The sequence below is a fragment of the Sceloporus occidentalis genome, unplaced genomic scaffold (genome assembly GCF_023333645.1).
Source record: "Sceloporus occidentalis isolate IW3139 unplaced genomic scaffold, rSceOcc1.0.p SCAF_215, whole genome shotgun sequence".
Taxonomy (NCBI): Eukaryota; Metazoa; Chordata; class Lepidosauria; order Squamata; family Phrynosomatidae; genus Sceloporus; species Sceloporus occidentalis.
Window position 1 is genome coordinate 726,667 of NW_028317195.1, and position 71,897 is coordinate 798,563.

At 41.0% G+C, this 71,897-nt stretch overlaps 4 protein-coding genes and 1 long non-coding RNA gene across 7 annotated transcripts in view; all 5 read right to left on the bottom strand.

Moving 5' to 3' along the window:
* Window positions 1–15,042: 15,042 nt before the first annotated feature.
* Window positions 15,043–35,201, bottom strand: NACA (nascent polypeptide associated complex subunit alpha). Its single transcript, XM_089502964.1, has 8 exons — window positions 35,186–35,201; window positions 33,607–33,678; window positions 21,444–21,523; window positions 18,848–18,925; window positions 17,343–17,489; window positions 17,110–17,238; window positions 16,111–16,233; window positions 15,043–15,155 (listed from the first exon to the last, which is right to left on the bottom strand). Exons 2-8 carry the CDS (start codon window positions 33,674–33,676, stop codon window positions 15,141–15,143), a joined length of 642 nt encoding a protein of 213 aa, XP_089359090.1. The 5' UTR covers window positions 33,677–33,678; window positions 35,186–35,201; the 3' UTR covers window positions 15,043–15,140.
* On the bottom strand, window positions 28,158–29,398 carry LOC149277394 (uncharacterized). Its single transcript, XR_016279059.1, has 3 exons — window positions 29,335–29,398; window positions 28,784–28,837; window positions 28,158–28,216 (listed from the first exon to the last, which is right to left on the bottom strand). It is a non-coding gene; the product is annotated as an uncharacterized LOC149277394 (long non-coding RNA).
* Window positions 35,202–37,735: 2,534 nt separating the features above from the next.
* LOC149277395 (DNA primase small subunit-like) lies at window positions 37,736–48,283 on the bottom strand. Its single transcript, XM_089502967.1, has 13 exons — window positions 48,175–48,283; window positions 45,835–45,992; window positions 45,499–45,605; window positions 45,126–45,199; window positions 43,917–44,053; window positions 42,345–42,403; window positions 41,547–41,656; window positions 40,219–40,322; window positions 39,305–39,434; window positions 38,963–39,032; window positions 38,375–38,469; window positions 38,133–38,231; window positions 37,736–37,755 (listed from the first exon to the last, which is right to left on the bottom strand). The coding sequence occupies exons 1-13, from the start codon at window positions 48,281–48,283 to the stop codon at window positions 37,736–37,738; spliced, it is 1,272 nt and encodes a 423-aa protein (XP_089359093.1).
* Window positions 48,284–50,722: 2,439 nt separating this feature from the next.
* On the bottom strand, window positions 50,723–52,705 carry LOC149277396 (retinol dehydrogenase 7-like). The gene is made up of 4 exons (XM_089502959.1): window positions 52,390–52,705; window positions 51,828–52,086; window positions 51,424–51,587; window positions 50,723–50,916 (listed from the first exon to the last, which is right to left on the bottom strand). Exons 1-4 carry the CDS (start codon window positions 52,703–52,705, stop codon window positions 50,723–50,725), a joined length of 933 nt encoding a protein of 310 aa, XP_089359085.1.
* An 18,911-nt stretch (window positions 52,706–71,616) lies between these two features.
* Window positions 71,617–71,897, bottom strand: part of LOC149277397 (retinol dehydrogenase 7-like) — a 9,203-nt gene continuing 8,922 nt past the window's right edge. Inside the window, exon 4 of one of the 3 annotated variants that reach the window (XM_089502944.1) lies at window positions 71,617–71,834. In XM_089502944.1, coding sequence (XP_089359070.1) covers window positions 71,617–71,834 — 218 coding nt within the window. The remainder of the gene's footprint in view (window positions 71,835–71,897) is intronic. The other 2 variants (XM_089502943.1, XM_089502945.1) reach the window with 2 other exon arrangements.

Consider the following 71,897-nt stretch of genomic DNA (forward strand, 5'->3'; position numbering starts at 1 on the left):
TCAAAGCCATTTTTTCCAAATCTGGTAATTCTTCCCCCCATGTGCCATTTCGGGTATCTTTGAAGCCAGCCAATGCAATTTACCCCATCAAGTCATATATTTTTGAAAACTAGACAGCCCAGGGTATTCCAAATGCTAGTATTTTAACCCTTTCCAAGCACTAATTCTACCATCAGCCTTTGTCAAACTTTATGGTAGTAATTTTTTTTGCATTTGTTTTTTCACACACATTTTACTTCAGGTATGAATAAACAGTTTCTGGTATATGTCACTATCATAAAACCCCAATATGTGTTCAGCAACCTCTCCTGAGTACAGCGATACCTCACATGAATGATTTTGCCTGGCTATTTGGGGGCAAAAGGGCCACATTTGGGGCATGCGCATTTTCAATGTTGAACTTTGGCGTTTGGCGATCAACTGCCCATGCCCTATTTGGTACATCTTTGAGCCGGGCCATTTCAGTATGCCCAATAAAGCTATATATTTTTGAAAACTAGACACCCCAGGGTATTTCAAATGCTAGTATTTTAACTCTTTCCATGCACCATATCTACCACCAGTCTTTGTCAAACTTTGTGGTAGTCATTTTTTTGCATTTGTTTTGTCACACACACTTTACTTCAGGTATGAATTAAAAGGTTCTGGTATATGTCACTATCACAAAACACCCCAATATGTGTTCGGCAACATCTGAGTACAGCGATACCTCACATGAATGATTTTGCCTGGCTGTTTGGGGGCAAAAGGGCCACATTAGGGACATGCGCATTTTTCAATGTTGAACTTTGGCATTTGGGGATCCACTGCCCATGCCCTATTTGGTACATCTTTGAGCTGGGCCATTTCAGTGTGCCCAACAAAACCATGTATTTTTGAAAACTAGACACACCAGGGTATTTTAAATGCTGGTATTTTAACTCTTTGCATGCACACATTTTACCACCAGAATTTTTTCAAAGTTTGCAGTAGTATTCTTTTGTGTGTATTTTTCCCCCACACACCTATGTTATGTATGAATTTACAGCTCCTGGTATATGCCGCTGTCACACGACACCCCAATATGTGTTCAGCAACATCTCCTGAGTACAGTGATACCCCACATGCATGGGTTTGTCATTTTTGGGGGGAACTAAAAGGCCACATTTGGTACGTGTGCATTTTTCTAATTGGAAATTAGATGTGTGGCCATCCTTCCCCCGTGTTAATTGGGACATTGTTGAACATGGCCAATTCAATTTACCCCATCAAATCATACATTTTTTAAAAGTAGACACCCCATGGGCATTTAATATGCCAGTATTTTAACTCTTTCCATGCGAGAATTGTTTTAAGCTAATGTGCTAATTTTAGGACTTGCTCACAAAAATATATTTTTTATATATATATTTTATTTTTTTTGCTTTTTTAAAAAAAAGTTTACAAATTTTTTTTCAACTTGAAGGTTCCCCTGATAGTGACATCAGTGGGAAATTATTTTTATATTTTACTGTTTTTTTTACTATTTTTTTCTAATTTATTATTTATTTTATTTTTTAATTTATTTTTACTAATCAGACTGTGATTAGAAAGCTGGGCTCCATTGACTTGCATGGTTGAATGCAGTACCTGTATTCAACCTGCAAGTGGAGCCAGAGTTCCTTAGAGGGTCTGGAGACCGTCTAGCGAACTTTTTCATCTTTATTATTTTTTTTCCCGGGCCGCCGCCATCTTGCTGATGGTAAAGATCACCGGTAGCGGCGGCTGTGACCGCTCTCTGGAGCGGCACAGCCCACCCAGAGGTAAGTGTTTGGTGTCGCAGGATGCCTACTGATCGAGGCATTCCAGCGACACCATTTAAGTTTAGGAGGTGATCGTTGATCGCCTCCTAAACGCTTTTAAAACGGGCGTTGACGCCCCGGGGTGTTTCCTTGAAGCCCCGGGGTGGGGCCAGATATGGCCCCTGGTGCCGATCGTGGCGTTGCTGAATGCCTCGTTTGGGTGCAGAAAGCGAAGGTAGATCGCTTTCTGCACCCGTTTAAAGACGTGCCGGTTCTGGCACGTCATTTGTCATAATCGACTTGTTTTTCCATGCCGTGCTAGAACCGGCAATTGTCATTAAGGGGTTAAACTGCAACTGGATGGATACCTGGAAAAACATAAATTTCAGGGATATAATCTTTAATTATGGGGAAACAGTTTATTGATCCAAGGAGAAATCTGACTGCCATTTTGGGGTTAAAAAGGAATTTTTTCCCCTGGTTAGTGCAAAATTGGAATTTTTTTTTCCTTCTTTTGGATCAACAGCAACAAATTAACAGATATAGGAAAGGCTGAACTTGATGGATGCATGTCTTTTTTCAGCCTATATAACTATGTAACTATGTAGGGTGGCATAAGTAAGGAAGGTTAAAGAGGTGTAGTGGGGTACTGGGCCTGGGCAGGCAGACAGCAGATAGGAATGTGCAGCCCCATGGAGCAGGACTGAGTTTCCCCAATATTATAGACCTTTTTAAAACAGTGAGTTCTACTTACAGAGATCTGCTTTTCCCTGCTTATCCCTGGTGGCACACTACAGATACACTCCTACTCCGTACCTTAGATAGGGCAGAACGCACATTATAAAACTCTCCCCACCTGGTGACCACCTCAGGAAAACGCGTAAATGCAAAAAAATTATTTATTCCTAGAAATAAGGGAGAAGGGAATGAGTGTGTCAGTAGGGAAAAGCAGCACTCGGTAAGTAGAACTTTCCCTGGAATCCCTGGTGACACAGATAGATGTAACAAGGAAACAACCAAATCGGAGGGAAAAAGCAATCAAAGCACAGATTCCAAAATCTTCCGCCCAAAGCCAGAGTCCTCTCTGACAAGTAGTCTAGTCTATAGTGTCGAGAAAAAGTATGGAGGCTACTCCATGTAGCAGTTTTACTAATTTGGTCAGGAGGAATCAAAAACCTTTCCGCGCAGGAGGTTGAGATGGCTCGAGTGGAGTGGGCACGGATACTGGATGGTGGAGTCTTGCCTGCTGATGAATAGGCCAGTCTGATAGCAGACATGATCCAAGCAGCTATGGTGTATTTGGAAACAAGTTATCCCTTACGAGGTCCCGTGGAAGCAACGAACCGGAGAGGAGTTTTTTGAAACGGTTGAGTCCTCTCCAAATAGATAGAGATGCATCTCTTCAGATCTAGAGTGGAAAGACGCTCTTCTGACATATTTTGGGGAGACAAGAAAAAAAAGGCAGGTTTATTTCCTGGGTCCTACAGAATGAGGAATGGATTTTAGGTGCGAATTCCGGGGGGCAGCGAAAACACCACTTTTATTTGGGTAGATCCGAAGAAAAGGCTCTGCGGACAATGCCTCTAGCTCACTGATGCCTCTAGCAGCGGTGATGGCAATCAGGAATGACAGAAGGTGGAGAGAAGCAGATTGAAGAGGCTCGAACGGAGGACTCTGGACTTCAATAGTGGACGGTTGCAGACCTTTATCGAAACCTTCCTGGAGAAAGTCGAGAATCTGGAGAGGTGAACAGGAGGAACCTCTGTAACCAGCTGCACCATGAACAGAATTTCTTCCAAGTTATTAAGTAGCGAAGTGATGTCACCTTTTTTGGCTCTCCGTGACTGGGGGGGGGGGAATCATTTGGCTCTGAGGATTTCCAATTCAATTTCTAGGCTGTCAGAATATCTCGGGATTTGGATGAAATATAGGTACTTGCTGAAGGAGGTCCTTTGTGTCTATTTGGACAATTTGGAGCTACAAGAATAACTGAAATCTGGTCTGACTTGATCTTCTTAATTACTCAGGAGATCAGGGCAAATGGAGGAAAAATGTAAGTAAAACAAAAGTTCCAGACTTGGGAAAAGACATTTACTGCTAGCGGATTGTCTCTTGGGTTGAGAGAAAAGAAGACTGGGACCTGGGTATTGATTCTTGAGGCCATCAGGTAAACTTCTGGAAGACCCCAGCTTGCTACAATGAGACATAGGTTGTTTGAAGGCAGAGAACGTGGCTTGCATCTTATCCTTTAGCAAGGCAAATAATTTTTTACCCCCTGTGTCTGACACAGGCTTCAGACAAGACGGCCACATCTTTTTCTTGGGTACTAAAATTGACCTATGGCAGCCAGCATATTGAATGTGTTTAGTTTTTGAGGTTTTCTTCTATAAGAGGAGTGTCAGTGTTATCAGGGGCAGACATCCTACAATAATAGAACATGGAGAAAATAGTAACTGGATATATAGCTAAGAGGGTGCCAAAGCATCACTAGCGAAAACAAATGTATAGTATATAGCTAGGAGAGTGCAACAGCACCACTAGAAAAACTGACAATAATAAACAAAACGTCTTGCTAGGAAGAAGCAACAGCACCCTTAGGCAAGGATAGAACATAATACGCAGCTAGGAGGAAGCAACAATAATATACACAACCTCCTGCTAGGAGGGTGCAGCAGCATCACTAGCAATACAAAATACACATATACAAAACAAACAATAATAATATGAATAATAATATATATAAACACTTGCTAAGAGAGTGCAACAGCACCACAAGCAAGGCAGAATAAGTGCCTGACAATTTGTTTTTCCGCTACTTATACCTATTAGTCATTGATATGTACCCTCCTATACACAGTCCCTCTCACTTTACTTCATGAACAAGTCGCAAAATGGCTTGTGATGGTGGCGGCTGCAGATGGTGAAAAATCCTGAACATTTTTTGACACTTTAACAATTTTTGCCAGTGTCACTGGAGATCAGACTCGTTATGGTTGATTTATACCAAGACACGAATCAGGCAATTTTCGTTAAAAATAAAGTTCACATGAAAAGGAATGTTCAAGTCAACTATCTAGTAAGGTTTGCAGTCAATCTACAGACTGTATTTGATGGCTTGACCCCTTTTGTGAATGCTCCTGAGGGTGTGTGTATTTGTATATATCAACCTGGCATGCTCCTGAAGGTGTGTGTGTGTGTGTGTGTGTGTATGTGTATATATCAACCTTGCTCACATTGTATTGACATTTTTAATGTATTAAATAATGGTTTGACTTTGATGGAACATCCTAGTTGATGGCATCTCTACTTCCTCTTCTCATAGATTACTCAGTTTTTGTATTTTCTGCACTGGTACAGTTGACCATGGGTGCGTTGGGTGGTTGACTGGTTATATAATCACTATTGTGGCTTTAAGTTAAACAAGTTTAATCCATTGAAAATACTGCTGCTCACATTGCTAATGGCTGTAGCCCCCTCCTGGTTTGTTGTCCACTAGTAATAGTGTTTTCAAGATTGAACCATGCCTACACCTATCTATGACAATAGTACTCTAGCTTGCCGAACAGGATAATGAGCTAGAAAGTCAAACAAGAAACTAAAAAGTTCTGCTAACTAAGAGATGGTGGGGGAGGATAGGTTTAAAAGAACAACTATGCGAAACATTGACATGACTGATCCCCATCCTTCTGCCTCAGTCCTGCTAAGCCTCCTAGTAGATTGTAAGATTTCAAGACCATGGCCATGCTGTACTCATTATTTTTTTATAGAACATCACTCATTTGATAACAGCCAGCACTAGGCAGGTTAAAATGGATTGTGTAGGATGATCCATAACATAGGCAAACTACAGTGCAAGAAATCCTGAATCCTGGCATCTTGTCTACACATGCACATTGATAGGTTGCTTTAGATAGGATTTGAGTTTAATGCAGAACCTAATGTCTGTGGGTTGATGCATGCTTTGTTCCCTGGTACATATGATTAGAGTATATGTTGTTACTCTGGGTAGTGTTGTAATTCCTATTACCATCCTCTCTCCCTCAAAACCCCATCCTCCATTCACACTTCCCTGTCATCCTTGCTCCATCCCGCTCCTTCATCATCCCTCCCAGCTCCATCGTCTGTGTTCTGTCCTGTGTCAGACTTCCTACATCACCTGTCCCCTCTGCTCCACTAGGTGTCAGGCTTCCTACATTGTCTGTGCTCCATGAGGTGTCGGACTTCCTAGAATGTCTGTCTTCCCTGCTTCATAAGGCGACTTCCTACATGTCTAATTTCTGTGTCATGCGCCCTCTCTCTTCACACACGCATAATTATGTTACATTGTAGCCAGAAAATGGGGAGAGATGGAACTAACAGTGCCCCCACTTAATGTAACAACATGATGGAAGGAGGAGAGACGATGTAGGAAGTCTGACACAACATATAGGGAAGATACACAATTGAAGAAGACTGGCAAAGCAGGGAAGAGAGACGACAGAGCGGGAAGGACAGTGGAGCAATGATGTAGGAGGGAGGATGGAGCAAAGAAGACGGGACTGGGAGGGATGATGAAATTTGAGGGGATGGAGTTAAGGGGTTTTGACAGAGAGGATGGATGAGAGAGTTCTGGAAGAGGGAGGATTGAGCTTGCGGGGATAGAGGACTAAAATAGTCACTGTACTATTGTTTCTTATTGTTATGTTAAATACTACTTATGTCCTGTTGACCCACTGTACAGGAATATGCAGAATATAATGGTGCTATGTAAAATAATACTGCCTTCTTCGTTGCTCTGTATATTGTTTGTGGTTATGGTTGGGTTTGTTCCTGTGTGCCATATCCAACTGATCAGGAGAAAAGTTGTATCTTGCCTAAGGGACGAAACCCTGGGTTTCTTGAGTCCCCATAGCCAAACTAGCATACACACATGTACATACTCTTCCTCCCTTATTTTCACACTCTTACTTCCCTTACCTTACCCGGACCCTTCTTTCTAGCTGCTCACACATACTGTGCAAGCACTCTCAACCCTGTGTTTGTGTTTAGCTGTGATTTTCGTCATTCTTCGTACTGTACCCATACAAATGTATGTATTGTTTTTTCAGGACAAGAAGGGCTTACCTTAGATACCATTTTGATCAAATCATGCAATTAACTATAATTTAATAATATATGGTGAACAATTACTTTTACTGACTTTAATTTGAGAAGTCTTTTATTAATTTACCAAGATAATGAAAATACCTGAAAGTAGATTCTACTGTTTGTCCTGAGTTTAGAAATACCCAATGTTTATTTTGTGTAAGTTATAGGGCAATAGGTACAAGTAGCGTATTTCTATTTCAAAGCTAGTTTTTTCAAATGCTGGTATTTTAGCTCTTTCCATGCACTAATTCTACCACCAGCTTTTACTATAGTTTGTGGCAGTAATTATTATTTTTTTTTATACACATTGTACTTTAGGCATGCATTTCCCTGGTATGTGTCACTGCCAAACGACATCCCAATATATGTTCATCAACAAATTCTGAGTACAGTGATACCACCCACGCGTAGGTTTGTTGGGTTTGGGGGATAAAAGGCCACGTTTGGTGCACTTTTTTAAATTTTAACATCTGTTTGCACCTATGCCCTATTCGTGACATCTTTTTTTTCCAGGAATTTTTTAAATCTGGTCCATCTGCACCCATGTCTTATTTAGAATGTCTTTGGACCCGGCTGTCATGCAAAATCCCTATGTTTAAGGGTTAACAAGGCTTTTTGCAGGAAGAAGAGAAAACATTTTTTTCTTAAACCACATCCTGCCATAATCCCTGTGGGATTCAGGGATACTGGTGCTGCTGGTACCTTGGTGTACCCAGAAGTTGTAAGCTCTGAGGATATGATTCCTGGAAAAACCATGGCAATCAGGAATTGGGGATTTATGCTTTGCTGTGCCTATAGCATATGTATATCTTGGGGTAAGGGTTTGTGAATGGTGGGGGAGAGGATATTCCTGTCAATGTTCTGCTGGGCAATGATTTGGGCACAATGTTTTCCCAATATGCCCCAGAAGAGGTCACATGCAAACCAGATGCACTATGGGAAAGCCTTACACAACCTCAGGTACTGTGTGAAACTTTGGGGGAATTCTGTGGCTGGGAAGGAACCCAGAAGGTAGAGGAATGCTTGTCTGTACGAACACCCTAGATTCTGGCTTCCAAAGAAGTCAAGGGATATGTGGAAGGCATTGAGCAAGTTCTAGGTGAAGGGTGAGGTTTAACCTTTTCCAGAGGTTCAAGAACAAGGAGTTTGCAGTGGCTCTTCTGGTTCCATGTTCCATGACAGTGTGACCACAGAATTTAGGGATGTTGTCGGTACTTGTGCCCAAGTGCCTATATAAGTCATTAGCCCTGAGGGTATTATCCCTAAAAAAGTTGTGGCACATGAATTAGTGGCATGTGCCCTGCAGTGCCTATAACACGTGAGTACCTTTATCAAGGTGCAGGCAAAGGTTTCCATGAGGTAGAGGTGTCTGCAGGTAATCCTGTTAATGTTTTGTGGGGCAGCGAATATCATCATTGGTGATTGGTTAGTGTGCTTTGGAAAATGTCTGCAATTCGGATGGGCTAAAGAACAGCCTTGCCCAACCCGAGGTACTTTGAAAGTTTTGGGATGCTGTGTGACTGGGAGGGAGGGCACAGGAAAGGGAGAGTCTGTCTGAGCCTGAACCTGTCATATCTCAAAGGGAAGAAAGGGGCTATTTGGGATGTGATGTTTATGGGGAAGGGCTTGATTTTAACCCTTGGACTCCTGGAGGATAAGGAGGAGGGAGGGGGCAGGTGTCCCACTATGTCTAATCCCTCTAAAACTTTAAAAGTCTGAGGCTGCAGTAAAGCTGCAGACCATAAGCACATTTGGTGGGATTGCCTGATGTTACGAGATGCTTGGAATAGCATGAACAAATTAATAAAATACAAAACTGGATTGCAAGTCGTATTGAGCATGACAAGTCGCATGACTAAAAAGAATACACTAGAACCACAGTAATTATCATAAAACCTAAGTGCCGTCTTTAAAGTGGGGGTGCGGCCTATATTCGGGATCTAGCGCAGGAATGCGCAATTCATATTGCCCGACGCCCGGGACATGCAGTTCCGGGCACCGGGCAGGCAGCAGGGTTAGGATACAGATCCCCGCAGCACTGCAGGGGACCTGCATCCTACTCTCCGGTACGCTCAGACAGCCTCCCCTGCCAGCGCTATCCACAGGGGGGAGTGCCGGCACGGGAGGTTGTCTAAGCGCATCGTGCAAACGTTCACCAGCTGCGGCGATGCGCGTAAACAACCCCCGCTGCCGGCACGTCTGCTCGAAGTGCTTTAACAATATCCCTTGCCGGAAATTCCCACGGGGGGAGTCCCGGCAAGGGAAATTATTAAAGCACATCATGCCACGGCGGAAGTGCCGGCACCGGAAGTTGTATACGCGTACTACGTAGATGTCCCCCGCCGGCCCCGCAAGACCCCAGGGAGTCTGCACTGGTAAGTCTGGAGGGGGGGGCACATCTTGGGGGCAGAGTGGCAGCATATCTATTCCACTAAGTGTTTTTTTTTTTACTAAGACGTTTTTTTCTTTAAAAAAGCACCTAACTTTTAGGGTGCGGCCTATAATCGAGCCAATACGGTACTTAACACCGAACCAAAACACTTATTATTTTATCTTTACTTGTTAATTACTTGGGTTAATATGTTTTTCTCTTATTTTTGTTTATTTTTATTGTTAGATGGACTGACATGTTACAAGTCAGTTAATGGTGAGGTATTATGTAATAGAAGACCTCAAAACAGTTTGGGCTGGTACATCACCTTTCTTTGTTTAAATAACCAATTGGGAAGCAATGAAGGGAAAAGAAGGTTTCTATCTCTTGAGCAATTTTGTGAACAAATGTTTGTCAAGTCACTGCACAATTTTTGCACGTACCTTTCCCTTCTGTATTATGATTGAAAAATGTGACATGTTTACCACAGACAATGTTTCTTTTTCTGTACAAAAAATGTCTTTAAAAAGTCTAATAAAAGAATGTTAAATGGGGGGGGGGGAAGCTCTAAAGTCTGGATACGGGGAGTAGGAGGAGGAAAATTCTTACCTTGTTACTCACTTTGTGCGGTGAGTCTGTAGGGCAAAATATTATTCCACTGTAGCTTCGGTAAAAGGCCAGCAAGGTCCTGCAGCAACAGCTACAAAGGATAATATAGTATGTGTTGTTAAAAACAGAAATGCATTGACCCATCAGCAGGGAACTCCTAGCCATGCAGAGTATAAGTGAGGTGTAGAGTCTGGGATCAATACACGAAGCCCAGAGCTTTATTGTCTTGCTTGGGAATGGGCAGCTTTCAGCTATCCTAAGCAGGGCAGGCAAAAAGTTGGATGGGACCTTAAACCAAACAGTTAATCTGAGTAGGATGTTACTGCCAAAGGAAGAGGTTGATTCAAGGGTTGGAAGTGAGTACTTAGCCATGGTGTAGGCTTTGCAGAAGTTACAGCCATGCTTGTATGATTGTATGGTTTATGGCTGTATGTGGCCTTTTTCAAGATGCCTTGTTAACCCTTAAGTATCTGGAATTTTGTATGACATCTCCCCTTTAAGATGTGACAAAGGGAAAGCTACAGGAGCAGTGAGAGATAAGCAGGACTGGGAGGTGTGTGTGTGCACTTGTGTGTGTTTGATCATGGATGTATACTTGTGTGTGTGTTTACAGCCATGCTTGTATGGTTGTGACTTCATGGTTATAACGTATCACAACCGGCCTCATTGGACAGATAGAGTAGCTGGGAAGAACAGCTTGCTGCTCAGGTGGAGTCTAGTGCTGCAATAATATTCTACTGGGCAGAAGGAAAGTCAGCTTCCATGGGAATGCTTACAGGTGTCATACAAAATGCCTATGCTTAAGGGTTAACAATCTTGCGTGAAATATGTCACTGCCAAACAACCCCAATATCTGTTCAGCAACATCCCCTGAGTACAGCGATACCGCCCAACCATAGGTTTGTTTGGTTGTTTGGGGGCTAAAAGGTCACATTTTGGAGGTGCACTTTTTATATTTTTGACATCTGGTCAGTTTGCACCTATGCCCTATTTGTGACTTCTTTACAAACAGTCAATTCAATATACGCCATTCAACCATATATTTTTGAAAACTCTTTTCATGTCAGGATTTTTGGGAAGATACAGCGCCAACTTTAGGGCTTGCTTAAAAAATATATATTTTTTTAATATTTATTTTTTTGACATTTTATTTGAACTAGAGGATTCCCCTTTTGATGTCATGGAGACATCAATGGGGTCATTTTTATATTTTCTTACATTTTAATTTATTTTTAACTATATTTTACATTTTCAATTTGTTTACATTTTTTAAATTTTACTGATCACATAGTGTTTAGTGAGCTGGGCTTCATTGAACTGCATGGTTGGCTGCATTACGTGCAGAGGGAGTCCAGAGTTCTCAGGAGGGTCTGGAGAGACCCTTTGGGAACTCTTTTATTTTGAATGGGCGTTGCCATCTTGTTAGAGGCAGCATGTCTCTATTAGGAGACCGTGTGAAATGTTCCTAGAAGTGATCACACAGGGCCCCTGACTTTTTTGTGTGTTGCTGAAGTGCCTCTACATTGCAGCAACACCAGCTAAGCGAAGAAAGCAATTGGCGATTGTTTTCTACACTCTGCGCTGCGGGAAACTGGATCTTAGTCTTTTAATCAGACCTCTATTTGAGGTCCGATTAGAAGACAACCTCAAATTTAAGACGAGCATTTGCTCTGAAAAAAAACTCATCTTATAATCAAGCAAATACAGTAATTTATTTTTCAGTCTTTAACTGTTTTAGGTGCCCGATGGGCGTACATTTACTTTCTCAAAAACAGTGCCATGATGCCTATTCGGGCGTACACTGTATGGACAAAGTATTGGGACACGCACCTTAATTATTGAAATCAGGTGTTTCAATCACACCCATTGCCACGGGTCTACAAAATCAAGCACCTAGCACCGCAGTCTACACTTACATTTGTGAAAAAAATGGATCGTTCTGAAGTGCTGAGTGAATTAAAGCGTGCTTCTGGGATAGGATCCCACCTTTGCAATAAGTTCTTGAAGTTTTATCCCAGCTAGATATTCCACGGTCAGCTGTAAGTGGTATTATTGGAAAGTGGAAGCATTTAGGAAGACCACGTAAAGTCACAGAGCAGGGTCAGAGAGTGCTGAGGCACACAATGAATAAAATTTGCTAACAATTCCATAGCTGAAGAGTTCTAAACTTTCACTGACATTAATATCAGCACAAGAATTATGCGGCGGGTGTTTCATGGAATGGGTTTCCATGGCTGAGCAGCTGCATGCAAGCCTCACATTACCAAGTACAATGCCGAGTGTGGGATCAAATGGTGTACTGCATGCCACCACTGGGGCTGTCCTTTAGGTATTGGGCTAGGATCGTTACCTCCAGTAAAAGGACATTTTGCTATGCTTCCACCTTTGTGGGAACAGTTTGGGGAAGCACCTTACTATTCCAGTATGACTGTGCCAGAGTGCACAAAGCAAGGTCCATAAAGACATGGTTGGATGAACTTGGTGTAGAAGAACATGACTGCCCCTCGCAGAGCCATGATCTCAACCCCATGGAACACCTTTTGGATGAACTTATTTGTCTATATTGAATAATTAGTATCCTGTTAGCTAACCTTCCCTCTCCTCTGTGTGTCTGAGTTTACAGCAGGGTAATTAATTGATTGGTTAATACCTAACAAGCAGCCATCCCTATATCAGAACTGACATTGGAGGAAAGTAAAGCTACCATATATGAAATCTCTGCAGTCCCCACCCTGCCCTTCCCCTATGTGCCCTCCAATTAACTGACCTCTTCTTCCTTTCCTACATTAAAGTCACTACTGTCACTGAAGAGTAAGTATATGTGTTTTCTCCTTTATTTTGTCCAACCACGTCCCCTTGACCCAATCCCTTCCCATCTTACCCAGTCTTTTTCACCTACTCTTGCTCTCATTTTCAACCTCTAACTGGGCCCAGCTGATCAGTCTAATACCATCCCATCTGTCTACTTCCTCCCACCTCCAAGCTTCTTGAAAGAATGGTTTATACCCAATTAACTAAATTTCTTGATTACAACTACTTACTTGATCCTCTGGTTTTCGCTTTCTCCGCTGACACCTCCCTTACTAAAGTTACGAACAACCTACTCACTGCCAAATCTAAGGGCCAATACTTCTACTAATCCCACTGGACCTTTCTGCTGCTTTCAACACCACGCTTCCCCCTCTAAGTCAGGGTACCCCAAGGCTCACTTCTAGGACCCCTTCTATTCTCTCTTTACACTACCTCACTTAGCAAACTAATCTCATCCTTATGCGGATACCAAATCTATCCTCTCCCTGGTTTAGATCATGTAACTGGATGTCTGCACGATTCGTAAAACTCAATGTCAGTTTCCCTTCCTCCAAAGTTAATATTCCCTCATAAGTTTCCCTTAATATTAACAGTGCAATCATCTGTCTCCTCATGCTTTTTTGTGTCACCCTTGACCTTTTGTTCACACCCAACATTCAGTCCATCCCTTCCTAAAGCAGAATGCCAGTAAGGATCTTGTCCATGTCCTCATTATCTCCAGCCTCAATGTCATATGTGGTCTCCCTCTTACCTGTCTCGCCCTCTTCTATCCACCATGAACGCTATTGCCAGATTGCCTCTTCATTGGCTGCCTGTGCACTTCAGAATTCAAAATCCTGACTTTTTCAAAGCCCTTTAGAGCTTCTCCTACTTATGTCATCACACATCTCCTAATATACTCCTAACCAGTGTCTCCACTCATCCAACAATTTCCTTCTATCCTCTGCTCCGATTTCTGGCTCTCATGCACGCTTACAAGATTTCTCATTTATCCTCTTGAATGCCCTCCCCCAGACTTTGGCCAAAAAAAAAAAATCCGTCAAGACCCACTAGGACACTCCTAGTCACTTACCTGCAATACTAGTGTGGCTGGTCCATCCCTAATGGCACTTTACCTATTATGTAATACACCCCAACTCTCTCTAGATTGTAAGCTTGTTTGAGCAGGGCCCTCCTCACCTGTTTCTGTAAGCGTTGTTATACACAGTTCTCCTATCTATGCATTGTACAATGCGACAGACTGATGGTGCCATATAAAACAAACAAAAAAAAAATAACTGGATCGCTCTTCTGAATGAATGGCCAAAACTTCCCACAAAAACAATCTAAACTCTTGGCAGAAAGCCTTCCCAGTAGAGTGGAAGCTGTTTTAGTTGCAAATGAGTAGGACCAACTATATATTAACATCTATGTATTTAAAATGTGATGTTATAAAAGTTCCTATTGGTGTAATACTTTTGTTCATATAGTGTATATGTAAATTTTTTCTGCAAGGCTTGTGTAGCCTCTCAGCAGAAGTCACCTTCCGCTTTCCACCAGATCCAGTGTAACAGCATGAACACCAATTTACCACCTACTATGTGAATGCCCGATTACACAAGATCCCTGCTGGGATCTGATTGCGCCTGTTGCCCGACACATTGCAATGGGAAATTCAGGGCAATGGAACCTCCATTATGTGCTAACCACAGGGGAGGTGAAAAGGAAAACAAAAATTGAGGACCCATAACCACCCTATATCTATGTGGGGTATTGTAATCAGTATCACCACACATAAATAGGGTTAATGTTTAACTGTAGCACCTACTGTGTAAAATAAATCCCAAATTAAGTTAGTTTTTTTTTTTATAGCATAGTATTTTTTAGCGTATTAACACTAAATTATGTTTTATGTATTTTTAGGCAAAGGGGTGTTCATTGTTGATCTTTTTGCATATACCTACCCAGAATCCACTATAGGATTTCGTTGGGAAAAGAGGCGTTAGGATTGCTTTACCAAAGGCTGTATGCAGGCAAAAAAAGAAACTATTAAACTCCATTTGTTTTTCCAGACCGCAAAAAACATGAGATAATTTCCCTTAAAACCGTTCATTCACTTTATAGAAAGGCTGAAGTGCTTCACACGTGCCTTGTGCTGTTTAAAATTTGAATCCAAACAGAAAGCGGCCACTATCTTTTTTCGGGGGAGACTGCCTTTCTGAGAGAGATTACTGCCGAATTTTCACCATTTCAAATCAAGAATTTCAATCATAACTCGCCACTGTGGATAGTTGCTCAACTGTCTTGCTTTCACTGCTGTTACTGCAATATGGAAGCTAAAGCTTTTTGCCACAAAAATAATTTCCCAGAATAAGTCACCAACAATAAGCCACAACTTTATTAAATCAATAGAAATAGTATAAATCTCAATCTCAGCTGCACCAATCCATGAGCATGACAAATGGAGTTCTTCCTGCGGACCCTCACATCGTCAACTCCTGTATTGAAGGAAAACGGAAAAGTTTAGAAAAAAATGCATGTGCTTATGGATAAACACACAAAATTATTAAAAATAATCACTGTAGTGAGCAGCAGCAATAAATTTGGATGCATTTTGAAATACAGGGACTTTCAGAACTTCTATTCATGACAGTTCAGTAATTAATACTCTACAATAGTCCTGAAGACTTCTTAGAGATCTTTATAGTTAAAAAAAGATATAGTCCCAGATTATTATAACCCTATTTGCTCAACTACTTCAACGTGCCCTGGTTGTTTTAGGATTTACAGTGGGTAATTTTTGAATTTAAATGAAAAACTTTATATTGATGGTAGTAGATGTGTAGTTTTATAACAGCAGCCACTCACAAACGTAGTGTACCACTCACAGCGCGACCAATATATCCTGCCCTGACAGGAGGATTACCCATGTCTAGGAAGAAACCATATAGACAAACCCAACTCTACAGAGTTGTATGTAATAATTTAATAAAAATGTCCTACTTCTCCTGAATAAAACAGTGTATTTGTATGGGTACATCAAAATAGAGAAACAAGGAATCATGGTTTAACATATGGTAAAAGTCACACAAACAAAAGAGAAACCATGGAAGTGTTCATGGCTTGTTTGGTGTAGTAGGTATTAGGGTGTTAAAACAATCAAGGCTGCCCTAAATTGAAGACCCACAAGAAGGTTGAAGGAATTGCATAAGCCTATTGGGTGCATGTGCACTTTGTCTAGTGCACAATTTAGCAAGTACACACCAATTGTGCTTTCAGGCCTGTTTACTGTGCCTGATCCCTACGGTGAAAGTTGTCAACATGCATCTACTTCTTCCTCCATAACTACACTACAAAACATTAAGATGCGTACATCACAGCCGACAAGCAGGCACACAGACACCGTCTCAATATGCCACATTATGTGGCATACACACATACCACTGTACTTACCATGATTGCGTTTACTATATCATTACTGTTATTCTTGAGGGCGCGTACAGCCTTCGCCCTGGATACATTGGCCTGTGACATAACAAGCTCAATATCCTTTACTTCCACACCAGTCTCATCAACCTAAGGGAGAAAAAAAGTGGACCTTGCTGAGTTCTATTGATCGGTTTATGTAAAAAAAAAAAAAAAGTATTTCCTATTTGTCTACACCCCTGAAAGTACGTTTCGTATGTAGTCAGAGGGATCCCTAAATGCATGGGTTCAGTCTGTCTTTTTGATTATTACTTGTGGTCCTATGTTCAATAATATCAGTCCTTAAACATCAGAAACCAAAAAGGTATGCATATTTTGGGGCAAGTCACTACATCCCGCCTATATTCTTGTAAAACATGTTATGGAGTTTCTGGGTAATCTTTACACCTCCACAGATCCAGTCAAAATATTAGAGAGGAGGGAAAAAAAAAAAAAAAAAAAAACTTTAAATTTAGGTCCCTAAATATGTTGACGCTATAAAAAAACCTGAATATCCTACAAGAGGAAAATATTGAATGACTTGGGGGTGGATCAGAGGAGAATATTGTTGGTGGAAATATACATAATTTGGGTTGTTCAGATTACTGTTACAAAGTTTAATTATTTTTTTTTTTTTTTAACCTTAATCTGGATTTGATTATTATTGATGGGAATCCAGGGTTCTGCTGGGATAGCGTTATGTGACTAATTCACTTTGTCATGAAGATCGGAGTTTATGCAATCAGATGGTAACTGAGCCAAAGTTCTTTGCAGTAATGGACCCTGGATTTAGCAATATACAAATACAGTGTAATACTTGCCATTTTGAAATGTTATTCCCAGAGTACCCTGTCACAATTTATTGATGTAAGTAACAAAAACAAATGACCCACTACAGTTTATTCTTTTGTACATTCCAATGCTAAATAAAACTGTTGAATCATAAAAACATGGATATCCATTACTGAAACCCCTCTGCAGTCTCACCTCTTCCTCTTCGCTCTCCTCCTGGACTGTGGGAGTTTGTGTGTTCTCCTGGATGTTTGATACCGCCTCTCCCTGTACTTTGAATTTTTCTGCTGCTGCTAATTGGGCTTGCTGAGAGAGATCCTCAATCTACAGAAGAGGAAAAAAAATTAAGTTGCAAAAAAACCAAAACAAAAACAGGACCGTGCCCACTAACGGCTTGAATACAAACAGCACAAAGAAAGCTTACACACCTTGGCCTCACCAAAGACAATGTATGTGTCAGATGCTGGACTCTTATATACATCTGGCTTTGTGATGACAAATAGAATATTTTTGGATTTGCGGATAGTGACTCTTGTGACGCCAGTAACCTGTCGAAGCCCCAGTTTAGACATAGCCTTAAAAAGATAAAATATAAAAAGTTACAAATTGGCTCAAAAAGATATTTCACATTTTGAATGGTTATATCAACATTTTATAGTTTATATTTACATTCACTGTACTCTGTTGCTTTTTTTTTTCTTCATAGTAGCATCTACCCTATGGAAAATTGCACAAGAAAAACAAAACCTACTGCAACAAATTAACCTATTTACACCCCTTATGTACCTATTGGTACTTCCTTAAAAGCTGTGCAAACCTGGAATCACGTCTATCGGCAGAAGACCGCATTGGTGGCTTGCCACAATCAATTGCGCGTAACGGTGCTCGCTGGTACATTCTTATACAAGACAAGCACAATCACGAATCTGGAAAGGGGTCACTACTGACACGCGCCGGAAGTTTGCTGGAAGAATGGAGAAACTCAGCCAGGTTCTTTCTAGACCCAGCAGGTATCCTGAAATGCTTACCCTGTTGGCGTATTGTATCAATTGCCATAAGTATTTTTTTTGTTGTTTAATTAAAATAATTTAATGAACAAACTGGATGTTAAAAACAACCCCCCCCCCCCCCAATTATGCACATTTGAGCCCAGGCTTGCCACATTGCCTCCCTGATATGCCTTATACCCCCCTGATATGCCACTCTACCCCACCCCCCATGCTCCAGACTCCTTGGTGTCTAGTAGGGGCAGCCGGTGAACATCTGTGCAATGTGCGTAGACAAACCTCTACTGCTGGCCGGCACTTCCGCTGGATCTTCTGTTACTGAGCAATGGAAAGTCATGTGATGCCAGTGCTCCATCACAGAAGCCCCAGCGGAAGTGACGGCGGCAGTGGAGGTTTGTCTCCCATGCAGAGCTGCAGGGGATCCTCCTCTCTGGCAGCTGGCGAACGTTGAGCAATGTGCGCAGGCGAACGTTGAGCAATGTGCGCAGACAACCTCCGCCACTACTGGGCTTCTATGAAGGTCATGTCACGCTGGTGCTCCATCCTAGAAGCCCAGGTGGAAGTGGAGGATGTCTGCACACATTGCACAGATGCCCACCGGCCATCAGAGAGAAGGATCCAGGTCCCCTGCAGGGGATCTAGATCTAAGTGGTATTATCCGACCTCTGCTTGAGGTCAAACTATAAAACGAAGGGTATTTTTCAGAGCATTTGCTCTGAAAAACCACTCATTTTATATTCAATAAGATTGATACAACTAATCGATAATGAAATTCGTTGGCAATTAGTTGTTGCAGCCCTATATTACACACACACAATATATATACATTATATAAATCATAGGGGAATAAAAGGGAATCATTCATTTCATCGACTTTCGTGCTAGAAACCTCAAATGTTTTAGTCTTCAGGATATTAAGTGTTTACCTTTCTGGCTTTCTTTTCACTCCTGCTCTGTTTGGCTTTGCTGACTGGTTCTTCATCTATTTCTGCTGCTGCTGCAAGCTGAACAATGAAATAATGAGAAACTATCACATCTTTGCCTGCAATTCATTTCAGTGTAAAAGAAACACAAAAGACCAATTGTCTGGAATTGTAAAGGTTTTAAAATCAGAGCTTAAATATATAGAAATGATATCCACTCCAAACTGCATGCAACTACCGGCAGCAGCATATTAACCCCTTAACGTCCATTGCCGGGTCAGGCACGTCATGCAAAACGGTCACTTAACGACCTATGACGTGCCTGACACATCATCAGACTTAAACAAGCTTAGGAAGTGATCAACAATCACTTTCTAAGCTTAAACGGTGTTGCTGTAATGCCTCGATGTCGAGGCATTCAGCAACACCGAGATCGGCATGATGGGCCATGTCTGGCCCCTCCCCGGGGCATCAACATCCGCCATACATTGCCCGCCATAAAACGCCCGTTTTAAAAGCGTTTAGGAGGCGCTCTGGAGATCGGTCACAGCCGCAAGATGGCGGCGGCCCAGGGAAAAAAATTATAAAGTTGAAAAAGTTCGCTAGACGGGCTCCAGACACTATAGAGAACTCTGGCTCCACTTGCAGGTTGAATACAGGTACCGCATTCAACCATACAAGTCAATGGAGCCCAGCTTTCTAATCACTATGTGATTAGTAAAATAAAATAAAAAAAAATTTAAAAAGGGGAAAAAAAGAAAGCTTAAAAAAAACATGGTAACATTTAAAAATTATTATGCTTTAGAGGAACTATCCAGTTCCAGCAAAATGTAAACAAAAAAGTCCAAAAAGAGTAAAATAAATAAAATTAAAAAATAAAGTTTATTATGAGCAAGTGCTAAAATTAGCGCTGTATCTTCCCAAAAATCCTGACGTGGAAAAATTTAAATAAAAGCATTTCAAATATCCAAGGGGTGTCTAATTTGGAGTGGCCGGGCTCAAAGATAGGGCATAGGCACAGACTGACCGAAATGGGGGGGGGAGTGCACTTCCAAAATGTGGCATGTTAACCCCACACACACAAGACAAACCCATACATGTGGGGTATGACTGAACTCGGGAGATGTTCCTGAACACATATTAGGGTGTTTGATAGTGACGTATACCTGGAGCTATAAATTTATACCCAAAGTACAATTTGTGTGAAAAAAAATACTACCACAAAGTGTGGCAAAGGCTGGTGGTAGAATCTGATGCATGGAAAGGGTTAAATACTACCATTTTAAGTACCTTGGGGTGTCTAGTTTTCAAAAATATATGGTTTTATGAGGTAAATTGTAGTGGCCAGGCTCAAAGATAGGGCATAGGCACAGACTGACCAAAATAGGGAAAAAAAGCGCACTTCCCAAATGTGGCCTTTTAACCCCAAACAGCAGTCAAACCCATGCATGGGTGGTATCACTGTACTCGAGAGATGTTGTTGAACACATATTAGGGTGTTTGATAGTGACGTATACCTGGAGCTATAAATGTATACCCAAAGTACAATTTGTGTAAAAAAAAAAAAATACCAAAAAAATACTAACAAAATAAATTACTACCACAAAGTTTGACAAAGACTGGTGGTAGAATTAGTGCATTGAAAGAGTTAAAATTCTAGCATTTGAAATACCTTGGGGTGTCTAGTTTTCAAAAATATATGATTTGATGGGGTAAATTGCATTGGCCGGCTTCAAAGATACCCGAAATGGCACATGGGGGGAAGAATTACCAGATTTGGAAAAAATGATTTTGAAATAGCAAAACGCTACTTGTACTTAATGCTCCATAACGTGCAGAAAAAAAGCAAAAAACATTGGGTATTTCTAAACTCAGGACAAATAGTAGAATATATTTAGTAGGTTTTTTCATTAGCTTTTTTGGATGAGTAAAAGATTTTTGGGGTAAAAGTCAGAAAATGTGGGTTTTTACATTTTTCATCATATTTTATTATTTTTTTTATGGGAAATTAGATATGATTAAAACAATGGTATCTGAAGAAAGCCCTTCTTGTCCTGAAAAAAACAACATATAATTTGTGTGGGTTCACTAAATGAGTGAAGAAAAAAAATTACATCTAAACACGAACACCGCAACAGCCTGTTTTACCTTTTGTACCCAATGGTACAAAAGGTAAAACACAGCCTGGTCCTTAAGGGGTTAAGGACTAGGCACCCAACAGAACCGAGCGTACATTTCTTGAGGGTTTTTTTTTTTTTTTTTAATTCTTTATTGACTTTAGACAAGATACAATTTTAAAGGGAATGCAAGTAGTGGCTGGCATTTTAATGTCTCGTGTAAAGTGGGAACTGTTAGTCCACATAGAACGCTATAAAGCAGTTTACATATAATTACTCTTTTGTCATGTCTGCCACAATAGTGATAGGTATTTTGTGCAAATGTATTGCTTTCCCACATTATTTAATCCTTCATGTGAAAATGAATGTACACTGGCCCTGTACTAGAAACAGTGTACAAGATGGAGTGTGTGGTGGAGGTTGTATATTCATGTAAGAATGAGGACTGGGTACCATCTTGAATGTGAGTTTGTTTTGTTTACCTGTGCCTGCTGTGTGGTGGCTTGGGAGTCGTGTTCCAGCTCTGGTGGAGAGTCATCACTATCAGAGTCTGTTCCAGACCCTGTCAAATAAAAGCATTAACACATTAGATCAATGAGCTAAGCAATGCCTATAGGACACCGGGCTTTTGAGACAAGATGGTGATGTAGTCAACCTGAGTGGCAGAAACGCGAAGCACAGTTAAGTTTTCAAAATAGGCAATAGACACTGAACAATGTTATGAAACAGACCAGGCAGCTTTTCATTAAACACGTTTCCAACACATCCACCTTTGCAACATTAGGATCCAGAACTTTTGGCCTAATATAGCATTGTGTTTTTAATTAAAGTTTAATCTCTCTCATAACCGATTGTATAGAGCTACGGAATATGATGGTGTGGTACGAAACAATAATAATGACAGCAGTCACTATCCTTTGATGTCATGGTCTCTAAGAAACAGAAACCACTGACCACACTTGAAAAGTATAGTTAATAGCAAGAGAGTTTTGGAAAAAAGTCTCCTGGGGAGTTCCACCTCCAGTTTATACTTTATTACAAAATGAAATTCTCACTCAGAAGATGCAGATTAATGATTAATTGTATAATTGAATAATGACTAATTTCTATCTACTGACAGAACAGCAAAAATCAATCAGGGACAAACTAGTGTATTTTAAGAATACAAGACCCAAAAAAGAGATTGCCATCACGTACTATTACAAAGTCCCTTATTCTAGCACAATCATTTCCACAGATTCCCAGCAAGCCAGACGAACAGCTCACGTTCGTTAAGACTACATAAGTGCCATAAAAGCTTGACATGTCCGGAACGACAAGGGTTAGCAACAACACACTAGCAGGCGAGTGTTTTTTTTTGTTCCAGTACTAGAAAACACCATACATTTTAATTGTTTTAGGTTAAAACTAAACAATTTTGCACTCAATCCCACAGTTAAGCAGATCCATGTTCAAAAACAGGTCGCGCATTTATTTTGTTGGGCTCTTGCTGCTAAATAACATTGTTTGGTATAGAATTTAAGGCTGAGGCTTTACTTTTGTGAAGAGTAGTAAATTTGTGAAATTGTGTCTGTGTGTTGTTCTACACAGTTAACACTAAGATGATTTAGTCACCAAACAGGTTGCGTGCATGAGCATTGCAGTCACTTTTCCAAGAGCCAACAAGCTCCCATATAAAGCACATTTAAAACAATTAGATGTTTTGAAGTTCAGATCACTGAACTATGTATAAGTAGGATCAGCTCCCAGACTAACAGAAGTTTGCCAGAGATGGCCCTTTATAACGCAAAATGTGTATGAACCACTTAGTGTTATGCCATGGACTGCTTGGAGACTAGTGTACAAGTGATGCAACCAATGGTTCATTACAACGATGACTGCACCACAAAACATATCTTCAAAAAGGCACTCAAACTCATCTCCCTGAAACTACTATTATGTGTTATTGAGCAGTAAAAGCAATATAAATGTTCTCCCATCAAAATAAAAACGCATTTCTTACAAAAATATTAAGCCTATGATAAAGTGTAAGAAGATCTCATCCCAAAAAGTATTTTATGCAAACAAATCTTATGAGCCATACCATGTGGTACTATAAATTTAAAAAGAAAAAAAATATATATATATTAAGTGGAACGTATGCTACCTGATTTGTTTTGAGCAAGCCATGTTAAGGGGTTAGTGATCTTCTGTACAGTATCTAGTTGCTACACGTCCACTAAAAGGTCATGCACTGCAACATAGTTGAGGAAAATACCCTTGTCGTTCTTCAGCACCGGCTCCTTAACAGAAGGAACCGTGTCCTGTTTGGGAGAAACGAGATCCACCGGGATAGGCTGGAAAGTTGTCTCTTCCACAGGAACCTCTGGGGGAATTAGAGGTGGCAGTTCCTCCTCTTCAACAGGCAGAGGTACAGAGACAGGAGGTGCAGGCGTTTCAGAGACAGGAGGTGCAGGGGTTTCAGAGACAAGGGTTGGGGGAATGGGAGCAAGAGCAACAGGAGGTTCCGGGGCTGGCGAAGCAGGAGGAGGGGTTAGCTCTTTTGCAGGGCTTTGGGGAACTAGCTCTGCAGTAGGCTGGGGAGCAAGCTTAGAAGAGACCTCAGCTGTACTAGCTAGAAGGGGAGAAGAAGATTTGTTACAAAGAGCAGAAAATGACAGGTCAGGAGACAGGATCATGTCACCACTAACATCTGGCACAGCAGGATCAGGCATGATTAATGATGTTGCACATATCACCAGAAGAGAGTCATCAGACTGTGCCGTTTTATTATCACCGCTATTAGGGGGACATAGAGGTACAAGGCCAGCATGCACTGGAAATGCCAGATCAGTGCATTCAACATGCTTCAATGATTTAGGATCAAGTAAAGAGGGGTTAACTGTAAGTGAATCTTCCAGATTAGTGTCTGGGAATACATGATGTTCAACAACCGGAAGGCTAGGCAACTCAGCCAAGTTTAGTATGCTGCTTGTATCTGCATGTGGAGACTCAAGACTTTGGCTAGTACAGCCTCTATGTTCAATATAGGCCGATTCTCCAATGACCTCATCGTGAGATCCTTCATAGTGAGCCTTCTTGTGGGTTGGATCTCCATTCAGTGCCATAGCACTCAGAGACTTACCACACTCTGTTAATTCCATGGCCAGGTGCACATCCACAAAAGGCCCTAGGCTTGGCTCTGGGGCCTCCTCAGACCTCAACTCCTGGGTCTCGTCATAGATGACTGCCTCAGACACAAGTTCTGGACCCTCCTCCCAGTGGACTACCTCAGACACAGGCTCATCAGAAGACAACTTCTGGACCTCCTCACTGGGTACTGCCTTAGATACAGGCTCCAGAGCTTCCGCAGAAACCAACTCTGGGGTTTTTTCAAAAGGGGCAGCCTCAGACACAGACTCTGGAACCTCCTCACTGGGTACTGCCTCAAACATTGGCCCTGGGGCCTCATCAAAAACCAACTCCTGGGCCTCCTCACAGGGTACTGCCTCAGAGACAAGCTCTGGAGTCTCCTCAGAAACCAACTCCTGGGCCTCCTCACAGGGTACTGCTTCAGTGACAGGCTCTGGAGCCGCCTCAGAAACAAACTCCTGGGCCTCCTCACAGGGTACTGCCTCAGAGACAAGCTCTGGAGTCTCCTCAGAAACCAACTCCTGGGCCTCCTCACAGGGTACTGCCTCAAACATTGGCTCTGGAGCCGCCTCAGAAACCAACTCCTGGGCCTCCTCACAGGGTACTGCCTCAGAGACAAGCTCTGGAGTCTCCTCAGAAACCAACTCCTGGGCCTCCTCACAGGGTACTGCTTCAGTGACAGGCTCTGGAGCCGCCTCAGAAACAAACTCCTGGGCCTCCGCACAGGGTACTGCCTCAGAGACAAGCTCTGGAGTCTCCTCAGAAACCAACTCCTGGGCCTCCTCACAGGGTACTGCTTCAGTGACAGGCTCTGGAGCCTCCTCAGAAACCAACTCCTGGGCCTCCTCACAGGGTACTGCTTCAGTGACAGGCTCTGGAGTCTCCTCAGAAACCAACTCCTGGGCCTCCTCACAGGGTACTGCTTCAGTGACAGGCTCTGGAGTCTCCTCAGAAACCAACTCCTGGGCCTCCTCACAGGGTACTGCCTCAGACATAGGCTCTAGAGCTTCATCAGAAACCAACTCTGGGGTCTCTTCAAAGGGGACTACCTCAGATACAGGCTCACGAGCTGGCACTGAATTTAACTCCTGGAACTCAAAAGGGACTGCCTCAGACAAGGGCTGCAGAGCCTCCTCAGAAACCAACTTCTGGACTGCCTTACAGGGACCAAGCTCAGACACTGGCTCCTTACTCTCCTTGAAGGGGACTGTCTCAGACACAGGCTCTGGAGTTTTGTCAGAAACCAACTCCTGGGCCTCCTCAAAAGGAGATGCATCATGGGCCAACTCTGACAAAAAACCTTCTTCCAGATCAGCCATGGCCTCCAGGACTGTCTCAAATATACACTGCTGGGCCACATGAGGAGTCACCTCTGACGCATCATTTGACTGTCCTATTATAGGCAACTCAGGTCCACGTGATATAACTGTTTTATCTTCCTGTTTATCTTTATTTTCCTCAAGTTGTTCCAAAAACCTCTCCTCTGGGATAGAAATAAGAGAAGCATCCACTACATCAGCCACCAGAGTATGGAAAGTTGAATCTAGAGTGTTTGGGGATAATGGATTAAATTCTCCATGGACAGGACAGATAAGGTTAGTTGCAGGCAAGGCTGAATAAGTTTTCATTTTAGTTTGGCTTAAAGCACTACGAACTACAGCATCACCACTCAAAGCAGTTGAGAAAAAAAGAGAAGCTAAGAAAAATTCAAGAAGAGAGGCAAGGGGAAATTATTCATTCCCATGCAATAAATAAGACATTAATTTCATGAACAGCATACAGGTTAAGGTTTATCATAATATGGAGGGGTGCAAAGGTGCAGAACATCCAGTACTTTTTCATATAGTGCAATACCATGAAGGGAAGGTTACAAAAATAATAATAAAAAAGAAATTCTACTAACAATTTGGCAGTCCCCAAATCTGTGTTAATTCATTAAAGTGGAAATACATCATAATCATATTTAGGGACAAGTCCAATCAAGCACTTTAAAAGGCTTCTGAAGGTATAATGAAGTCAGAAAGTTAATGTATACACAGTCACTTTTGTGAGTCAAAATCACTGATTTGAGCCCAACGGGGCTCATTTCTGCCTAGTATGGGTGATTTGCAGGTTGAGTCAAAAGACTACCAAGCCTAGAGTAAAACCATGTTGTAAATTGGCCAGCACCACAGTAACACTTCTGCAAAATAACGAAAAGATATTGTACCATTTCCAATTTAGAGAAACTCTAGAAAACATTTACGCGCATACAATTGGCAGCAAATATACAAATTCTTTGTACGCTATATGAAATGTAAGATTATAGACAACAGTGTAAAGTCACCTTACATCTGTGCAATCAGCATGAACGGAAAAGTAGCTGCTGCTATATATAGCAATATATATACATTCAAGGGTTAAGCTTATCCTAACATCTGAAAATGTAATTTAGGTAAATCTCCACCCAAGTAAAGCAGCCTTTTTCGTCACAGCCATGAGCAGAACAATGTAAATTACAACTATACATCTAAAAAGAAAAAAACAATCCCTCAATCGTTCAATTGAAGTCAAAAGATTTTCACACACTGGGTGAAAATTGAGGGCAGAAAGAAATTACCCTGGCAATAGATCAGTTATACCTCTCAATAATCCATGAAGTTAAACTGATCATGAGGCCCTTATTTAATGCCTACCTGTCCATTTCATGCTGGCACTAGATGCGTTTTTCTAACACAAAAATAGCAGTGGGATTTGCTTTATATTCACGCCGGTACTTCACTCCGTGTTACTTTTCCATTGACATAACTAGATTTCCAAAAGTGAGCTCCAGCAGCCGCACATAATAAACATTCAGGAGCACATTAAAAGCCTCAAATCCAAGTACTATGAGATCTATAAACTAAACTATATTTGCACAAAACAGAATGCCATATTAGTAGCAGAACAAAAAGGGGTTGCAAACCGGGCAGCTGAAAGATACCTGGACTTGGCAAGTCAACAGCAGAGACCTTATCTGCTGCAATGGCAACAGGAGGAATTGCACCTGGAGCTGGGAAAAGAGCAATAGTATTTACTCAGCAGCAGACTAACTTCTTGGAAGAGGAATAGTTGTTCAAGATTAGTACTACATAGTTCAACAGCAATAACCGATTTTGGGTATTTGAGCCCACAGGCGTGACACAGATGCAGTGGCTGGGTTTATTCAAATGCAAGTGGTATTAAACATTCATTTTCACACTTTAGACACTGAGGGCACGGTGTAAATGGTTAACATCACTGCAACCATCCGACAGCCTGAATGGACAGCCTAAACCAATTTTTATTTTACAGAAACTTTGAATAGCTGGCAAATACTACTCAGTTTCTTCAAGCAAAACTAATGGGAAAGTAAGGATCTAGTTAAGGTTAGTGCTATAATGGCCACTGCAAACTGACACAGCAAAAATGTTAATGCTCCATGCAGGCTCTTTGCCATCACAATACCTGGGGCTTTAGGGTCTGCGGCAGGGATACTAGATACTGCCGTGGCATCGGTAGGAGGGGTGACTGGTTTTGGAGCTGAAGAAATAAACCAAACCCATTTAAGCCAACATTACATGACTTGCTCATTGAGTGACAACTCATACAAAAAATAGCCAGGATATAACCATAATACATAATCTAATGAGAAGTTCAACTCCCAGACACAAATGCCCTGGTAGTGTGTTCTGGAAAGCACTATCTAGCCATAGTACCTGCAGTTGTAAGATCAGCAACAGGGTAAGCAGTAGAAATGGACTCGGCTTTTGGCTCTGAAGAAAAATGACTGATTAGATCATAAAGACAAAACAATACACAAAGGTAGCGAGGAGATGCAAGACATGAATGGTTAAACTTGGGTAATCAAAGCCATATAACCTTTAACTTACAAACCAAGACAAAGGCTTCGGCTAGCACACTAAGACCCACTCTGAGAGCACATGATTTACACACAACACACAAGCAACATCTGGCTATCAGTTTACCCGAGTTATTCTGTAAAAATCACTACAACAGGTTAGTGGATTGCGTCACGCATATAGGATACCTGAACTCTTAGGAGTGGTAACAGGGGCCTGTGACACTGACGTGGTACTGGGTTTAGAGAGAGAAACATCTGTAGCTGAAGTAAAAAGGTAGAAGGAAATGTAATACAGAAGGCTATGACATTTTAGCAACACATTTTCATGCAGTGGAAAGCAATTAAACCTAAGTAAAATTGCAAAAAAGTAGAGTATCAGCTAAAAGCAGGGGAGACCTGCATGTAAGGCATGGACTGGAAAGACCATCTAGGCAGCGTTGGTGGTGACTGGTGTAAGTATCATGTGCCGGAGGGTGTTGAATACATTTTGGAGGATTCTGCATAACCTAATATGTACGGTTAACACCATATAAATTAAAAGGGATCATACATTTATCGTAGGCACTTGAGAGCTGTCTTAATATATGCGACACTTCCCATTGTGTTGTAAAACCCAGACCCCTCTGCACAACTCCACAGAGGAGGAACATGCAAAAATTTGGATCAAACAATGAGCTACATTTTTTTAAGGGACAGATACACACAATTCCTGCCCTGTTTGCAGCACTGAAGGACTGAATTTGAGAAGCACTGGCTTGGACCATGGGCCTACGCACTTCACACTGCAGAGTAAGTGTTATTCAGGAAGCAAGCAACATTCTAGAATACCTGGTGCTACAGAAGTGGCAGGTACTGAGGGGACTTCCGGTCTGGGTTCCTGGGCTATTCATTGGGAAAAGATAAATAATTAAGTTGCAACATGCCTGTATTCCACAAAAGAGCCATAACTGTAGTATAGCATTTTGGAAGAACATTTTTGGTCACAATACCACAAAGAACAGCAAACGCTAGTTGACTAAGAAACACTGAATGCCTTAAACAGAAAGAGGCACTTATTAGATGTGTTTTTCTTACGATGAACAGCAATAGTAAAAAAGGTGGAAATACTTGTGGGCTTACCGCAAGATTTTAATGGTTTTATAGAAAAGCCACAGATGGTTATAATGACAGAATGAGAAAGGTGTCAACAACCACCACATAGGGCAAAAGAGGAACTTTTGAAGTTCAAATACTACAGTGGGGAATTTTCCTAATCTTTATTGCTTTCACTCCAAGGGTCGCAAGCCATAGGACAGTTGATCAACTATCCATTTAAAGGCAAAATTACAAGGGTGAATACAGGAAAAAGAAAGCATCAGTAGGCACATGCTGCAGAATACCTGATGCAGCAGGAGCTGTGTTAAGCACCGCTGGGGTAGCAGTAGGTGCAGCAACTGGTTCTGGAGATTAAAAAATAAATACAATTGAGTACACTTGGAAAAGAAGATCGTGGAAATACTGTGGTGTAGACGACGTCAGTTCAGTAAATGGCAATTGCATTAACAAACTAACTTGGCCAAGGTAACCACACTTGGTATATGCTATGTTCAGAAAACCTGGAGCAAGAGATACTATGTGATATCAGTGGGTGAAACACATGAAAATGGTTTTCTTACAAACACAATAAATTTAGGAGGGTTCCATGGGATGAGAAAAAAATTCATACAGTAATGTAGGCCAGCATGTTAAAAACTTGGTTTTATCGCCTTTTGTTCCAATAAACTCCCTTTTATCTGCAGATTTGGAGCTGCCATAGTTGGATCCATACTATTGTTGACCACAAACAGTATGATAGAGTTGGGGTGTTTGTGTAGTAGATTAGGCTAGAATACAAATAACAGAACCATAATTCATTGAAATGGCTAATATGCAACTAGTATTTTTTAAATCGATACTAGTAATACTAGTGGTGGTCTCCCTTTAACTTGGATACCTTTCGTGTGATGTCTGCCACGTGACATGTATAACTGTTCATTACATTTTGGTAGAGCATAAAACAGCAAATGAAAATGGTTCAGAAGACTGTTGGAAACCAGTAATACCTGGTGCTGCAGGAATGGCCACAGGCACTGTGGAGGCAGCAGTTGGTGCAAGACTAGGTTCTGGAGCTTTTCAAAAGGAAAATACAAATTATATGTAATTTATATATACACGAGACTAATGCAACTAAAACATGGCCCGTGCAAGTCCACGTCTTCCACACGCAAAGTACGCATGCTGAACATTTTCTATAAGGTCAATGTTAAATTCTCACAAAATAGTGCAATGTTACAGTTCAGGTTATTACTTTCACGCTCTCTTCTACCTTGCTCACAAAGGGTGGTTAGCGACATGGGGCACACCTCAAGGGTGGGAGGATCAATGGATTTTTAGTTTAAACAGCCAGGTAATTATCTTTGGCTTCCCTAGTCTAAGCCACAAGATAAAACAAGCTCCAACAAATGCTTTTCCAGACAGTTTATAGACAGCCCGAGACTGACATGTATCCTTCGCTCCTATCCTAGGGACCAAGTAAGTATCCCCCTACGCCTGATGTCCTTTCTGACAGCGGGGGCTGTCAGATTCAATGAAATTGAGCCCAATTAGAGCTCGGTTACAGTGAGGATTTCTCTGCTGATGTCGGGCATACACACACATATAAATACTTGGGGGGGGGGGGAAGAAATACTGCCTCCTAAAATGTGCAAAAAAAATAGATAAAAATCCTGGGCATATAGGATGGGCACGAACTAGGGGCAAGTTAATGGATACATTTGACTGACTTTTTTTCACTAACTGACAAAGAGAGACACATTACAGTTGAATAGAGACATAGTAAGAACACAATAATTGCGGTTGTCCTGTAACGGGAAAATGCCTCGATCCTTAAGGGGTTTATCAAACTTATTTTAAAGCATCCTGATACAGTTCATACACTACACACAGCCATAGTCTAAAGACCTAACTAAACAAATACAAGACATACATTAAGATCGGCTTTATTTACATTCTCCTCACACTGACAAGTTAATAAACCCACTAATGAACATAATTTACTTTTGACTTTTTTGAGGGGGGAGGCAATTACATGTAGCATGCAACAGACTGGTAACTTGCCCTTTAAGACAGCTGGAACACACAAATTAGAATTGGTTTGTAGAGAGAGACACAGCAAATAGAAGTGTTAATCAGCAGCACAGCACTCAGAATACCTGATTCTTTTGGTGCCGCAACAGTGGGAGTAGGTGCAGGGGCTGTGCAATAAATCGGTTATTATAAACACTTACACACAATACTACATCATAGATCCTAAAAGATGCACTAGTAGCTACAATAAACCTAGTCACAGCACACAGTTAGGGATGGGCATAAAGTGTAGCCATCGTACCTGGAACTTGAGGGCCAGGCAGTGCAGGAGCACCACTGTTGAGGGTTTTAGCTTCCACAGCTAGAGAACAACAATGCGCATATTAATGCTACGCAACTACTACGTTTTATCCTTAAACTTTTACCTGTAGAGGTTTACTATTCCTAGCAGCTAAATAATCTGACCGTTCAATGGTTATTGAATGACATTACTGAATAAATATGGCTGAGGACTTAATATGGGTAATCACTGGACCTCATTGTGAGGTCGAACCGTTTTTTTTTTCTTCTCCTCAATAAATCTGCCTGATGTGGGAACTCTTGAGTGCCTGGAGCCTTTATTTACCTCCAGTTTATCCCTCACACACACACACTTTACGTAGCTTTTCAGAAATGTTACATTTGTTCTACTCAAGCATATAAAAATATAACAGAAGCCAAGACAGCCACAAAAGCCGATTTGGTACGGATCACTTGACTGTGCATTGCAATGGATAGTCTGGTTGCACAAGTTATATTCTAGGTCAGCATTTTCCCACATGGTAGATTAGCAGCCACACGGGTGGGGACAACTACTGCTGTTTTGGAGAGATTAAAGTCAGTAACCTGCAATTGAAAGGCAATCAAGAAGAGTAAAGTAGTATAGCTTGGTGAACCCCTAGCATTGGAGCCAGTATTGGCAGTAAGACAAATCATTCATATGTACTACAATAAAATTATCAGTTCAGGCAAGTGAATAGAAGATAAAAAGTAAAACCATAAGTGGACTTTTTAGAAAGTTAACTTAGAAAATCTCCATCTTTTTAGACATAATCACAGCAAGTAATATAATTTTAAGCAAATTAAAGAACGGTAGTAACGGTTACAATGCTTTTGTTTTTGTAAATAATATAGGGTATGCTAGGTATAGCCGCACAGGACTGTGGTCTGTTACTAGCACGATGATAGATAATCTGCTTGATCTGTAGCGCACATACCTGACGGCTCTAAAGCGGCTTCAGCTTGTGCCGCCTCCGTCTGAGAAGCCTCACTTGCCACCTCGGGGGTCTGTGTGACAGCCCTTTTCTCCTCAGCTGCCGCTGCCACTTCTGTGGGCGCAGCAGCCTCCTCCCCCGGGGCTGAGGGAGAAGCTGCTGTAACAGCAGCAGCAGGTGAATACGTGACTCGAAACACTAAGGATCAATCCCACAACCACATGCTCAAACACACACGGATATTTGCATATAAAAAAAAAACAACACAAAAGCGGAAACCAACACAAAACCGCGTGAGAGCATCAGCAGTGAGAAAAGCGGACGTTCCGCAACTCAACATTAGTTGCATTTAATGGAGAAAATACAAAAAAAAAAAAAAAAAAAGTGGTACTACACAAGTCAAATGATGAACCTTAGCGGGTGCATGCAGAGTACCCAGCGGCCCAAGGTTCAAAGACATACATGACATACTCCATATTGCGGTGGCTGAACACATTTAAAGCCAAATCATGCTGCTCAAACAAAATGAAGAAGAAAAAAGTTTGGTATTCCTTTGCTGTGGTGTTGTAATTTGTCTCAAAATCAGCCACACTATGTGTGACCCATGTAAAAAGGCACAGAGCTTATAAATATGCAACTAATGTTTACACATTAATGACTAAATAAGTAGCACTACTACAGAAAACAGTGTTACAGCACACAAGTACTTAAAACATTAAAGGTGAAGAACAAGAGAAAAGGTTCTCATAGAAATGTGTTAAAAGACAAATGCTGCCGAGAGAAAGACACCCTCAAAAGGTTACCGATCTACAATAGGAAAACCCCACGTACATAAGTGCTTCATTGGAATATAATACATTCTTTATGTACTACAGAAGTGATGGGTGCTAAAGCACAGCTACAAAGCTAGTGCTCACACCTATAAACACACAGGAAAAAGCTGCTTCCCAAAGCCACACTAAACACATTAACAAAACCAGGTGTTGTTTGAACAACAGCGTGTGTGCGGGGTTAAAGATTTGTGAAATGGCATTAAAAGCAGCTCAAACATTAGTGCAGCACAGCAGTACCGTTGTGGCCCCAGATCCCAAACGGGTGCTTACTCTGATTCATGTCATCCACGCCATTATGACACAATTTATGCCAGACATTACTTGAATAAATGAACTGTTAAGTGCACGATTGCTTCGATTACTGGAGTTTTCACAGTATTTTGTCTTTTGGTCTGCTGGAGTGGATGGCTGAAATTGGGAGCGTGGGAAAAGGGATAAATAAGAATGCTGAAGCACTTACCCGTCTCAGCCTGGGGCTGATGGAGCTCCTGCTCTGCGGCTGGGACAGTTTCGGTGGCTTCACCAGGCATTTCTGAGTAAACAAATAAACCGTTAGATATCCAGAAATATAAAGGTGAACCGACCGGCATACGATCAATGTCTCGCTGCTTGAGTTTCAAACTTTACAGCTTTTATATTTAAAGCCATTAGGCGTTTATGAAACAAGATGAAGACGGGACCGGTAAGAGTTTAAAGACACGCACTAACCTAATGCTTTTTGGGGAAAAAAATAAAAAATAAATATACAGCTTATTATTACAACAAGCCATAAATATTACTCGTAGATCTGGACGGCACGTCAGTTGTACGTTTCTTGGATTCTTTTCTTAGGATACACAGGAAAGCCACACATGTGACCTCTGCGTACTTTAAAAAAAGTGTGAACAGCTGTTCTTAGTGTTAGCATGTGCAGGGAAATGCTACTTACTGGGCAAGTCAACTAAAGCGCTCACAACATACATAAAATGAACACAAAGCAGAACAGTAGATGATTTTCCATATGGCTAAGAACCAGACCATCACAAAAGGAAAGCTAAATACAATTTTTAGCGTCATGCAATATCTTTTCCTATTATGGCCCAATAAAAGGTACCGAACTCCCATTGATCAGGAACATTTCTAATCCGTGGCTTGCGTGTCTCTAGCTGTTGAACTACAGTTCCCATTATCGTCAGTGGATGGGTTCTAAGGATGATGTGAGTGGTAGTAGTATATCGGCTTACAAGCATAAAGCGCAAAAGCCTAGAGAACCTGCGCAGAATGTCATAAAGCCGGCCAGTACTTGGAAACCGAAGGGGGGGATTTCAATCTACAAGTTTTAAACAAAGCAAGGCGGGTGTCAAAGTGAGGGAGAATAAACTCTTTCCAGAAGCTGGTGTCTGAGAACCAGACAGTTAGAGATAACTTACACCTGAAAAGAACTGTACATTGCTATTTCCAATACTATGAAACCACACGGGCTTCAGACTGGAACTCCACTAGTTAAATAACCCCCAGTAATTATTATTAGTGCTCGATGCGTGGTAGGGGCCGGACAGCCTAACAAGTGACATGTGGGGTTTCTGTAAAGAGACCCACACTTTACTCATAGAGATCACTTAAAGGTGGAGGACATTTTATTTCGGACACCGTCGCGGAGCAGGAGTTTGATAAGTTGCACGGGGCACAGGCCTACACAATGGTTACCGGCCGACAGTCTCCTTTCATTCAACTACTAAGCCGGTAGCAGGGCCCAGGAAGCGCCCCCAGACCCCTGTCCTTCCTGCTACCACAGACAAGGGACTCATTTCGGGTCTCTGAGGCCAGCAGACACCAGTAAGCCTTCTCTCCAGCAGAGCCCATTCGCTCCACCTCTCCATGACATCCCATCATGTCCCCGTCGCTTCCTATCCAGTTTATCTCCGCGTCCACCCCTCATACCCCGACAATACAAACATCGCGTCCTCCACGGCACTCTCTGCTATTAGCCGGTGCCTACCTGACAGCACTGAGCCCGCTAGACACCAGAGATGATAAAGGATTGAGCAAGAGTCACTTACTGTGTGAGGAGTTAGGAACCAAGATGGCTGTAAAAAGAAAGCCCAAGACCGACTGCTTCCGGGATATTGAAGCGTCACTGAGATCTTGTTCCGGGTTCCCAGCCGATCCGCCACCACTGGCTGTACGGATACGGCGTGCGCTAAACACTTTATATGGTCATATATATACGTTCTAAGCACCCGAGTACAGAGCGATTATTAGCAGAACTCTAGCGTGTGAATTGGCAGCATCAGCTCGCCATGTGCATGCAGCAGGCTCTCAGCTCCGATTACTATACCTCCCAAGTATCCATCTTTGGGCTCAAATCTCTCTGCCCCACTCGCCTCCTGTGATGGCCAGGAGCTCACACTGTCCTGAGTATTGAGTTTAGTACCGTGTACTCATCAACTGTATAAAATGTGTGAAAATAAAAAAAATAACACCCATGAATATCAGTAGCTACTAAGAGGTCACAAAGTCACATAAAAAGCGCTGTTGATTCCCTGCTCCAAAGTGTCTGTTTCCCCCCGAGTGACAAGCTGGACAGTATGGAGTTCAGTTTTACAATTTATACATAAATATGAATTTAAAATAACACCAGTCACCAAATGCACATTTATTTATTATAGTGTGATTTAATTGATAATGTACAAATCCAGAACACGCACAAATATACACATCCCGGATTTTACTTACCCTGTCCCAATATAATCAGAACATTCGATAGGCTAGTTTAGCGACTAGCTTTGTTCCATTGTTTATTATATAATAGGTACATATATAGGATCCTACAGGAAGGGCAGAAATTACAGGCCATATTGGAAAAGTAGATAAAGGCGGGAGAAAAGAGGAGGGTTATAAATAAAGGACCTTGTGAAAGTAGCAAAAAACTATTTCAGGTTATTATAATAAAAAAAGGTTTATTACTTGTCTTTTTTTTTTTTTTACTTTTTGTCAAGTTCAGCTTATACAGGAACATCCCATATTAATGTACACAACGGGGTCCACGGCATGTATGTAAAATGAAAATGTACTTAAAGTGAAACACGACCTTCTTTGACTTATCAATACATGTACAGCACTGCAATCAGGTCATTTCCACCACAAAACACTCAAGAGACGGGCCGACGTCAGGCTGTAACGTATGTAAACAGGAATGTTTGCGCTATAGCCATGACCTTTAACCCGAGATATGCCTGTATGTGGGCATAAAACTATAGCATGTACAAATGTGAGCACACGCCTGCTTGCCCACACAGATTAATGCCTGCCAGTGAGTCTTTATGAGGGACAGTGCCAAAAGCCCTACTGAAATATCTACTGTTCATCCCCACTCTCTTATTGTAGTTATCCAGTCAAAAAATAGCTTTAAAGATCTCAATGCAGTAAACACATTCCTTATCTTGCCAACCATTTATATTCAGATAACAATCCTATCAATTAACATGGTTTCCATTCATTTCCTAACTAGTGATGTTATGACCTACTGGTCTGTGGTCTACGTTCTCCTCCATGTGCGCTCTGGTGCATCTAACAATATGTTTGACCTCCTTAGGTTTAATTTTATCTTTCGCATTCTGAGACTTATAGTTCCTGAACACTTTCGTCTTCAATATTTATGCCACGTCTGCCACAGTACGTCTTAGTAAAGAGTTAAATGCAATGTTCTGCCGCCTTTAGCAGAACATCTCTTAAATTACATTTCTCTAAACTCTCCGATGCGGTGACCCTTGCTAATTTTGGATTTACAGAGCTTGCAAATCTCACCCAGCCTTACAGAAGCTGCCTAATCAATTTAAAGGTGATAAATAACCAAGCAGATTAGGAATTTAAAACAGATCATGGAATACACATAAAGTGGATTTTATTTCATAAAAAAACATAACAGAGCTGATTTAACAGCTATCGTATGCACTTTTGCATATTATAGGTGAGATTCCTTTAACCCCTTCTTTACCAAGTCTTTCAGCATTTTCACATTTTTTCCTTTACCTTTGATTCTCTTTTGATTTTGTGCACCCACAAACATTATATATTGTTTTTTTTCAATGACGGATAGAGCTTTCTTTTGATACCATTTTAGATGTATATTCCAACATTTAGTTTGAATACATTCAAACAACTCAAGTACAAGCCTCCTTGACTTTTAAAATGGAACCACATTTGTAACTTTGTAATCCTCATCCCCATTTTTAGTCAAAGTAAGACTGTCAGAAAATCAGACCTTATATTTTACATTTCATTTAATATATAAAAAGGCTCTAAACAGTTAATTTAGTACAAATAGACTGATGGAATCCATATATGACAAGTATCTTAAAACATACAAAAAACAAAACAACCTTGCTTGTCCAAACATGGCTAAGCGAAGCAATCCAAGACAAGGGGGTTTCCTGAAGATATCTTATTTTTCTCTCCAGGAGCACTTTTGAAAGAAAAAAAATCTGTAACATTACAGACTGTTTCATAGTCTCCAGTCACAGCATCAAAGTTCTTTTATAAGGGCACAACAGCTTTTGTGAACCACGTGTACTTTGAACGAGTAGCATCGTATGGTTCACAGAGATGCTTCAAAACTCCTTCTTCAGATCTATTGGGAAAATAAAGAAATTATAATTATATATTCATATAACGTGTAACAAGCGCCATGCAATTACAGAAAGCCAGAGTCAATTTCAAAAGAAGCTGCGACTTAACTCTACTTGAAGTAGTCTAGCTCTTTTTTGAGCAAGCAACTGAATAATCACAGAAAGCTGATTTATATTGGCTTCTGATAAAACAGTTTATGTGGTTACGAAATCACAGCATATGCAGTGAAGAAAGAAGTTGTATATTTTAATCATAACCCACATTCTCTAACATTTCAGAGATCGTTGTTACACAACACATTAAATCAAAAGTAATATATCCCATGAAATCGTGGGAGGCGCATGTCAAATACTTTAATAACCTAGATTCCTCACTCACCACTTTGGTTCAATAATTCGCCTTTCCGTGACTGGTCCAGTGTATCTAGAAACTGCTCGAAAATCTTTATATATGGCGCCAAGCTGGTACGCTTATAGTCTGAAAAACAAAAATTTATGAGAAAATCCATTTTCACTTTTCAAGAACAGCTTAAAATCACAATAATCGGGCCCCATTAGTGAATTCACAAATCACATATAGCTGGACCTTGCAGTTACTCCCCCAGAACAAGCTTCAAGTACCTCGAGTCCGCCGTTTTATTTCAGGCTCTCCCTCACTAGGACTGTCTTCACCCTCCTCCTTCTTAACTACTGTGTCCAACTCACTGCAGATGAAGCTAATATGGCAAACCACAATTAAATATGTGAATGAATACTGAGTCCATAAGGTGCAAAGCAATGATTTCCAAGTTAAGAAATTGAGGATAGTAACTTAATACACAAATACCCACAATGTGGTCTGAATACCCAACAGTTACAGATTATCCTACACCAGTTGTTCCGGAATAGGATTAGGAACTTTAGTTAGATTGTACATATGTATTGTTGGCCCTCATGCCCATCATAATAACAAGGTAAAAACGAAAAAAAGAAAAAAAAGTATAGACCCCGTTACAGCATCCCAAAAAGTTGAGTTGTAAAGCTAACAAACTAAACAATTAATAATATTTACATTCACTCTGCAGTTTTATTTTGTGCCTTTTATCAAATGCGTTCTTTATTTCACTGCTTTAGTTTTACCTAGATGAAGCGTACTATGATGTCAAAGTATAAACAACCGTGTAAATATAACTGCTTTTTTAGGTTCATATGAGGAGGACTTTTTGGTACCTTATTGTTGGCACAGCGAAAGGATCAAATTTGTCCAACTTTTTTATGTCTATAGGAACAGAAATTCTGCCTGGAAAAATATTCACAAGAAAGAAAGAAAAATAAGCACTGGTAATATTATTACAAATTTAAAAGTAAATCCCAAGCAGATGACAAACTGTGCAACTTAGTTCTGGACAGGCTAAATGAAATTGGCAGTGTGATAAAATCTGCATGACAATTAAAGACTGCACATCCATTAATTATAATATATATTTTTTAAATCAAACATTCACTAAAAATTGAAATATGGACAAAATTCACCTTGCAGTACTTTTCATTTTCCATTCTCACAATACCCACCTGTTTTTGGGTGCACACTAAAAGGGCTTTTTAACAAGTGATTGAGTCCTTTGCTGACGTTCACATCCAAGCGAGGGTAGCAGTACTGCAGCATGATTTCCTTCGCTACATAGGTGCCTTTCTTAAGATCCTACAGGAAAGAAAAAGCAGCTAGATTAACCCATTCAGGCCCAGGGGTTTTCATAACCAAGAGGATCAAAATATTTTCTCTTTTTTTTTCCCACCATAGGTTTCTTAAACCATGATTCCCCTTTTCTATATTTGATGAACCCGCACAAATTATACATCATGTTCAGGAGAAGCAAGGCCTTCTCTTAAAAACACATAACATAATTATTAGTGATAACTGAAATAAAACCCTATACTAAAATTGAAAGAACTCCATTACAATTTATGTTCAGCAACATCTCCAGATTACAGTCATACCTCGCACACCCTAAGGGGTTTGGGGGTCTCATGTTTTTTTTAGGTCACTGATATCACACTGAAACACTGGGCTTCCATTTTTATTTTACTTATATATTTTTTTTTAATTCGGAGCAAGTTTATTGTTCCCATGGCGACTACACAACATTTTGAACTTTATGTGGAAAACTGACAAAATAAGAATTCCCCTTAAGCTAAGAGTTATGTATGACTTGCTTTGGCATCCTGTTGTGCTGACAGATTTTTGACATTTTGAAGTTACTTTATTTCCTATTGACTTCAAGCTAAGAAAATGGTCTTCTCCATCAGTATTGCTAAAGTGAAACTTTAATGGACACAACCTTTGATGTACCAGGAAGGAGGCCTTGCGACACAGCCAGTGCCTCATGACCTAACAACCAAGTCAATAACTGGAATCATCACCATCCTAAATCAGAAGCTATTTAGTATAGAATTAAAGAAAACATTTACGTATCCACATACATCACAGATATTGTACTCACTGGGTCATTTAAACATCTATCCAGCTTTTGCCAACGCTCGACTGAAGAGCGAGCTTTCTGGAATTCTCGCTTCAAGTTCTCGCGGACAGGTAATTAGAGAAAGTCAAGGCACAAACTAACAACCAAAAATGCCGTGTTGGCTAACCCATCTAACAAGTGTTCAGTGTTTGAATATTGTTTATGCTACTCTCACTGTCTAAATTTAAACAAAATTGCTTAATTGATATGTAACGTGCACTTCTCGCTAAGCACCATGGTTTTGCATATTTTCAAAGATGTATTACAGAAGCAATTGCCAAGATGGCAATTTAGTACAGACTGCTTATTTATACAGAAGCCTATTCCCACTTCAAAGGTATCAGTAAATGAAACATTGTCTTACTTATTCCTGCCCCGTAGTAAAAAAAAAAAAAAAAAAAAAAAAAAAGATGCGTAACTCAAAAACTACTCATTCACATTGCCAGCAGTTGCTACCAGCCTCCAGGTACACAGTATTGCTTTACTGCCCACCCCATATGCCTTTTTTCCCAATACTTAGGGGGATAACACATGGCTGTTCCTTTAATGACGTTGCTTTTGAGGAAATGAACAGAACGCTAACTACATATACCGTGTTTACCCGATTATATGCTGCACCCCCCCATTTAAGTCTTTAAAGTGGGGGTGCGGCCTATAATCGGGTTTTAGTGCACAGATGCGCAATTCATATCTCACGACACCTGGAATATGCAGTTCCGGGCGTGCGTTTCTTTTTTTTTTGGCAGGGGACCTGAATCCTCCTCTCCAGCGATACAGAAACCCCCCGCTGCTGCCGGCACTACCGCCAGGGCTTCTACGATGAAGCACCGACGTAGAAGCCCCAGCGGACGTAGCGAGCAGCAGGGGTTGTCTACACTCATCGCACAGACCTCCACCGGCTGCACCTGCAAGACACCGGGGAGTCTGGGGATGGCTTGGTAAGTCGAGGGGGTGGGGCAAAGTGGCATATCTGGGGGGGCATAAAGCATATCAGGGAAGCAGAGTGGCATATCTGGGGAGGCAGAGTGGCATATCTATAAGTAAGGTGCATTATGAATTAAGTGGGGAGGACCTTAAAATGGCTGTTTTTATATAACCTATGCTGACTAACTGCATAATAGATACCAAAAATTTATATACATGTATTCCTGTTCATTAGATAAAATACGGTTTTACCATTCCACTGATGTGTATTTTTTCTTTAAAATCGCACCAAACTTTAAGGGCGCGGCCTATAATCGAGCCAACGCAGTATATACATCTAACTTTATTGAAAAGTTTCTTTGAAAGGATATCTTCCGGAACCAGGGCCGCCACTTTCTCCCAGCACTGTTTGTTCTCCAAGATATCCTGATCCACCAAGGCATATTGCCCAAAATACTTTTCCACTACTTTGAGTGACTTCCTGAAAGAAAATTAAACAATAAAGCACTTATTTTAATACAAAGGCTTTTTTTCCTTCGCAGCCCAATGAGTTTACATATATTAACAAATACAAACAATTAACAAATTACAGAAAAATTAATCAAAGTATCCAATTATAGTGGAATGTGTGTCTCTTATGATAGTCTATGTGACGGAAGCCTCCATCACTGGGACCACTGGAGAAGCCTGACTGCCAGCCTCCTCCCTATTGACTATGGGCCCTGGGTTTGTAAAGGCTTCTGTGGCTACCCCCAGCAGTATCATCTCATCACTGGCTGAGGGGATTACCTCCAGCAGACAGCCAGGATCTGCCACCAGGGAGTGACCACCATTCTTTCAGTTTAATGTTGTATTAATCAGTCTCCCCCCCACCTATTGTATTGTTAATCCCGTTACTGCCCCTGTTGTCTCTGGGAGGCAGATTAAGGGGGCGGTTTGTGTCCCAATATCTTGTTTTTATGTTAATGTGTGTTGTGCTGGATATATCCAGTGCTGTGTGTGAGAAATCACCTAACAATATACAGGAACTAAGGTTGTCTCACAATATACTTATCACAGGCTGAAACCGGATTTATGTTTTTCATAAAATACAATACATGATTTTAAAAATGAAAGGGCCACGTAAATACTTACTAAGCAAAAATTACAGATATTGTAGTTTCACAGACCTTATAAATGGATGCATTGGATCCGACAGCTGTACTTTCTTAATTGTATCTTCACCCCCCTAAAAATGTTAAAATAACATTAAAAGCGACCAATATTTTTTAAAAAAAAAAGTACAAATGCACAGCCTTACTCCTCCAAACGTTTGAAATGCAAATAGGATCTTGATCCCACTCTTGTATTAACACATTTGTCTCTTGCCACCGTTTTAACACAGTATACTATGTCATCCAGCTGATGTACCACCTTGCTGGTTTGTCCTTGCTACGTGATATTGTGTCTTTCATTCTTATGGAACAAACATGTGTCTAACCAGTGTGGAACACACCTGTTTTCCTCTTGTGTATAATGTACTTGAATAAACAGTTTAAAAAAAAAAAAAGTGACCAATAAAAAGTATAAAGACATACAATATAGTATCAGTTTATTACTGCCAAAGTTACCCTGTAAATTAAACAATGTCAACGGTCTATATTAATAGGATCCATTTATCCCTCATTCTCACACCACAATAATAGGAACGGGGTTCTGCAAGTTTAGTTTAGTTACTATTTAAACTATTTTAGTGGAAGGGTTTTCCATCACCTTTACCCACCATAACTTACGTAATGTAACTATTTTAGAAACATACAATTTGGTTTCAATGCACACAAAGTGGGTAACACGAGAAGATGGTCTGGATTCCTCAATTTAGTGAAGCGACCATCCGTTAATCAAAGCTGTCATGGCTGGCGGTGGGGAGCACATTTACTGTAAAATGAATGTAGTTACAAGCACTATTCTTCATAGATATGTAGATGCAGGGGGAATCAAATCGTCTAGAGCAGGCATCTCCAAAGTCCGGCCCGCGGGCCAATTGCGGCCCGCGTTCCGGACTGATAAGGCCCCCCAGATAAGTTGCCCAAATATAGATCTGTTTTTTTTTATATTAACACCTGTTTAGATTTGTCATCCAATACAAAATGAAAAGTATGCCGTTTTCAATAAACTTTGCATAAAATAGTTAATTTGCATTTAATTTTAATGGATTTTTAAAGAATATCAGGCAAAATGGTCGGCCCTCGCACATGTTCACTTCATCAAATCTGGCACTCTTCGAAAAAAGTTTGGACATGCCTGGTCTAGAGGGTCGGCAGTTGTTAGAAAGGCATTTAAACTGGCAATGACACAAGCTACTAGCTGGACACTGAATAAAGTGACAGGTATTTTTGATTATACCATATTTCATTTACTTGTGAAGTAGCATTAGGAACCTCAATGAACTAGAGATACAATTTTACTCACTTGACACAACTTTAGACATGTTATGTTTTAATAATGGGGGGTGTGTATTCCCTTGCCCTCCACTTTTTCTATTTCTTTATAATGAGACTCCCACAGACTTCCATTACTTTTGCTGTGTTAAGTTTAGTTTACTTTTGATCTAAAATATCGCAGCTGGCCAATAGCTTGGAAAAAAGGAAAAAAATAAATAAATAAAAAAAAAGGTGTATTTGCTTTTCCCTAATTTGTCTTTCAATATTCTCAGTTGTTAGCAGGGAAAAAAGAAGGCTCTATTTAGATAGATACTGTACCTTCACCACACTTAAGTACTCTGCCACAGCAGACCTTTCAGCCTGAGAGAGCTTCCTTGCCGCCTCATCACACACCCAGCAGTGGACACCTCTTCTGCCCGAATAGACCCACAGCCGATGCTTGAATCCAAAATCCTCTACAAATACAACACCTAAATGTTAAGGACATCTGAAACACTAATTTTGATGCATGGGTTTTAGTTAGCACAGCCTCTAACAGCTGAAAATCCAAAGATTTGCAGTATAGGATTCACGTTTCTTACTTAAAAGTAAATCACAATAGAATTTATGTGCACATCAGTCATATGTCCTTCAATGCATATCATGGCTAAATGTCTACGTTTCTGCCCTTTGAAAACACATGGTAGGCATTATCAGAAAACACCCAATGCATTGGGGCTCTCGTTCCCTGCCAGCTCTTTGGCTTACAGGAGATGCATTTGGTCGGACGCAGTCTGCTTGCCAGTGCACACATGCGTTATACTCACCGCTAGCCACCTCTGGGTCACGGAAAAGTACAAGGGGATCTAACATTTATTTGGGAAGGCCTTCTCCACAGTGACTGGCTGCATGAATCCAAAGTACAGAAAGTACTCTCAAAAGTACAGAAGAAAATATGCCTTCTGGAGTGGCCGAATCAGAGTCATCACCTCAACCCTACTGAGATGTTGTGCTATGACCTCAACAGAGCAATTCACACCAGATATCCAAAGAATACTGCTTAATAGTCCAAAATCCCCCCTGACTGTTGTGCAGGTCTAAATCACAACTACAGGAAATGTTTGGTTTAGGTTGTTGCTTCTGCAAAAGGGTCAAATCATTAAATCTTAAGGTCACATACTTTTCCCACCCTGCACTAAAAATATTTACAAGGTATGTTCAATAAAGACATGAAAATGTACAATTGTTATTAGTAGAATCAGACTGTGGGTCTATTGCTGGAACTTAGTTGATGTTCAGAACAAACAGAATTACTGATATTTGCAGAAATACAGGTAATTACAAGTGGTTTACATGCCTTTTCCTGCAACTGTACTTGGTCTTAAACTTAGATGAATTAACTGGGGTTTTCAATAAAAGGTATCTAATGTATTTACCTATTACATATGTATTTAATGCTATGTGTGCCAACAGCAATTGGCACCATTACAGCTTCAAAGTTACATTTAACTGGTGGAGGAGTTGGTTCAGCAAAAAGTTCATACATACCAAGCAAAGCTCTGTCAAGGATTTGAATAGCAATTGTCATCAAGGTCCAGCATTTAGTACATATATCTGCAGAACTGTGAAAAATAAATCCAATTTAGTACATATATCTGCAAAACTGTGAAAAAAATGAAATTTCACATTGAGAAAAAAAAAGACTGCATTATTGAAGTTTTTTTTAAACATCCTCAGTGATTTCAAGAAAAGATGTTTAATTTAAACAATGTTTTTTTGGCCTGCCTTCAGCAATGAGGCAAGGACATATATATCCAATAATCTTTGCAAAATCTAAAGAACTGTGAGAGAATAGAAAAATGATGCAAGGAACAGTTTTTCTAGATATTGATGGATTTTCAGAAGAAATAATTCTCATTACCTGCAACATCTTCGAACATCATCATAGTCCGTCATGTCAATATCAAACACTAGTTCCTTTTCCTGTGCTTGGAACGTTCCAGACTTTACAGAGTTGTGTTGGCTTGGCTGTGGATTTTTGGTTGGAAAAAGTAATTGGTTGATGCTCCCACAAAATTTATATTACGGAATAACCAACAACACATTAAGATTTTTTTTTTTATGTTTATAAAAATCAAATTTAAATGCTATACCCAACAGGGAATACACTGGATATAATTAAAATGTTTTTATGTATGAAAACATTCCATACACATGGAGACAATAGGAAGTTTTTCACTGAATAGAAATCAGTCACCTTATGTGAAAATACAGCTCCAATATCTATTTTATAGGGGTTCATTTTCTGTATCTCCTTCTCAAGTTCACTCTGGTTGCTGAAGGATTGGTATCGTACATATATGTCATCTTTTAATGTGAAACTAAACTCCCGGTGCTGAAAATAATTTTTCACAACTGAAAATATAAAACAAAAACGTATGAGGAGCAATTTAACATGTATTGCCATAAACAGATAACTAAGATTGAATAAAACACACACTGCTAAAATTCTCTGCTTTTTATTTTGGCTTGACATACATCCAATTTGAAGGGAAGGGCAAATACATCACATACAAACATATAGCAGTTGTCATAGAGACAATATTAGTTTTCAGTCTAGTTTTAATAAAACAATTTTTGGGATATGAAACCTAAACCGTTTTTTTTTTCTTTTTTGTTTTAACATGTGGCAGATGCAAGATGTATACATTTAAAACAATTTGCTTCAAAACTCTCTCGTAAGGTCAGATATCTACTTCAATGCTCGTGTGGAACTCGATATGTGGGTAGGATGACAAAGACACTGGAACAGAAAATACTAAAACATTTGGGTAATATTAGAAATTGTAATATCAAACTTAGTGTAACCCAAATATTGCAACACATGTCTTGCATTTAAACTAGGTTGATATATATATAAATATACGTCTCATGCGGTGTAACGCATGCAGAAATACACAATATTGGGATTACATAAAATGGACTATTGTACAACTATCACAATATCATATTTTTTTTTATTGTTATATTTACCGTATTTGCCTGATTATAAGACGACCCCCCAAAATTTTAATATTAATTAAGAAAAAAAGAAAAAGCCTCCCTATAGGAAAAAAGTTTTATTAGTAAATAATACATGTAAACTATTTTTTCATATTTAATAAAAACCGATTGAGAAAAATGCATTTTTTTCCCTTTTATTTGCCAACCTGCCCCCAGTTATGCACATCTGCCCCACGGCTTGCTACTCTGCCCCCCAGATATGCCTTTCACCCCCCTATATGTCTTATATCCCCAATATGCCCCTCTGCTCCCCCGATATGCCTTATACCCCCTATATGCCCTCCCTGGGGGCATCCGGTGGATGTCTGCATGCAACCTCCGCTGCTCCCTGGGACTTCCGCCGGGGCTTCTATGATGTAGCAGCTGAGGTTGTCTACGCGCATCGCGCAGGCGTTCACTGGCTGCCAGAGAGGAGGATCCAGGTCTCCTGCAGCGCTGCGGGGGATCCTCCTCTGGCAGCCAGTGCACGCCTGCGCAATGCACATAGATAGCCTACGCTACTGGGGTTTTTATGGTAGAGCACCGGAAGGTCATGTCACGCCAGCGCTCTGGCAGAAGTTTCAGGTAGCAGCGGAGGTTCACCGACTGCCAGGGAGGTTCCAGGTCTCCTGCAGATCTGCGGGTGATCTGGGTCTTAGTCTTGTAGTCAAACCTTGAATATAAGATGAGGGGTATTTTTCAGAGCATTTGCTCTGAAAAAACCTAGTCTTATAATCGAGAAAATACAGTATATGTTTATTCATATTATAAGTTATGAATTTAGGTATGCCTTTGCAGCCATAGGCATCTGTACGTGGACTTAATAATAGTCTTACGTTTGGCACATAGGACATTTTTTGGAAGCACCTTGGATCATTACAGCAGTTTAGATATTGTGGAAGTAAAGGATTGATTGACTTTATGAGAAGAGCCTGTTAACATTTATCCACTTGTCTATATATTTATATATCATCTTTTCTGCTATAACAAGCTACACTATCGTATCTCAATATTTTTTTTTATCCCAACTGCACAGTGGACTTATTTGGAGAGTGTTTATTCTTGGGTTACTGCTGCATTTACTCAGGAAGTATTTTTTTTTTTTTTTTACATTTCTTGTATCGCTTGGTGGCCACTTGGTGGCATGAGTTGAGATAGGTAACTTTTTTCTTTTTCTAGTTTTGAAAGAACATTGATGGTCAATGCTTGCGTTGTTGTTTACATTCGTTAGTCAGTGCTGGGTGTCCGCACACGCACTCATTAAAAGTATGAGTCCTAGAGATGTGAGAGCCTTTTGCCCAAGCTCTTATGCCATTAGTACCCCACCATGCAATGGAGAAGGCTCAACAGAGTGGTTCCCAATAATAACCACACACCTGCTACACATAAAATTCCCTTTTCCTGTCTGCCCTTCAAATAGCAAGCATGTCCACTGCTTCAGTTAATAAAACGTTGAAGAGGAATTGAGTTAAATACATATTACAGCAATAAAAGTTAGTGTGTGTGTGTGTGTGTGTGTGTGTTAACCGCGACAATTAATGTCAGATTAATTTACCTCCTCCGTAGTTAAGCCAGCGGTAATACTGAGAAAAAGGGAACAGCCTCCGGTAATAAAGTGGCAGTAGGTCTGGCAGGCTGGCGGAGTCATACACTGACAGATCCATAATACAGTACAAAAACAAAAATGCTTTCGTCTACCGCTGACACCAACAGCACAAACTACGCGGGAAAAGCTCCGTCGCACTCTCAATGACGTCACTGTACCGTAAGCACGGACGCAGAGACTGCTGGGAGCTGTAGTTGTTCCCGGTTTAGTAATTGTCTCGCTGACAAGTCGTTGTATTTTTTGTACTTTGACTTCACAAACCCAGCAGCTGTTTTCAGTAGTTTGTCCCACTAGATATAATTTCCGAAATAACGCATAGCTGCGTAAACAACATGAACCTTTGCAGTGTGAACACGGTAATGTAATTCTGCGGACAGCGAACACCTTTTTTTTTTAAAATACATTTTTTTTTGCCTCAATTGAAGGTCCCACCTCCCCCAGTGCTCATTTTAGTGTTTATATTAGCGATAATCTATAAAGGACGCCATACATGGCGAGTAAGAAAATGTACAGCCTTCTTTTTGGTCAAATGGCAAATATGTATACATTTTGTCTTGGGATTTTCTCCTTTTCTTCCACAGGTCTAATTTTTGATACACCGGTTGATATGATGATCGTATCTATGACTCCCATTTGGTGCTTTTGATAACAGTATGTTATTGTTGCTATTCCTGCTTGAAAGTCCACATTTCCATGAAGATAGCTATTAAATTAATTTGCTTAACGCATCTGATGAGTTGCTACACTGAATCTGCATGATGAACCATCAAAGGGTTAATATTTAAAGTGTCTCTGGCAATGTTCCATCTAATTTTTCTTAGTTGGCGTGCGCAGAAAATGTCTCTTGTGAAAAAATTTTCACAGAGCAAAAATTTTGTACGCACAATATCTGCGCCGCATAAACTTTCAAAAAAATTATTTTTTTCTTTTTTTGGACGTATGCGCTCTCTAAAAAAGCTATGTGCGCGCGCACAAGCGCACAGCTTAGAGGGAACACTGGTCTCTGGGTCAGAAAGTTCCCAGGTATGGATATGTTGCAAATGCCTTAGAAAGTATTGCAGTCTGAAAACATTGCTTCTTTAATTGGTTCTTAATTCACTCGCCTTTTATACATAACACCTAATAGCTCTGTTGGCTGACCACCAGAGAGCCCCCTTTGGATAAGAAGACAACTTGCTGTTTAGTAGGTCTGTAGAACATCTTGCATAATAATTTAGTTTGAAAAAAGACTCGTCCAACTCTGCTATTGATCCAGAAGGTAGAAATATTGAACCAATATTTAAATGCATCAATTACATTTGATAACCCAACTTTTGTAGGCACTAAATAGTCCATCTTTATCAGATAGATATCAACTACGGACAAACAGTTTCCTCCATTTTTGACGTTAATGTATGCTTTAAGGGCTAGCTATGGATTGTATATGTAACAAACTGGGCGTAGAATGTCAATTAAGTAAACTGCAAGTAGGAGCATTCTGTGGGTGCTTATAGTGATCACAAAAACAATAATTTGAGTGTAGTGGGACAACCTCCTCTTACCTTTCCCAGTGAAAATCTAGTGTTTATTATACAAGACTTCCATTAGTGATGGATACCTTACATCCACTATAGATTGTAAACTTGCAAGCAGCTACCTCTTTACCTAATGAATCAGTTTGTCTTAGTCTGTCTATTCAAACCTTTTGAATGTGTGTATTGTAAGAAACATTGCGTAAATTGTTAGTGCTATTTAGAAAAAAAAGATAATGGTAGTAATGATTTACACTTAAACACTGAAGCTCTATCTGGGGAAAAAGAATTACACTAACTGGCATCTTCTCTAGTAAAATAAAAAAAAATAAAGATGGGGATCAGGGGATCCACGCTACAATGTGAGATCAGTTGGGCACCATGCAAGTAAAATGTCTGATACTTAATTACATGCAGGGTTCAGTGGCTGTAACCTCAAAGGTCTACCCCCAATGTAAACCTCCCTTCCTCAAAATATAAACAAATTAAATAAAATTAAAGCACACATCGAGACACATTATAGTTCTATTAATATAATTATTTTTTGTACTATCAAATGGACTGTTGTGCTTTTGGGGTCTACGGCTCCAATCATCCTCAGGATGGCATTGAGGGCCATAGTATTTGTAGCCCTCACATGTGAGTAGTTAGTTTCTTTAGTGTCACTTTGGAATGTAAAACCTTCTTGTGTTAACCTCCAATGCGATATGTTCTGTACCGTCACCTATGTAGCTATTCTAAGTACAATCCGTACATGTGTATACAACCGCATACAATGGATACATTTACTAAGAGGGATTTTTTGTTTGTATTACTTTATTATTCTGTTTGGCTTATATGGGGAAAAAAAAATGTTTTTGTGTATCTGTACCATTATGTCATGTAATTGGTTGCACTTATTCAGTACAAGTACAAGCTCTGAATAGCTTGTTCTTGTACTGAGGTTGTAAGAAAAAAAATACAGTTTGTCTTCTTTGAAGTATACTTCAGGATGACTTGAGCATGTAGTCAGCCACACATGTGGGAAGGTAAGACAGTGGCATGTAGAAGAACTTGGCATACCAGCCGGCAGAATAACGGGTCCATGGGTGCACTGCTGTCAAGGCATGTTCCATGCAGTTAGTAACTATGGTAAACTGAGAGCTTCCTTTAGAGCATATGTCCCCAATAAATTTGCAATCTGGGTAAAAGAAAATAGAAAAGCACTTCAAATCTTACATTTATGGCATGGCCACGAATCCCACATTTAAAGGAAACCAGTTAATACACAAACATTGTTGAGCAGGGGTAGTGAAAATGAACAAAACAGTTCTGGGTTCCATATACCATATTTCAGTTACAGAAAATATGCAAACAATGAGTCTTTGCAGATTATGTTCTTACTTCTTGTTCCCAATGTGTTGTTTCTCCAAAACTGTTTTTGGTCACCATCTAGCTAGACGTGTTCCCTGGGCTGAAACTTACCATCCCTCCCTTGTTTAGAAACAATAGAAATTTAAGGCCACCAGGAAAGGGGACTACAAGTCAGTTGGTTGGCAGGGGGAGTGTGCTAGTTTGACTAAGACTATTTATCTGTAACATTATTACGCATATAAATTGTATTATTTCCATAATATATACTTCTTACGATCCTTTTCTATATATTTCCTGTGACCAAACCTTTCCATTAAGAAATATTTGTACTCACAAGAATGAAAGTACTCTTGCCCGTAGCAGTCTTTAACTTCTTGTGGAACTTGGCTCCAAATGTTTTTTATGTTATCGTAAAGACGTCCTGAATCCAGAATTAATGTTTTAAAGAAATCTGGGTTAATGATAGAGACTTTTACTCCAAAAGGTTTGAGTTCACGCCTATTGACAAAAAAAACATACAAAATCAAAATACCATTTTACTGAGAATTAATTAAAAAGTACAAGCTTTTTATCTAAAATTGACACACTTTTCTCCTTTTCTTAAATTCAGGATGCACATATGCCTATATCATGTATCCTATACTGTGTTAACTTATTCTACCTCTACTGGAACACTGTTGTACTGATCTACTACCCTCTTGATGAAGTAAAAAACAGAGAAAAGTTGTAGATGCTTACCTGATGCTATCTGAAAAGGCTTCAACTCCAAATTTCGAGATGCAATACCCACCACCACAGAGTGATAATCTTCCGGCAATACTAGATACGTTAACGATACGTCCCTTGGCTTTTCTTATTAGAGGAAGTAGATTAAGTGTAACATCTATCATTCCAAGAAGATTTACATCCAAAATTTTGCAGAAGTCCTCTTTTCTTAGCCATTCATTAGGGCCCACAGGGATTAGGATTCCCGCATTGTTTACCAAGCCCCACAGTCCTACAAAAAGTGAAGGAAAATTATGGTGAAATTCAATTATGTTAAGTGACAGCATATGTATGAAATTATAAAAGCAATAAATGCTTAATCCGCACACTTCCAAGTTGAGCTGACATGCTTCGCTGTGCATCAGTAAGCATTGAACTTAAGTGTGTTGATTTGATAGAAACATAAAAATTTGTGCTCTGCCATTTGTCTGCCAGGTAAAGGTGTTTGGGACTTGGAGACAGGTGGTAGCTATGCCCTGTACTTTACTTGTAGCTAGGTTTCTGTTTATGCGTAGTATAAATATTAGCCTCTTACCCTTATCGCTAACGATCTGAGTGGCCCACTTTGCAGCCGAGCTCACACTCTGGCTATCTGAGACATCCAGGATTACTGTATGCACTCTGTCGGAGGTCTGCTTTGTCAGATCCTCAGCTCCTTTCTCAGTCAGACAAGCTGCCAATACCTGGAATCCACGCCTGTCTAGCTGCTTTGCCAACTGGTTCCCAAACCCAGAGTCACATCCAGTGATCAGTACATATTTATCTGAGAGTTTCTCCATTATTTCGCTTTGTCTGTACCATCTGTACAGAAAGAGCAGCATCGCCATTAACGCCAGCAGGGGGAGCCACATGATTATCACTGTAAAATATATAAACAGCTCACAATAAGAAAGACTAATAAAGATTTTTCCAATTTAGAAAAAACAAACACAATTTGTTCAGGTTAATACATCAGCAAGTCAAAGGAAAGATAATTATAATCATGCAAATGTGGCGTAAAGGCACATATATGTGCTACAAAAGCCACTTGCAATGTGTGTATAATTAACCCTTTTGGACGTACATTCAAAGCATTCAATAAAGCCTCCAAATCCATTAAGCCATAACTATTAAAATTACTACCCTATACCCTATGTAAGTGATAGGTGTGGCCCACTAAAAAATAAAAATGATGTATGTATATGTTAGACTTGGGCACCACTTGAAAATTTGTGTTCATTTTCTGGGAAACTAAATTCTTTGTCCAACATTTGCCTTTTCAGAAATCCCATTTGTGTGTCTGATTGCCATAGAAACAAAAAATAAACGTGTAGAAGAAGTTGAATTAAAATTGGCGAGATTCTCCTCTTAGTGTAGTTAAAATGGCGGCCATGGCGAACAATGAACGAACGAATGAATGGAGATTTTCGTATTGTGCACATTCGTTTTTCGTCTCTTTCGTCCAATGTTGTATTTGTTCATTCGTTATTCGTCATGAAAATGCATACGTACAAAAACTAATCCGCAAGTATATGTATATATGTATTAAGGGAATGTTGCTGAGCATAAATTTGGTCATTGTTTAACAAGAGCACCTAAAGTGCACCTAAAGAAGAATAGCAAAAAAACTTTTGACATACTATTATCCTTTATTTTTTGCATGTTTCTATGGTTTCAAATTAAAGCCCTATTCTAAAAAAAAAAGATAAAGGGATTTATAAGTGGGTACATTAAACACGGGGAATCTTAATTAAATCCATATATGGTAAAAATGGCAAAAAAGCTTTGAGACATAAGGTACCAAAACCCCTTGGGACCTAAGGGGTAAAATCCATGACTGGCATCCCACAATTATCTCTCTTATCGCCTCTTGAGTATTCAAACTTGACCCTAATGTGCCTCAGTTAGATAAATGCACTATGGAAGCAGAAATTTGGGCATGCCAGATTCTGGTCCTGTTGGAAATGAGAACATTTTCCTTTGGCCATTTAATGGTCTTTGAAACCTTGACCACCTTCATGAATGCATGAGATGTGTTTCTCCTATTGGACTAGGGCTTGCATATATACATTACTTTACAGCAGACTAACATTGATGGAGCAATGATGCAATGCACCACAAATCATTTTTAGGACTATAAGTCCCATTTGGCAGAGAGGCAGCCTTGTTTATCCAACTGTGAACATATGGCTGCAATGAAGAGACAGTAGTTGGGCAATTATGTAATTTAAGGCATTATGAGATTAAATAAAATAATTTCAGCTTCTTAAAGTTCCAAATTACAAAGTAACTGGATATATTTGAGTGCCTGTAAATTAATTACTAGTGGTTGACTGTACGCCTATCAGATATGAATCTTTATATCTCAGGTAGACAGGTTCTCTCATTAGATAAGAACGGGTCAGGGTCTTGAGCACCATCAGAACTACAAGTGCTGGAAAATCCCAGGTTTATTGTACAACAGGGTAATTTTAAAATGGTCTGGTAGACTGGTAAAAATGCCTGAAAATCTATTGCAAAGAGTAAATTAGGCAGCAAATGCATTCAATAAAGTATTCACTTATGTTTCCTAACTATGACACTTTAATATAACAACAATGATAAAATAAATAGAACTGGCCACTGACTGATAATCACTTAATAGGCCCATTGTAAAACAATTAATCGGTCCCTTTCATTACAAAATCCAACATGTTATAAATTAGAACACCAAATAAACGTGTACAGGCATTTAAAATGTTCATAAGCAAAGTATGTATGTATTAGAACCCTTCAAATCAGTTGGCCATGGGTCAAGACACCCTGACTCCTTATGATACTGCCTTGTGGCACTAGAATATACCCAGCCTGACACTCTGACTAATAGAGGTCTATCTGGAAGGGTTTTATTGGAAAATCAGGCCTCCTTTATAATTGCTATAAACAGTCAGGTCACTGTGTTTGAACAAAGGAAGTCACTCAGAATATCACATGAGTGTCTACAACGGCAGCATCCAAGTCTACAGATAAAGTTTTGTAACAAAATGAAATAGAACCAAGTGTTTCTTAATGCTAAAGTAAATTATTGTATATACCACTCTATCTAATGATCAAAGAAAATATTGGGGTTTCCATGTGACTTCCCCTAAAATGTTTTCCTTGGCTTTTTGGTCTTTACGGGTATCATTCTTGAAATCTACTTTTCAATGTTTAAAACACAAAATAAGGAAATAATAACAAACACATATTAAGGGGTTGAAATGCCTTCATATGTTTTTTACATAGTTTAAATATACAAGATTTGGTTGTGGAAATCCTGCCAACAGTGCCTATGTTTCTGCTCTCTTAAATGCAGTCATACTCCCACTCTGTCAAGCTATGTAATAGCGATTGTGCCTGTGCCAAACTCAAAGAATATTGGTTGTGCCTATACAGTTTTCTTATTAAGTGAAACTGTGCATTGAGAAAGTTCAAATATGCATGTAAAACTATGATCTAAGATTATTTTCACTTGCTTTATACTGCTAAAATGCATACATTAGAATTCAGATGTTGAACGTTGACGACACAGAATTATTATTAATTTATATAAAGCGTCCAAGTGTAAAGTTCTAAATACAGTGTCATGGAAACCAATAGAATGCATCTATTAGAGGACCTATATATCTTGCATAAACTTTTAAACGAACTAAACCAGTAAATCATTTCTTTTGCAAATACTCAAAAGTAAAAACTCTTCTACAAATTTTTGTCACAGGAAATAAATAGTGGCCTGCAGCCAGAACGAACAACATGGTTTTGTCAGCAGTTTGGGGAAGAGAAAAACCATGAGCTCTATGCCACTCCATGGGGGCTTGTGCTATACTTGAGGGGGTGGTGGAAGTCAACATCAGTAGTATGAAAGGGGTAACAGAAGGTATTCCAGGAATATGAGCAAATTAACTTTTCCCGATGATGGGATAAATACATCCGTTTAATAGATACATTTGCCTCATAATGCTTTACATTTTATATTCATAATATTATATTTTTATAAACATCTTGATTAACTCCATGCAGTAATATGAGTACAGGGTAGGTTTTTTTCTAGCTATTTTGTCAAAATGAAACTATAACAGCTTACCTTTGAGATGTGTTTTTGTTTTATTTCAGAAGAGTACTGCACTTTGTACTCCTGTTCCAGCGTACTATAAATTAGATATTATTTGCATATCCGCGAGCTTGCAAAATAAGCAGAGACTGTACCCCTTGCAGACATTAACCCCTTCAGTCCCAGGGTTTTTTGGTACCTCAAGTCCCGGAGCAATTTTGCCATTTTTGCAGTATGTCGGTTCAGCGATTATTGTCCTTTCCTGAGAATATAGTGTACCCATGTAAAGTATATATTGTGTTTTCAAGGAGAGATAGAGCTTTCTTTTGATAACATAGTTAGATGATTAGCTGAAAAATTTGGATGAGAAATGTAGTAAAAATTAGCGAAAAGTAGAAAAAAAACCTTTTTTTTATATATTTTCCCTTTGAAACGTCACAAAATTAGGTAAAGTGATGGAAAATCTCCTCCAAATCCTATTTATATAGAATTTCCATACTTTCCAAGCACTTATAGGGAACATACTATAAGTTGTACTTTAGTTATGATGGGATTACAACTGTAATTTTAAACAAATAAACCAAAAATACCCACAAAAGCAATTTGGCCACCAATCACTGTTAAAGGTGGCCGCAAAAATTATTTTCTGCACTTTTTTTTTGCCGACACTTTTGTGTTGTTTAGATTTTTTATGCAAAATTGTATAGCTGCATCTCCTAATTACAGAGATACCCCACATCCTTAGTTATTTTCTTTCTAGAGGGCCATATCCATACCTTACAAATAGTAATCTATAGGGTAGTATTTTTTATACTTATGGCTTAATGGGTTTGGGGGTTGTGAACGGGGTCAGGAGGGTTATACTTTGTAGATGTTGTGTTAGGACAATGGGATGCAGGCCCGGACTGGCCATCGGGCACACCGGGCACTTGCCCGGTGGGCCGGGCGGCCCAGGGCCGGATTGACGTAGGGACTGATGGAGCTGTAGCTCCAGGCCCCTACCTTAAAAATGGCCCCTGCCCTTTAAGCCCGCAGCAACTGCGACCGGGCCCGCACAGGGCCCGGGACTTAAATTAAAACATCGGGTTAAAAGATGTTTTAATTTATGTCCCGGGCAGGGGCGCCGAGCGGTCGCTCGTGAAGTTTTGAGCAACCGCTCGCCGCCCCTCACTCTCCGTGACTCCGTCGCGGTGCCAGCGTTTCATTCTGAGCGCTGGAATATGATGTCATGTTTAAGCGCTCAGCTGTGAACTGCGCACCGCGGCAGAGTGGGAAGAAGGACGCCTTGCGCCCCCACCGCAGGACTCCGGCAACAAGGTAAGTAGGGAGAAGGGGTAGATAGTGAGGAGGGGTGGGTGCAGTAAGAAGGGGCAGAGGGGGGGAGGCAGTGAGAAAGGGGGAGAGGGGTTAGATAGTGAGAATGGGGGAGAGGGGATAGATAGTACATATTGAGAAGTGGGGAAGGGGTGCATAGTGATAAATGGGGGAAGGCAGTGAGAAGGGGGAGAGTAGATGGGGAGAGGGGGTAGTGTGAATGCGTACGAGAATGAATGAATGAATTAATGTGTGGATGAATTGTTTGAATGATTTGTGAGACTGCATTAATGAATATGTGTAAATGATTTGTGTGAATGAGTGAGTAACTGTGTAAGTGTTTGTGTATATCATGAATGTGTAAGTGATTTGGGGAAATGCAAAGATGGCACGTGAAGGGTGGGCTGTTTGCCGACAAAGATGTCTTACACTGGGCTGTTAGGGGACAAAGTTGGCTCAGGCTGGGCTGTAATATGTGTGTAATTTGGGTGCTGATCAGGTTCTATGTGGGCAATGTGGACACCAGGGCTGGCTTTGGGGTGTGCAACCTGGGTTCTATGCTGTAATTTAGGGGGTTATCTATACCTGATTATGATTCACTTATTATATATTTATGTAATGCTAATTGATTACAGTGACAAAAGCATGCTGAAATTTAACTAATAGACAACAAGAAATGGTATATTAAATTTGTCAGAATTTGGTTTAACCAAAAATAAATAAATAAATAAATAAAAATGAGCTCCTCAGTCTTAGATGCCCGGGCCTATTTTTTGTCCCAGTCCGGACCTGATGGGATGTAAGGTTTTTTTATTATTATCTTTTTATATATATATATATATATATATATTTTTTTTTTTTTTTTTTTTTTTTAAATATTTAGTTTTTTGTTGTGTTATCAGTGCAGTATGGTTAGAGGTCCTCTTAGGGACCTCTGCAGGGGATATCCTGTCCTCCGATGACCTTCCGGGTGATAACAGCAGTGATGCGACCTGGAAGGGAATGCCCGATCGCGTGATCAGGCATTTAAAAATGTAACAGTTTTCCGGCGTTTAATTATAGGCCTAATTGATACCCCCATCTCACAACATCTCAAAGAATAAGGGAAATTCTGAACACTTGAAATTCATGGAGGTGGAGAGAGTAACAACTGGTCCCAGAAAAGGGAACATTAATCGACGGTTACTCCAACGAATTCCTAATGGACTTAATGAAGGTTTCAATTACACCCCTTTTTTAAAGATTTCATAACTCTAGTAGATTATCCTTATCCACCTAAAAGAGATTGCCTCTTCTCAAATCGGTTTAGATTATGAGGTACTATCTCTATAATAAACACATTGAAATTATACAATAAACAAGCCATATTTTGTTTGATAAAATGACTCAAGCCTTTGCTTACTGTCTAAAAGTATACAAATGTATTTATTCACATTCACATGTTTTAATAAATAAGTATACAATTTATTTACATAATGATTTCAAACATATTCTAAAAATCATTTACAAATCAATAATTTAATTTAGACATGATAAATTCAAGTATTTGCTCGATTATAAGACAAGGTTTTTTCCAGAGCAAATGCTTTGAAAAATACCCCTCGTCTTATAATCGGGGTCGTCTTATAATCAGACCTCAAATAGGTCTGACTATGAGACTACGATCCATATCCCCCGCAGCGCTGCAGGGGACCTGGATCCTCCTGTCTTATGCCCCCACCAACTTACCGGTGCTTCTGAGTCCGTAGTGTGTAACCGGGGCAGCGTGTAGACGTCTACGCGATTCATCTAGACAACTTCCGCTGCAGCCGGAAGGAGGGGCAGTTAGCAGCGGGAGTTGTCTGGATCCATCTACCCCCACTGCTAACCGCACCTCCTTCCTGCACCGGAAGTCGCCTACGTGATTCGCGAATGGGGCACAGTGGCATATAGGGGGTATAAGGCATTTCAGGGGCAGAGTGGCAAGCCTGGGGGCAGATGTGCATAACTAGGGGGCAGGTTGGAAAATAAAAGGAAATAAAAACAAAATATTTTTCTCAATCATAGCTTTTATTAAAAAAAATAGTTTACATGAATTAACATTTACTGGTAAAACTTTTTTCCTATAGGGTCGTCTTATATTCAGGCTTTTTTTCCTAAATTAATATTCAGATTTTGGGGGGTCGTCTTATAATCAGGGTTGTCTTATAATCGAGCAAATACGGTAATAAATATTGTTATAATGTAATATACAATTTATTTACAAAATGTTTTCAAGCATATTTTACACATCATTTAATCCACAGTATCCAATCAATGTGATGAAATGGTAGCTGGATGAGTAAAAACACATTTCTTAATCTTATTTACATGTACATATTTTGTGGCAGAGTAAGTTGGAAGCTATGGTTTTCTTTCATGATTTTGTTTTGGGACGTTTGATTGATAGCCTTATTGCCCCTAGAGGACCATGTTTAGAATCCCTAAAAGTGACAGCAGTGACTCTGCATTTTGAAGGGACAAGCGTCTCCTAATGTGAGAAGTGGCAACTTAGCCTTGTGTAATACATGGTTAATATGATGAAATGAAAATCATTATCTTATTTTAACTGACCTACACCACCCCTGTTTTTATTGAATAAACCCTTTAAAATGGTTTATATTGTCAAATGTCCTTCAGCCGACATTACAATGAAATGGATGTTTCTGAAGGTAATAATTTACAAAACACAGGTGGGGTGTGAAGTTGAAAGTCTAAACCTAATTATAGTTATCTCATTATAGTTGCGTTCATGTCATTGAACTCGTAACAATGGACTGATAAAACATTTTGTGAAAGTTAACTCTGTTTTGGCACTTCTTCTACCTTTCTAGTTTTAGGTGTCCATCATCATTATAACTGTCCTGCCTAATCATTTGGTTGAAATGCTAGAGCATATACCGTATTTGCTCGATTATAAGACGACCCTGATTATAAGACGACCCCCCAAAATCTGAATATTAACTTAGGAAAAAAAGAAAAAGCCTGAATATAAGACGACCCTAAAGGAAAAAAGTTTTACCAGTAAATGTTAATTCATGTAAACTATTTTTTTTAATAAAAGCTATGATTGAGAAAAATATTTTTTTTGTTTTTATTTCTTGTATTTTCCAACCTGTCCCCCAGTTACGCACATCTGCCCCAGGCTTGCCACTCCAATATGGCACTGTGGCCCATGATATGCCTTTTAACCCTCTATATGCCACTGTGCCCCATGGTATGCCTTTTGACCCCCTATGTGCCACTCTGCCTCCAGAAATGCCTTATACCCCTATATGCCACTCTGCCTCCAGAAATGCCTTATACCCCTATATCCCATTCTGGCATTTAGGGGGTTAAAATGCATATTATGGGGCAGAGTGGCATATAGGGAGGTATAAGGCATTTCAGGAGGCAGAGTGGCATTAAGGGAGTTAAAAGGCATTGTATAGAGCACTCTGCCTCCAGAAATGCCTTATACCCCTATATGCCACTCTGGCATTTAGGGGGTTAAAATGCATATTATGGGGCAGAGTGGCATATAGGTGTATAAGGCATTTCAGGAGGCAGAGTTCTCTATTAAATGCCCCCTTAACGCCACTCCAGAAATGCCCTATGCCCCCATTTAACACACACACACACACACACACACACACACACACACACCCTATACCCCCATTTAACTAACACACACACACACACACTCTCCCCTCCCCTCCCCTCTCAGCCCTCTCTTACCGGTGCTTCCAGCCGGGGCAGCGGGTTGACGTCGCCTTCTGCTGCAGCCGGAAGGAGGTGGAGTTGGCAGCGGGGGTTTGTATCCGTCCGTCGCGTATACTTTCCCCGGCTGTCAGAGATCAGAGTTCCCCGCACCGGTGCGGGGAACTCTGATCTCTGACAGTCGGGGAAGGTTTGCGCGACGGACGCAGACAACCCCCGCTGCTAGCCACACCTCCTTCCGGCTGCAGCGGACGTTGTCTACGCGGATCGCGTAGACGTCAACCCGCTGCCCCGGCAATACAGCAGGAAGCACCGGTAAGTGTGTGTATGATGGGGGGGGGGGGGTGAGACAGGAGGATCCAGGTCCCCTGCAGCGGTGCGGGGGATCTGGATCTTAGTCTCCTAATCAGACTCTATTTGAGGTCTGATTAGAAGACGACCCCGATTAGAAGACGAGGGGTATTTTTCAGAGCATTCAAAATTTTAAATGTCTAAAGCGGGGCACTTTTGATTTTACCAAGTATGCTTAAAGAGGGTGTGGATTAAAGGAGACTTTAGTTTCACATACCAACAAAACATTATGAGCACCTAGAAAAGGGGAAAAAACTGACACTTTAAGGTGGTCACATTTCATGTTTTACACATGCGTTATAACAATACATCAGATATATTTTTTCTTTTGCCACATGTTACTTTTAAGGAGTTAACCCCATCATAGAATCTAATAGTTAATGATTACATTACAGAGGCTCATTGCCAGATGATTTTGTAGGATCCCAGATATACAAACAATTTCTCAGTAGTCTTGAACAAGAGGACAAAGTACAGTCTTCCCTTAAACATGAAGAACAGCTAGGAAATAAACAGCTTGTTCTCAGATTGCTCAAATTCATCAAGTTTCTTATATGAATATATAATATTATATTTTTACTGTCCAGGGTTTGCATTACAGTGACCACTGAGCCAAACTGGGTTTATTTATCCTGAGAAAAAGGCTAGTAATGGTGAGGTCATACCTGTGTTCACAAATATGAAAGGGTTGTACCATGGGCTAAAAATATTAAAATGGCCACCATTTCTGAATGGAAAATCAACATATTATCTAAAAAAAGGTATTTTTTAAGACTGTAGCGGTCTGGTATGCATTGTCTAAGAAAGTGGTCAGTGTAGGTCATGTTTATGTTTTTAGGGAGGAGTCAGACACATTTTTGGCAAAAAGGACATTAATCAGAACAATATTTTTAACAGTAGGGGTTGATGTAGAGAGACATCTACAGAGGACTGCATAGATTTATTATTTTTTATTACCTTTTGAGACAAATGTTTCATTAGCATAAGCAACATTTTTTAGGTAAATCACTGTTTATTGATTTTCAACAGAGCAAGGGTAAAAGGAAACCTGGGAAAGGGGAGGGGAAGGTAGCCAAAAAGGATAAAGGAAGAGGGACACGTAATCATACCAAGTTGAGCCATGGCGGTCTAACATATGCACGAGAATCGCGAGTGCAACAATCTGATACAGAAGTAGAAAAAAAAACAAAAAAAACCGAGCATGCCGTGGAGCATCACAAACCCTGGCAACTGCGAAGGAGTCCAGTAGCTGGAAATCTAATCCCAGCAACGGAGCTGCGTAACCTCGTGGAATATAAAGAAGAGGAGGAGAGAAAAAAAAAAAAGGGGGGAGGGAAAAAAGAGCAGGAAGGGGAGAAGGAGAAAAGAGCAGGAAGGGGAGAAGGAGAAAAGAGCATGAAGGGGTGAAGAAGAAAAGAGGGAAAGGAGAAAGCTAGTGTTGAGGAAGCAACGAAGAACGTGTAGGAGGGGGACACACACAAAATAGAGGAAAGACAAAGAACAGAGGTGGGTGGAGGGAGAGCCAGTCGGGGTTGCTCAAGGGAACGCGAGAAGATCCCGTAGAGTGGTGGACGAGAGGAAGGAAAGCCAACAAGCCCAGGTGCTTGAGTATTTCTCCATCCTGTCAGAGGAGACATGCAAGAGCTCCTCCATCACACGTATCTCCTCCACCCTAGCTACCCATAAGCGCAAAGTGGGGACCTCTGTACGCTTCCAAAACAAAGGAATCAGGCAGATCGCTGCATTAAGAAGATGTCGCAAAACCGTGCGCTTCACCGAGACCCGGGAGGACCCACTATGAAGGAGAAGGCCAAGACCCGGGGACGGTGATATCGTTTGACCCACCACCTCACCCATACATCGAAACACCCCAAGCCAGAATGGTTGAAGTTGAGCACAACTCCACCATATGTGTAAGTATGTACCAGGCTCCATACCGCATCTCCAACAGGCGGTATCAACGCCTGGAAAAAGCCGTCCGAGTGACACCGGTGTCCTGTACCATAGTGACAACAGCTTATATGCTGTTTCTTGAACCTTGGAGGCCACCGAACATTTATGCGCCAACTCACACACCTTGTCCCATTGTTGGTCAGTCAGAGGCTCACCCAGGACCTCCTCCCAGTAACCCTGAAACGGCGGCGGCAACGTGAGATCGGCCGCGAGCAACAGGCGGTATAGGATAGATATTCCCCCCCTGGGCAGCGTAGGGCGTCTGGCCAGAGCTTCAAAAGGGGTCAAGTCTCTAGAAAGGTGGTGTTTACCCGGAAGGGAAAGCCCATACCGAGTAACCTGACCATAGCGGAAGCGCCGCAGCAGAGTGAGCTCAACATCGGGAAGTGCGCATTCGATCGGCAACGGCGCAGTTCGATCCCATAACGCCGACAAAGGTAAGGTCGGGGGCTTCCCTAGTGACGCCAGGAATCCCTGGCGAGTGATCACGTAACAGGCGAGTGATCCGACAGCTCAGCAGCGGTAATGGTGCAACCAGTCAGCGCACCCACCTGACAGTACTCCATCAAGAGAAGATCTATCCTGGAGTACGATCGATGGGGAGCAGAATAGCATGTATAGTCCCTCCCCTCTGGGTGAAAAGCCCTCCAACAATCCACCAACCGATACTTGCGAAGAATGGAGGCAAAACACCGAAGTTGAGATTGCGGCAAACAGGAAGCCCCCGAGGATGTATCCATCCGGGGGTCAGGGGGCATATTAAAGTCACCACCTAGTATTAGCAGACCTTGTTTGAACTCCATCAGAGTCCGTAAGATACTAGATAACGCAGAGCACTGGTTACGGTTGGGCAAATAGATCGAGGCAAAAGTGAAAACCTGATCATGGATCGTACCCCGAACAAATGTGAACCTCCCCTCAGGGTCCTCCCGGGTGTCAAGCAGTTGAAAAGGGACAAGGCGTGAGAACAACACGGCTGTACCCCTGGATTTAGATAACGCATAATTACTAGTGTACACCTGTGGGAACGCCTGATCACGGAACGTAGGGGCCTGGGAACCTCGGAAATGGGTCTCCTGCAACAAGACCACCGAGGGAGAGGCTCGTCGAAGGTCCCTGAACACTCGAGAGCGCTTCTCAGGCGTGTTAAGCCCTCGTACATTAAGACTCATCACCACCATAGGGGAAGCACGGAAGGGCGCGACATGGGGAGACATGACAGCACAGGGCAACAATAGGGGGAGTACCAGTAAGGTAGAAGAAGAGAAGGGAAGAAGGAGAAGGGGGGAGGAAAGAGAGGAAGAAAAAAAAAAAAAAGGGGGGAGGGAAAGGGAACACCAAGGAAGGTGTCAAAGAGCTCGAATAGAGCACTCAACGGCAGATAACGGGTAGGGCGGGTAGTAGGTCTAAAGTAAGAAACCAAGACCAGCCGCACTGTAGAGAGCCCGTTCTGCTAGGGGAACTATGGAAGCCCCGTCTAAAGTGTGTCGCACCCAGGACCCAAGGAGGTGCAAAGACAACAGAAAAACAAAAAAACAAAGACAAGACATCGCAATGCTCCACAGCAAATACCCGCAGAATACAATTTATCGGAGAGACCATCCAACACATTGTAATGAGTAAGCATCAAAACAGCATGCGTATCAATGGAAAAAACATATAGTAAATCAGAACAGTTGAACAACGAGGTACAGATCATAACTAGTGACATATAGACATCCCATGGAATCGCTGACATATGACGGGCAAGCAATGCCACAAACCGAGCTTGTGTAGTGTTATCACGTAAATAAAAAAAAAAAAAAAAACCACAACCTCATGCACATAGAGAGGCAGAGGAGCATAGATATATGGGTCCCCAGTGTATGAATGAGTGCGTGTGTCTAGCAGTAAGGACCCAACGCCCAGCGAACACCTGTGGTGGGAGTGCAAGATGTGTGTGAACAGGGAGCGAGCAGAAGCCCACAGGAATCCAGAGCGCCAACGGTGCACTGGGGCAGGGGAACAATAAGTGTGTACCGAGGGCCCACGGAGCAGCCAAAGTGGGATGGCAAAAAAAAAAAAAAAAAAAAGGGGGGTATATACACATATATAAATAAATAAAGAAATAAAATAAAATATAATAGAAATATACACATGTATGCATATACATAAACAATCAAATAAGCAAGTAAATAAAGAAATAGGGTACATATATAGGCGTATAGACATAGATACGGGACCCTAGTGTGTGAGAGCCTGCGCATGCCCAGCAAACGCCAACCGAGAGGTCAGGCAACAGGGGTGCAAACAAGGACTATGGCATCAGGGATCCGCAGAACAGGCACCAGCACATCCCCAGCACCAGCACAAGTAAACATATTAAGCATGAAGGAGGAAAGAAAAAAAAAAAAAAGGGGGGGGGGGAATCCACAGTCAGCAGATGCGCGAAGACTAGTTCAGATAGATATATAGAAAGAAAAGATTGCACAAAGTAAATACCACTGCCAGCCAAATGAGAGAGCCGAACAAAAAGTCACAGGCATGTGAAGCCGGCGAGGAATGATGCTCCAGGCATGGAAAGTCTCATTGAGACTGAAGTGCCCTCGTGATCCTGGAGAGAAGGTGATAGGTGAACTGTCCGGCCCGCCCATCTCAAATGGGACGGTCGAAGTGAGGAGCAACAGTTCTTGTGAGAGCTGCGTGACGTAGCGCCAGGAGGGAGTCCATAGGTGGACGGGCCCGCTTGACCAGTTTTCCACGTGCGGAGTCAGGAGATCCAGTGATCTAGCCACTAAGGCCACGTCTTCAGGCTGCCTGACAACATACGTAGCACCTTCATAGGGAACCACCAGTTGAAATGGGAACCCCCACCTGTAGCGAATGCCACGTTCACGAAGTAGGGATGTTAGTGGTCTCAACGCCCTTCTGTTGCGCAAAGTCATGGCGGAGAGATCTTGGAAAAGCGTAAGTACTTGGCCTTCAAACTCGAATGACTGGGAATTTCGCGCCTTCGCCATAAGCTCCTCTTTTAACTGATAGTCCTGTAAGCAACATATGACATCGCGCGGAGGGTCCGAGGGTCCGCCGCGTGGTCGCAGGGCCCGGTGCGCTCTGTCTAACCGAATGGGGGTGTCAGGAGCACGGCCCAAAACAAAATTGAAGAAGCGGCCCAGGAAGGCCCGAAGATCATCAGGGCCGTCTGGTTCCCGTAGGCCTCTAACACGCACGTTGTGACGCCTACCTCGATTTTCCAGATCCTCCACCGAGCGGAGTAAGTCCGCTGTCACAGAGGTTAGGCGTGCTGTAGTCTGCCGCAATTCCGCCAGGTGAGTCGAGGCAGCGTCGAACGAGGATTCAAGGTGAGTGGTGCGGCGGTCAATCCCCATGATATCGGCGCGCAGTGCAGCTACCTCTTCGTGAAGCACATGCTTCATTTCTGAGATGAGGGTGCTAAAGTCAGCCTTCGTGGGGAGCGAGCGAAACATCTCCTGCAAAGCTGCAGCCGATGGAGTAGGCTCAGTCGCTGTCGGTACGGGTGGCTGTTCTTCGGATGAGGAAGTACTGGCCGGTGAGGGCGCCATGTTGGGCGAAGGTGGCTGAGTGTCCAGGACTGCAGGGGTCTGGAAATAATGTCTCAGAGAGTGTCCAGATGATCTGGGTTGAGAGTCTGGGGCTTCGTGTTGCTGTGAGGGACGTTTCACACGACCCATGGCGAAATCTAATGTCGGATGGTTGCGGATTGTCTGGGGTTCGCTGAGGAGCTAAGGTCCTAAGCAGCCATCACCAAGCAAGGCAAGCCACGCCCCTAAGCAACATTTTTTGACCTTAATTATGTATGTGCAGGACTAGCAGTTGGTTAGCTAAGGTCATATAGGGAGATTATTATCAGGCGAGTATGAGAATATAGATAATTTAAGGTAAATTGTATCACTCTAGTCATATGTAATACTGATGTCACTGAGGGTCACTGAGTTGACAATATTAAGTACAATTTGCATTTTACAACAGCAAATCATGCAAGTCTTAAGCACTGTAGGTATCCAAAGAAACACACAACAGCTTTATAGTAGGAATACCTGGTCTCTGCAAGACATTTAAGAAGGGTTGTCAAAGAACTAAATGTCTTTTGTGCTCTTCAATCAATTTCCCTACCCCATTCCTTTTATTCATTTGAAACATATACAAGCCATTTTATTCTGTATACTAAAGGTATTCTGAGCTGGAAAAAAAAAGTTTAAACATGTTTTGTTTTGGATAGCAAGTCTATGTATCTGATCTAAAGGTGGACAGTGTTCCCTCCCTATAAATATTACAAAAGCTTTCCTGTCCTGGTGTGTGTGTTTGGCTGTTGGTGTGGCAGAGCCTGTCCTGGTGTGTGTGTTTGGGTGTCGGTGTGGTAGAACCTGTCCTGCTGTGTGTGTTTGGTGTTTCGGTGTGGCAGAGCCTGTCCTGGTTTGTATTTGATTATCTGCTTCTTGGCACTTTACTTTCCGTAGGAATAAATTGAACTATAGTCACTTTAAAGGACAAACTTTAAGGCCCAGAATAACTTTCTAGGCCCAGAAATCAGTGAGCAGAAAAGTGAAGATTTTGTATTATTTAATCTATTTCAATCGGCATATTTTATTAAAAAGGATTAGTCGTGTTAAATTGTGGCTTCAGGCGTCCCGTGTATGGTGACTTTTTTTAGTGTACTGACGTACTCCCAATCCCATCACATTACATCAACATGTGATGTCGTCATGGAGGCGTAGAACAGGACTCCAGTGGCAACCTGTGAAGCTCTGGTGAACTCCATGCCCAAAAACAGTGCCGGAAAATAATGGTGGCCATGCAAAATATTGATACTTTTGGCCCAATTTGGACATTTCCACTTAGGGGTGTGCTCACTTTTATTGCCAAGGTTTACACATTAATGGTTTTGTGTTGAGTTATTTTGAGGGGACAGCAAATTTACACTGTTATACAGGCTGTACGCTCACTACTTTACACATGAAAAGATATAATAAAATATTTACAAAAATGGGAGGGGTGTACTCACTTTTGTGAGATAGTGTAGGTAACCTCTAACATACATACGGTCAGCCTAGCTCCATCATGCAGCCCTTGCTTTCCCTTTCACTTTCATCTTCCCTCCTGGTAGACCCAATTTCATGGGAGGGTCTACACTTGCCCAACCAGGAGGACCACTGAGAAGCCAGGACTGATTACAGACACATAATCATTTTTCTTTTTACTTCGGCAGAGATCCAGGGTTGTACGATTCAGGGATTGGGGGAGTTATGGGAACCATTCGATTACTTGAATGACTTTAATGTTTGTTAGATTATGGTTTTGTATATTTTCTGCATTAGAAATTAAGAGTTGATCAACATATTTGAAAGACTGCATTCTTTTGCCAGCTAGTCACCCACAGCGTTTTATACATTACTAGTATGTACATAATCTTCTCAGTGTCTGGAAAGGCCCCTCCTGGGGATGCTGCCCTGAGTTAGGTCTAGGGCAGCGATCCTAATAAATCCCTGACTGATTGGGGACTGATCCATCCAACATTTCCATCCAATAGGACCACCAAACAAAAGCGGTGTCCCTATTATAATTCGCAACAGACTGCATTTCCAACTTATACAGAACATGAAGGACTACACATCCGGCCCAGGAACAGCCTGTAGACTATAGTTGCCACCTTTTTCCTTAAAAAATACAGGCCATAGGACTGACCGCCTGTAATACTGACATTCAGCCCCCGCTCCCCTCCTTGGTTGCACACAAGCTGTTTTGGGGCACAGACTTCAGGGAGGTGTCGCTGGAGACTAGGGCTAGGATTACCACATTTGATTTCTGGCATTCAGGGACACAGTATGGAACGGATGAAATTACACACACACAAGAGTATATTATATATTAGACTTGTGCACAGGGCTCAAAATCAATTCAGACAAATTTTTCATGTAGTTTGTTGCTCATTTTTTTATGGGACAACCAATTCCTTTTCCTGCCCTTTTTTGGAAACAAAATATGTTGCTCAAAAAAATCCCCTCTCTCTGTCCCTCAGTCCTGTCTGTGCCCCTTGCCCTCTGCCATTTATCTGCCCCACCTGCTTATTTACTGTAACAATCCGACAACGGACGGGTCCCGTATGCAGAGTGGTGAGCTATCCGGACAAGTAGTTGTAGGAGGAATAGTGGGACAGCAGCGGAACAGTACAAATAGCAAAAACAGGTCACAGTCCAAGGTCAAGGCAGGCAGCAAACAGGCAAAGTTCAAAAAGCAATCCGAAGTCAATCCAGGCGGCGATCAAAGAGTAGTCAGGAACAAAGCAGGAGTCAGAAAACCAGAATATCAGATATATAGCACACTGAGACAGTGATAACGAATGTACCACACAAGGGCTCAGATTAGAGTGAGCAGTGGGCTTAAATTTGGTGCCAAACAGCTGCAGGCAATAATCAGCCAATCAGATAAAAAGCGGGAGGACCCGCCCCCTAGCGTGACGTACGCAGTTGCTGGGTAAGGATTCCTGGCCGCCATGACAGCGTGCACGTGTGTGCACTTCCATAGCACCGAGGACGGCAGCAGAGGAGCTCCCTGGACAGACCCGCCGGCGAAAGGTAACATTTACCTTCTTTAGTTGTTTTGTGGTCTCCTCTGATCTCTCTCTGCAGAAACCAAGACCAGCATGGTCTGATGGGAGATGTGGGAGAAGGTCGTAAGGAGAGGGGAGAGGGGGTTAGTATGTGAGACAGTGTCCTGCTGCAGAAAAAAAATGACAGGCGAAAGGGGAGAGCATGTAGTGTACTTAGTACCTGCCATTGAAGCTCCCATAAACTATAATATAAGGCTTGCTTGTCTGTAGAGGTAAATTGCTACAGGCACTGAAATAAAAAATGTCATTTACCTGAGATGTTTACTTTTATTTAAAAAAATAAAATTTTACTTAATGTAAGGAAGACTTAATTTAATGAGGGGGTGTAACAGCCTGATATTTGTTCTTTTATTTAATTAAATAAAGTCTTTCCTGTATTTGCTAATACCTGTTACATTTATTGGACCTACTTTGAGCCCACATTTTTGGAGATGCTGCTAAGAATGCTAATGACAGTTTGTTTAAGGCTACCTGACCCATCTTGACAGCCGGCACAGAAAATGTGTGAGAGTCCACACTGTACAAAAAAATACTTTGCCATTATTTTACTTATGCCGGCACCTGCTTCAAAGCATTGATTGCTGGCTGTGCCGGTAAAATACCGACTGGGTGTCAACCCTACTCTAGACATTCTCAATTTATATATATCCTCCGGACCCTATTTTTAGACTTCTCTTAGTCTCATTAGAAGAGACTTTTTTGTGATGGGCCCAAATAAAGTCAGATCTTGCACATCGCTTCGCTGCTCTGTGCAAGCTGTTACATTGTGTTTGTCAGTGAGGTTTCCACTGTCAGAGGTTAGACCAGGCTGTGAGAATACAGCCTTCTGACTGAAAAAAACAGTTCTCTATAGAGTCAGTCAAGGTATTAAACAAAGAGTCAAGCCACTTGACAACCCAAACCTTTGTTAGGTTGCTTTGCTACATGTGCCCCTTGGCTGCAGTTCTAGCCCCGGAAACAAGTGCCTCCTGGACTCGTGCTATTTCAAGCTAGTCTGTCCTATTAAACTGAATGGATTCAGTCCTTAACTGTTAACTGCACGTACAACTTCAAGATACTAAACCACTGACATATTCATACAAACAGATTAGTTCAGTTAATCCCTCAATATCACCTTCGTGCTTTAGGGGATATGGGGTAATGGGTACATACAAAGATTGGTGGTGTGACTGCCCTAAAGTGGAGGGCTTGTGCTTTCCTAGATTAATAAACTCACAGCTTCTTTACATGAATCTACAGATTGATTCCTCCATACTCCATGTGGATGGAGACTGTTTACATCAACATATGAGATTCTTCTATCACTTTGAGTGCAAGGCAGGGGATAGTGCAGGGTGATGTGCTCTGAACCCCTTTTCCTCACCTCATTGGCCTAGTTTTTCCCCATCTCATTTCCATGCAACCCAATTCTAGTACCAATAACCAGTTAGCATACAAGCCCTAGATTAAACAATTATGGAGAAAAAGGGTAATTGTAAAAAAATATATTAATAGTTTTGGAAAAGAAACACAACTGGAGGAGAAAAATGGATGATTTTTTTAACCCTAACTTTTCCAAATATAACTGGTGGCAAATAGTCCAAGTACAGTTCACATCTTTTATTTTCCCGTTTCATTCTTCATTTTGTTAATATTATGACATAAAAGTTAAGTTAATTAAATGTTCACACATATGACCAAATGTTTTTATCTTGTAATTGGCAAACAAGAACAATTTAATGTAGGTCTAGAGTTTCCAGGTAATAGGACAATCAGATACTCTGGGCTGGTTTAAGTTGACCAAGATTAAGAATAAAATCAGCTACTACTGCAGGAAAGTAAGATAGAGGTAACAAGAAGAGTTTGGCATCCCATCCTGCAGTGTAACGGGTCCGAGGGTACACTGCTATCAGTGCATGCTCCATACAGTCTGTGGCCAGATTAAGGTTTGTGCTGCAGATTTTCTCAATGGAATCAACAACCTTGTAATCTGTGGATAAAAGCCATAACATAGACTATTGTCAATACTACCATTCTTTATTGAAACATGATC

What these genes read in the sequence shown, in the direction of transcription:
- NACA (XM_089502964.1), bottom strand. Translation starts at nt 33,676, where the DNA reads ATGCCTGGTGAAGCCACCGAAACTGTCCCAGCCGCAGAGCAGGAGCTC. An exon ending in TCAGCCCCAGGCTGAGACGG is followed by an intron (nt 21,524 to 33,606) that starts GTAAGTGCTTCA and finishes TTTATTTGACAG; the next exon opens with GGTCTGGAACAGACTCTGAT. An exon ending in AGGAGAGCGAAGAGGAAGAG is followed by an intron (nt 16,234 to 17,109) that starts GTGAGACTGCAG and finishes TTTCTCCCTTAG; the next exon opens with GTTGATGAGACTGGTGTGGA.
- LOC149277395 (XM_089502967.1), bottom strand. Translation starts at nt 48,283, where the DNA reads ATGGATCTGTCAGTGTATGACTCCGCCAGCCTGCCAGACCTACTGCCA. An exon ending in GAGCTGTATTTTCACATAAG is followed by an intron (nt 45,606 to 45,834) that starts GTGACTGATTTC and finishes AAAAATCCACAG; the next exon opens with CCAAGCCAACACAACTCTGT. An exon ending in GATGTTCGAAGATGTTGCAG is followed by an intron (nt 45,200 to 45,498) that starts GTAATGAGAATT and finishes TATTTTTCACAG; the next exon opens with TTCTGCAGATATATGTACTA.
- LOC149277396 (XM_089502959.1), bottom strand. Translation starts at nt 52,705, where the DNA reads ATGTGGCTCCCCCTGCTGGCGTTAATGGCGATGCTGCTCTTTCTGTAC. An exon ending in TCAGATCGTTAGCGATAAGG is followed by an intron (nt 52,087 to 52,389) that starts GTAAGAGGCTAA and finishes CACTTTTTGTAG; the next exon opens with GACTGTGGGGCTTGGTAAAC. An exon ending in GCAAGAGTACTTTCATTCTT is followed by an intron (nt 50,917 to 51,423) that starts GTGAGTACAAAT and finishes TCTTTTACCCAG; the next exon opens with ATTGCAAATTTATTGGGGAC.